Source organism: Trifolium pratense, linkage group LG3, assembly GCF_020283565.1.
Source record: "Trifolium pratense cultivar HEN17-A07 linkage group LG3, ARS_RC_1.1, whole genome shotgun sequence".
Taxonomy (NCBI): domain Eukaryota; kingdom Viridiplantae; phylum Streptophyta; class Magnoliopsida; order Fabales; family Fabaceae; genus Trifolium; species Trifolium pratense.
In genome coordinates this window covers 30,024,290-30,085,237 of record NC_060061.1, presented here as the reverse complement: position 1 = coordinate 30,085,237, position 60,948 = coordinate 30,024,290, and the positions used below count along the sequence as shown (strand labels likewise).

Sequence of the window (60,948 nt, the reverse complement as noted above, 5' to 3'; positions counted from 1 at the left end):
CAGTGGACAAAATTGATTTTGATAAAATTGAGTTTGACATAATTGATTTTGATAGAATTGAGTTTGATAGAATTGATTTATGTTTGACTATATTTATGCAAAAGTGAACTGAACAAAGAATTTGAGTGTAAAAATCAATTCTAGAATCAGAAGCTATAATTTCTAGCTTCAAGTAGAATCAATTCTAGAAACAGAATCAATTCTACTTTAGAGAAACCAAACAAACTAGAATCAATTCTACATGTCTAGAATCAATTCTAACTGATTCAGAATTGAAACCAGAGTTACACATGGAAACTCAAGCAAAATTGAAAACAATTAATTAAATTAAAACAATCAAGCATTTCATATATATAGCAATTAATTATTGATATATCAAGGCAAATTACAAGAAGTACAATGGACTCAGGGTTACAAACATACAACATCCGCAAATGTAGGGGAGGAACTGAAGAAGTACAAACCAAACCAAACCACAAGCAAGCAAAAACAACAAACAAAAGGAACACTTGAGACTCTCAAATCAAACAAAGTCATAGGATTTCATATAGCCACACTATGCAGGACAATTGTTTCAATTGTAAGTCCTGGTCCAAAGCTTAGCAACACACCCCATTCAAACCCTTCGTCGGTGGTGTTTTGGCCATCTTGAGCAGATTTCTTTCTCATCTCATCTAAGATGAATATATAATACACATGCACTTGACATATTACCATATACTCACTAAGCATTTCAGGTTTTAATGCTAACTTTTGCTCAATTTTGTCTAGAATTGCAGGTCCACCTGAATGAGCAATCCAAAATATCGAGTTATAATCATAAATGTCTAATGGTTTGAATGCTTCATCGAGTGCTTTATCAATATTCTTTGACACAATATCAGGAACATCCTTACGAAGATGAAATGATGGCCCAACTTCACGAAGGTGGCCACAAATTGCTCCTTCACTATCTGGAGCGATTGTTTGTGCAGTCTAAATTAGTTGAAACAAAGGCTTCTCAATTTCTGGTATTGAGTGTCGGAGCCAACAATGACTGCAATAGCTCCATCTCCAAATAGTGCTTGTCCAACAAGATTGTCCTAGTGAGTGAGTATCACTAGGGCCACAAAATGTGATTGCAGTAACTTCAGAACAAGTCCTTTGTTGTTCCAAACGAAGTATTGTGCCACCTGCAAAACACCCTTGTTGATACATCATATACCTTTTTACATTTGGACGAAGACCTAAGAGTTTTGTGAGTTGGTAATCGGCACCAGACATGTCTACAACACCACTTATGGTGCAAAATATTAAGTGTGTAATATTCTTTGACTTTGGTTGACCCCATTCTCTTATAGCCTTCATTGCAGCCTCCTTCCCTAGTCTAGGTGCCTCTACCACAGCCATGTCTTGCCTAGTATCCAAAGAAGGTGCCATATAAGTGCACAAATTAGTATTCTCTTTTCAAATCTCTTCTGTTAGGTACATGTATCTCTTCTTGATCATAGATTTATCACCTAAAGTAGTTACAAAGAAATGCTGTAAGTACAAATTAATATTGTAGCGATTATATCAAAACCAATTACACATAACACACATAACAATAATCTTGTAATGCAATGTTATTAATTAATTGACATGATAGTCAAATATAATATATAATATCATTTGTTTACCGGATTTGATAGCATAATCTAATGAAATTTGTTTCAGAAAAAATGAAATTTATTAGATAACATAATCTAATGATTACTTTTAACTTACAGATTTTTATTTAACGTAGATCATATAATAATAAAATTACTTTTTTTAAAAAATTAACAAATTTATTCAAATAAATAATAAATAACAAATAGACTCATATATTAAGAATAATATATCATCCTGAATTTCTTATTTTATTTGAATATTGATTATTATTTTTTTGGGTAAGTTCTTCTAGTTATTATAATCGTATTCGAGATCTATCGACAGAGGCATGTAAATAGAGTAAAATTGGGGTAGTTGACCTCACATGTGTTTATTTTCTTTTCTTTTTTGACAGTAACATGTGTTTATTTTCTTTTTACCACAAATCAAGCATTTTGAATATCTTATGACCCCATTTGAAATATAATGATGTCCCCACATTACATAGTTTCACTGCACCAGCGGAAAATGATTCGAGCCAATTCGTGAATAGGTCGAAGCTTGATTTGATAATTGACTCGTGAATTTGGTTCATGAACCAAATGAGCTGAATTTGAGTTAAAAATTAAGTTCATTAAATAAATGAGCTGAACTATAAACAGTTCGACTTGTTTAACTCATGAACTAGCTCGATAATATATATAACTTTCCAAATCTTTTTAATCGATCGTTCCCTATATACGACTATTACTCATTCTCCCTTTGCCAAAAAACAATTTTACTCATTTAAAGTGTCTCTTTCTCAAAAGGTTTTTCATTATATACTTTTATTTTAATTTAATATTTTCTTTTTCTTTTTAAAAAATAGTTTAAAAAGTTAAAGATCAAATTTTGACAAAAAAAAATTGACTTTAAATCATGTGATTTGACTTAACAAGTTGAAGATCAAATTTTGATTCTGTCATTGTAGTCAATCCAATTTTTGTTTTTATTTAAAAAATTTGGTATCCGGCCCAAGTTGTGAATAATTTGATGGGACCAATCCAACTGCCTACTTGTGATGGTTTATTTAAAGCCAAAGTTTCTTTTTTACTCTATGTAAACTAGCTCATCAAAATTTGAAGCCAGAGTTTTTTGTTGCTCTATGTGAACCTGAGACCTTGAAGGAGCACAATCCGAGGTCCCAAGCCAACACCACTAAACCAACACAAGTGAGTTATGTCTCTCAGTGCCTAATTGTGAACATCACTCCTAGTTAGAAATCGAACTTTGATTCATTTTATTGTGATACCCATACCCCGTTCTGTTAAATCAAACCTGTTTGATTAGAATATAGATTTTAGAGGTTAGAGTATCAATTTTATAACTCAAAAAATATTAACTAGTTCAAAAGAAACAGACTACTAGCTAAATAAATATATTTTTTTTTTGAGTAAGCTAAATAAATAAATAAAAATGGAAAAAGTACCTAGAAAAATAAAAAGGTAAAAATAATACTTTACACATGCGCTGAAATTTTTCCTTGAGTTCGGTCTTGTGCTCACTGTTAGTGATTCTAAAATAGAAATCAGGATATGTGCTTTGTTCAAAGCAGTTTGGAGGATTTGCGGTGGCTATGGCTATGTTTGGTAACACAAATAAGCTAGTTTATAGCTTATTATATGAGCTTATAAGCTTGTTTCAAAAAATTAGAGGTGTTTGGTAACAAGCTTTTTGTACTAGCTTATAGCTTTTTTTCAGATGCTATTTCAAGTAGCATTTGAGCTTATAACTTATAGCTTTTTACACTTTATTCCATTTTTACCCTTTAATTTAATAACTACCCACTCTAAAAAATAAACTACCCACTATCAATTTTGTAATTTTATATTTAATAACCACTTTAAAAGCTAATTTTACCAAACACTTTAATTTCAATAAGCTAGCTTTTCAGCTATCAGCTAGCTTATAGCTTATTTTTACCAAACAGACCTGTAGCTAAGATGGTTGCAGGACCTTCTGCCTTTTGAGCCTTGCGAATTTCAAACATATTCATCATCTTGATGTATGTTTCTAATTTATAGCAACAATGTAATATATTGGAAACAGATTAATTAAAGTAATGTAATTTGAACTGAATTGGTTTACAGTGCTTGTATAAAAAGAAAAAGGGCTGAAGAGTGTTGTGCTGCAAACATGTTTGCGGTGAGATGGTCTTATAGTCTCAAGTCTGAACATCTCCTTGCCTTGTAACTTGTAAGTTTATTATTCAAAACGCATCCCTATGTCGTTTAAATTTTAAGTTAATAATAATTTGTCTATTATTTATAATAATTTGTAATACTGTAGATAAGTCTTTTAAGTTAATAATAATCTGTAATATATAGGTCTATTATTTAAGTAACAGAAACAATTGGGTCATTGCTCTAAGATCACAAGTGAGGGAGACGCCACATCTTCACCCAAAATCTTAAGACATTAGGTTAATGGATCACATCTCTTATAAATCCAACATTTTTCTCGTACATATTCGATGTGAAACTTAACCACTCACACTTAAAACCCAACATATTTATTACTTAAAAAATTTAAAGATCTACTATACAAACGTAAAAACTTAAGAAATCTTGGAAGCACCAATGATGCACAAACACTGTTTCGAAGATGTTGATTGAACTTTAAAAGATATTCTCAAGTCTGTTGATGAAAAAAATAAACACATTCCCTTCGGTGGAAAAGTTGTTGTTTTTGGCCGAGATTTTAGACAAATTCTACCAGTAATACCCAAAGGTACAAAACCAAAAGTTGTTCATGCTACTATTAATTCTTCGGTTCTTTGGAATTTTTGTGAAATTTTAACAATGAGTAAAAACATGAGGCTTCTCGGTGGTGCTTCGAGTGCAGACGTTGAACAAAGAAGATTGTTTTCTGAATGTATTTTGGGTGTTGGCGATGGAGAAATTAGAGATGACAACGACAATGATTTAGAACTTAAATAGATCTCTTCACAAGAGATGAAATCACCTGTAATGATAATGAATTGTCTAATTATAATTATTGGAGCTCCACTATTAAAGAGAAAAGAAAGACATTCCATCAGATTTATTGATATCAAATTCAGGTGATCCTCTTGCTTCTATCGTTGAAAGTACTTATCCCCAACTTTTACAAAACATGAATGATATAACGTATTTCCAAAATAGAGCTATACTAGCTCCTAAAAATTCAATAGTCAACATAATAAATGATTATATGTTGGATTTAATTCCTGGCGAAGAAAAAACATATTTGAGTTATGATACTCCACTCACACAAAATGTAGACAGTCAAACAGTGGATGATGTTCATACTCCCGAATTTTTGAACACGATTTCTATGTCGGGACTTCCAAATCACAAGCTGAGACTTAAAGTTGGAGTTCCAGTTATGCTATTAAGGAATTTGAATAACAAATTAGGATTATGCAATGGAACAAGACTTATTATTACGAGATTGGGAAAACGTGCTCTTGAAGGAAAAATTATTTCAAGAAGTAATATTCGTGATCAGGTTTTCATACCTAGATTTTCTCTGACACCATCTGACGTGAGAATTCCTTTTAAATTTCAACGGAGACAATTTCCTATAATGATTTATTTTGCGATGACTATTAATAAGAGTCGAGGACAATCTTTAAAGCATGTTGGGATATATCTTCCGTCGCCGGTGTTTTCACATGGTCAGTTGTATGTTGCAATTTCAAGAGTTACTTCTAGAAAAGGATTAAAAATATTGATCATCGATGACGACGGTGAAGATACGATTAAGACTTCGAATGTGGTCTATAAGGAAGTCTTCCATAATATAACATAATTTTCTTTGTATGAATATTTATCCAAAATTATTGTTGAACTATCGTTTAATGTTACTCAACTTTTTTCATATATCTTACAGCTAATCAGACCCGTGCACCGCACGGGTCGATGTTCTAGTATATAATGGTTATAATATGCTACTAGGGTTTGCATTGCAGTTTTGGAGGGAATTTTTTCACTATATTTTTTATTAAAAAAATAATAGAAATGTGTCTACCATGAGAATCAAACTCAGGACACTTGCTGTGAATAAAGTCTTTCAACCACTATGCCATGTAAACCAATTGTGATTGAAATTACCTCCAAAAGGTGTTAACCATATCGAAACTTTACAATTACGAATAAATCTTGCGGAATTAATTTGTTGATACCCAAATAGGAAATATTTAATATCTCAATTAAGCATCATGAAATGAATTTTAATTAAAGAATCAAAGAATATCATCACAGTTATATATATTATCAAAGAATCAAAGAATATCACTTATACTAACACCTTCCGCAATATTGACATTAAAAAAAAATATTTTCACATTTCAATGGCTCATGTTAACAGCTTGCACTTAATTTACTCAGATATGTGTATCAATTTTCATTCTGTTTCATGATTTATCATCTTTATTCTTGAAATCGATATTGTTTTAAAATTTTATGCTAACTTTATTTTTTAATATGTATATTTCAACAGGTCCTTTGAATCTCAATCCTTTATCTGATCGGGAGAAGTTGGTTAATGAATTACAAGTTAGATATCGGACCTACTGCGTTGAGTTTCGCATAACCGAAGTTAGTACAATTCTAAATGTTTTATTAGATTTTTTTTTTACTATAATTCTCAATGTTGTGAGATTCTAATTTCTATTGTATGTTATTTTTATAGGGTGCATGCATGCTAACAAAACATTTTACATGTTTTTTTCTTTTGATACGATTCGTATAAAAATATGATACTGGATATTTCAAATAATTTCACACATGACACAATTCATGATTTTGCATTTAGTGAGTGATTAGCCCTTTGTATTTCATTTGATATGACTTTGAATTTAATTTTTTTTTGTTGAAATGGCTAATATTATATACACCGAAAAGTGTTGTAGCACACTATCTTTCTTATTTCTAATGGTTGTAATATGCAACTAGGTTAACCTTAAATTACTTTGCAGTTTAGGCGGGAACTTTTTCACGTAGCTTTATTAAAAAAAAAAAAATAGAAATCTGTCAACCTTGGGAGTTGAACCTGGATCACTTGCTTAGAATAAAACATTTCAACCACTAAAGCATATCAGTTGTGATATAGATCATGGCCTCAAAGTGTTAAGCATGTAGCAATATTACAATTTGGTACAAATTTTTGACTCGCATTAATGGTTATAATGTGAATCTATACCGATCTTTGAAGATTTTAGTCGTTGATGATGACGACAACCTTACAAATACCACTTCAAATGTAGTTTATAAAGGAAAATTTTCGTAATTTGTAGGATTGTTTGTACTTTCATGTTTATGAAAGTTGGTGAAAATATATTAAACAACAAATATTTTTAGTTTCTACGCATATTTTGTTTATTAGCCCAAAGATATATAATATAATTGATCTACAATTTTTTACCTGTGCGAACGTTCGGGCATGGTAACTAGTTTCCAAGTAAAAAATGGGAGTACTAGTACTTTTCACATCAACCAATTTTCTACACCTTCTCGTCCAGATCACCTCCAGTCCTCTTATATATCCTCCAGTTTACCAGTTTCCTTCACAAATGCGTGACAGGTGGCAAACAAATAATTCAACGGTTAAGATTTAAAAGCAAAATCAACATTTTACTGTTCCTCTTATTCTCAGCCACGCCTCCTTCCATTTTATTTTTTTTTTTGAATAAGCTAAATTAGCTAATCCAAATTGACACAAGAGAGAATCAAACCTCTCAAGAGAAGCACACTTCCAGGTCCAAGTCAATACCAATGCACCAATCCAAGTGAGTTACCTTCCATCTTTATTATCCCTTTCACTTTTCATCTTCTCCGTCAACACCCAATACGTTACCTCCGTGAAGCCCATCTCCGCCCTCCAATCTCTGCCACTGTGTTTTTATTCATGAATTGATTACGTTGGATAAAAAAACTCATTAGTTTTGCATAAAATCTGCAACATTAACCAGCAATCTCGCATAAAAAATTCTGCATTATTTCTTGAATTGAAGATGTATTCATATCCACAATATCCCATTGATCTTGAAGGGATCACAACCACTATACTTTGGTTTTTAAATAACAATAACAACCGAGCCCTAAATTGAAAAAAGGGGAAGATGCACAGAGACAAGAGAAGCCAAATCCACAAAGGAATTCAAATAGTGATGTAGTGGCAGTCTTAACAAGCAATGGAATTTGTTTCTCGTTGAGACGGTAACGCAGCAGAAATAAAAAATCATGGCGGCGGTTACGAGCCTTGTTGAGACATCGTGTGGAGGTAACATATGCAGTGGTGATACGGCGGAGAGACAACGGCGGGACGACAGCGAGATGACACGATAGTGGAGGAGACGACAAGAGATGGTGAAAGATTACGTTTTTTATCAAACAAAAAAATAGTGATTTTTCAGATTTATTAAATTCCAGCCGTTGATCTTTTATTTGCCACATGTCACGTGTGGAGGTAACATATGCAGTGGTGATACGACTGAGAGACGGCGGCGGGACGACAGCGAGATGACACGATAGTGGAGGAGACGACAAGAGATGGTGAAGGATTACATTTTTTATCAAACAAAAAAATAGTGATTTTTCAGATTTATTAAATTCCAGCCGTTGATATTTTATTTGCCAGATGTCATACATCCAAACTGAGAATTGGTAAACTGGAGGATAAGAGGACTGTACATAATTTGATTTTTTTTTCGGTTGCCCCAAAAAAATATTTTTTTACAACAATACCCCGGTTAAAAAAAAATGCCGTAATACTTATTTTTGAGACAAAAACTGACGCATTGTAGTCTCCACTAATGGCGGAACCGACAATGTCGCTATGTAAGGGTGATGGCGGAAGTTAAGATTTCGCCATGTGTAGGTAATGTGTAACGACCCAAATTTCATTTTATTTAGTTTTTGTGTGTTTAAAATATTTTTATTAACGTGGCATTTTAATTAAGTTAATAACTTTAGTTATTTATCGAATACTTTAGTTATTAAGCGAGTAGTGAGAGTTATCGCGTGTTGGATTAAGTTATTGGGTTTGAGGCCCAATGGGCCTTGCTTCATAGTGGGGGCGCCATATGGCCAAGGATAGAGAGAGGAATATCATTATTTCTCTTTTGTTCTTGAAGTGTAGAGAGAAGGGGGAGCTCAAGAGCTAGGGCATAGAGAAAGTGAAGGGATTCAAGAGCAATCTTCGAGTTTTTCTTCGAATCCAGGTATGAGAGTAGATTTCATAGTCGTGGGTGACACGAGGAAGGGGAGAATGTCGATTTCTCCTTACCCGAACTTTCTCTACCCCATTTTCGTTTTAGTTGAGATGACTTTTCCTTGATGGAAATCGAATCTAAGGTTCATAACATGTTTAACATGCTCTTATCATGATGTATGAACGAATTTAATGGATAAAAACGGAATTTATAGATGATTAAACTCGAGAACTTTGTGTTTTTGTGAGTTTTGAGTAAAAATATTAAATCTTTACTTTTTCGATGTTTATGAGGTAGATCTATGAAACAAACCATCCTTTTGTGTTTACACATGTTTGTTACACTTGAATACAAACTTATTTGGGATTTATAACATGAAAAATGAGATTTTTTGGTGATTTAGAGTGGAAATCGCAGGTTTTGAGCTTTCCTGACAAGAAGCCTTCGCTAGGCTTCGTTCAGCGAATTGGTGGCGGATAGCTCGCCATAGCTCGCTACAGCTCGCCACGAGCAGGTGTTCCACTGGTGTGGTTCGCCAGAGCTCGCCAACCTTCGCTCAGCGAACTAGTTCGCTATGGTTCGCTACTGTTCGCTCAGCGAACAGTACTGGAACTGCAACTTTTGTGAATGTTGTAAGTGCGATTAGGCACTTGTAACATGGTTTAATGATATTCTTACATGATTGTTGATGCTTATTGAAATTCCTGGCACACAGTGGACAGGTGTTGCTCAAGGTGTAGCAACACTTGTCTGTTGTAGACAGATGTTGTTACTGGTGCGCCAACACTTGTCTATAAACAGAGCAAATAACATAAAACAATACAAACAGTAAAGTAAATAACACACGAGAGTTGTTAACCTAGTTCAGCCTAAAGCCTACTCTGGGGGATACCAATCCAGGAATGAAGTCCACTATCAGCAGTATTACTTCGAAGCTAAACTCACCCGTTTACAACTTCTCACTTAATCACTACCCAATGACCCTTCTACCTAGGAACTCCTAGATATGAGACCCCGTCCCAATTCCCACCTAAGCAACACAGACAGCGCTGCTATTCAATTCCACAATCACAATAGGTGGAGACACACTCCTAAGAAACTAGGATTCACTCTTGCTTAAAAGCTTGCGAGTAAACCACACAACACAATAGAACAATCTCCGTACTTCAAAGCTTAGGAGAAGTTCACACTTACAACTCAATAACACTCAGGTCCTAAGCTTGCATCAATGAGATACAAGAAAGGCTCACAATTAACACTCTAAAATCCCTAAAACACACGCTTTGTAAGAACACGATTTTAGATGCTTGAAACCATATGCTTGCCTTCGTATTTATAGTAGTAGAATAACTTGGGCTTCAAGACAAAATTAGGGCTTTTGCACTTGTGTGTCTATGTGGTAAAAGACCAAGTTAAAGAACCCTATAGTCCAGGGGATAAAGTGCGAATAAAATATGTATATCTAATAGAGGAAATGTTATCACAAATTAAGAAGCTCCTGTATATTGTTACAGCATACTCATTTACATATTGGTATACTCTTAAATTGATCCCACCAGTTTAGGCTATTTTGCACAATTGCGTTTTTGACTATGTACCTTTGAATTCTTCAGTTCATTCTTTCTATGTACCACTTCAAATACTGGAGATCAATATTCACATGTTATTCATGATTTTGCAACTTGATAGACTGTTATTATGGTTGGATAAATGAAAAATAATAATCATAATTTTAGTGTTATAGTTAAGGTTTAATTTGATTTCCCTGACATTGGAAGTTTATGCAATGCATTCTTAGGCAAGTTATAAACGTTGGCACTATAATACAAGAAAGTAATTGATAACTATTCATGCATATATGGAATAAGATGATTAGGAAACTGTTAATCATTGTTTTATTCCATATAGGAAATTTACAAACATTCTGCTAATCATCTTTAAGCTATTCCAAACACCTCCTAAATCTATTTAACATCTTAAAAGATTTAATACAGCAATTGATAAAAGAAAACATCAAGGAATAAGAATAAGGTGTCTCAGAAGTCAGGGTAAGTGACAGAACTACTTAAGAACAACTGCTGCATTCCTCAGAGATAGGTATCTTTGCACATTATCATTAGGAAGTGCTCTGATCGTCTTGAAAACGTCAGTATTCGCGTACCGGAGATTAGTCTTAGGATCATAGTAAGGTGCCTGCACGGTAAATGATTAGTTAATTCTCTAGTACAAATGCTTATTATCCCATGGTATAATTATATCACCCTTACCATTTTCTTAGTTAGTTAAATAATTAATTAAGCCAATATGGTTCACACCAAGCAATATAATATCCATAAACATGTTTTAGTCGTTGGTTGATTTAGCATGAAGCCAATTTAATTGAAACGGTAAACTTAAGTCAAGCCTGCATAACAACATCCTTAAAAGGACAGCATCACACACACATCTAAAAAACCAGTGTGAAGTTCAACAATTACAAAGAAATCAAGTTCAACCAGTGTAACTAAATAAGATATCATTCAAGTTGTTCGCATAATCCTAAATCAATCTAGTATTTGTTGTACAATTCATCCGCAGCACTCTTTGGAGTAAGGAAAACAAGAATTATAAAGAGAAGATAAACAATGCAGAATACAAATACTTGACAACGGTTCTTAATTTCAGACATTCATCAACTAAGATAATAGACCCAAATTCCTACCAAACTTATACTTTTAAATTAGGAAAAGTTGAAAGCATTTCAGTTCCAATTATCGACAGGATATATACAATGTATCATGTCTTAAATTACCCTACACTTTCACAATTCTAAGAATACCCAAATCAAGCAGTGCAAGAAAGATAAACATCAGATTATAGTAAAACAAACATAACAAACTACCACCTACTCAAACAATTTAACAATGTCAGTAGTAATATGTCAGTGGAAAAAAGTCAGTAACAGATAGTAATCTTCACCCGACTAAAGGAAAACCCTGCTCAGCAGTGAATTAATTATATATCTTCATCCGACTAAAGGAAAACCCTGGTCAGCAGTGATTTAATTATATAATGGCTACTATAGTGAGATGCAACTGCAGAAGATAAAAGTGCCTGGAACATTTAAGTAAATGTCATGGACATTTAAGCACATTATCTGTTGATTATGCTGGTAAAAAGCAATTACTGTTGAACACTGAAGGAATGTAAAATTGAGTACTCTACTGGGCCTTCTAAGATGAAAATCAATAGTTCTTTGTTATGAAGCACGGATACTCCTTGTATTAGGCGTGTCCCGGTATCGGACACGACAATGACACTTATAATTACATAGAATTATGACATTTATTCAAATAATTATTGATGTCAACGTGTCAGTCTCTGTGCCGTGTTTGTGTCCGTGCTTCATAGGTTCTTTGAGAAGACATAGCAACAAGCAAAATCACACAGTCGAATATTTCTTTTATCATCACAAGTAATTAGAAGATATCTTTTATCATCACAAGTAATTAGAATATATCTTTTATCATCACAAGTAATTATTAGAAGATAAAATCAAACAAAAATTTGAATGTTAGCACAAAAGCAATATGTATGTGATTCTTTAAGTTTCAATTTCAAATGCTATCAACAGATTCAATAAGATGTTAAAGTATTACTAGTGACAAGAAAAAGATAGAGATTTTTGAAAACTTCATCAACAAATGAAAAAACTTCCTCTTGAAGGGAAGTAGTACTAAACAAGAGAAATAAAGATCACTAAATACCTCGTAGCCTGTAATATCGCAAATTCTCTTGCAGGGATGCATAGAAGGAGGTGACTCAATATTCACATCTACAACACAATCCAACAAAAAAGAAAAAACAATTAAAATTCTTTTACATGGAAGGCACACATAACAACAAAAATTGGCATATATAAGTCTCCTACATTGATGTTAAACAATTAAAATTCTTTCAATTGACACATTGTTGAGAAGCACCATAGAACCCAACATATAGAAAAATAAACAAACTTTACTTTTAATGAGAAAAAGTTGATTACAATTGGTGTAAGATGCACTTTATATAGTGATTCTAACTAAACTAATGTTCTATTTGGCAATGCCAAATTTTGATCATATAGCTTATGACTTATAACTTATAAGCTCATAAGACAAAAGAGACTCGTTTGATAACTTCTTTTTTTCACGAGCTTATAGCTTATTTTGATAAGCTAACTCAATTAGCTTATAGCTTATCATTTTTCTCTCAATTTTACCCCTATCATCTTACATAAAAAAACTTAAATATTAATTAAACATATATTTCTTTTATCTCATTTCATATCTATATAAGCTAGCTCAACCGCTAATTTTGCCAAACACTACAAATTCAATCAACTAGTTTATTCGTCATAAGCTAGCTTATAATTTATTCACTATAAGTTCATCTTATAAGCTAGCTATCTGCTATTTTTTGCCAAACAGATCCTAACAAACTTTAACTGATTTGTAACTGATAATAACCAACTTGTAACAACATATAACAAACTCCAATAATATCTAACAAATCTCAAATCATATCCAAAAATTATTATAACATAAATTATTTTACTCACAATTGGGTTCATCAGGAGGGTAATTCTGGTAATTCTCAGCTTGAATAATCTGCTTAAGATGTTTCCAGTGTCTACCACGTGATTGACCTTTAGGGTATTTATCATACATTTGAATTCTCTTAAAACTAAGATAGTTAGGTAACACTAACTCTGCTTCAATTACCTCTGTCTCCATTTTCTTATACCTTCACCAAAAACCAATTAATAATAACAACAACAATAAAACCGTACCATTGATTGAAACCAAAAACAGCGTTTGTGCAATGTTACCTTTTCTGATCGGCGTTCGCAGGTTCTGAGGCTTCTCGCTTCAAAGTTCCGTCGAAAATTTTACATTTCGCTAGTTTTCTAAATTTAACTGTTAATTCGGGCTTTCTATTCGGGTTGGGTTTTATGACCCGTATTATTTTATTTATTATATGTTGCTTTACTACCTACACCTTCCAGATTTTCTACCCACACTTTCCCTTGGTTTATTTTAAAACAAGTTCCTGAAAAATTTAAAAAGAAAAAGTAACTACATCTCTGAATTTGTTAGTAATTTTTCATTATATTTTTAGACTAAAAGTTTCACAAATAAAGGTTTGTTTTCCGAAGGCGTTTTGGAAAAAAAAAATAAGAGCCCGTTTGGAATAGCTTATTTTTTGAGTTTATGCAAAACAACTTATGCAAATAAATAAGTTTTTTATGTATTATTATAAATTGTGTAAAAAAAAATATATTATTATAAATTTGTCAAGGTAGTTTATGAAAAAATAACTTATAAAAATACAATTTTCGTTAGTTGGAACTTATAAATTAACATAAAAACTTATCTTTTTAGATAACCTGTTTTGTATAAGCTGATTATTCCAAACAGGCCCTAGGTAGAAGGAATAGAGATTTTTGAGTATTCATTTTTCTTCACAATTCATTTTATAGGATTTTGGAGGATATATTATATGAATTCTTCAAATTCTATCTATTGTTATAACATTCTAAAAATTAAAAATAATCATAAGTACTTATTTATCATTTTCTATAAAACACTCTAAAAAAATGTGAAAAATTTCTGTATTTTTCTCTCTACTTTCTCTCATCCAAACTCACAAACAAAGACTTTAATCAGAGTGGCAAAAAAGTTATTCATAGAAAACCAATTATGATAACATTATTTAATTGTTATTTTTTTTCTTCTCTTACACAATCATTGTAAGAGAAAATTCCCATACACGAAAATTTAATCAGTGGCTATATGATACAATTTGGAATAATAAGCCACAAATCAATTATAAATTTAAATTAGCTACTAAATCACTTCAATTTCTAGCTAAACTAGATAGCTTTCACAACTATTGGACTCTTAACATAATGTTTCCCATCAGACCAAACTAACTTTCCAAACACATAACTCTTTGTTGCTTTTCCTTTCTTCACCTTCAATTTTACCTCAAATCTCTTCTCTTCACCAACATGTTTGAACTCCAATACATTTGGCTTCACAGAAACAGTTATTCCATTTGGATTCTGAACATGAACAATGTATGTCGCTGGAGCACCAACGTTTTTTAATGTCCTTGTAACCGTCACCGACCGATTGAGATTTGGAACAGTAATTGAAGGATAGTTTAGGTTGATGATATTAAATTTTTTATGACATTGGTGAGGGGCTTTTAAAAACACTGACATTTGTGTTTCATTATAGCCTAAAGCACATAAGAAGTTGACGTAATCGTTCGTTGGTGTGTCGTAAACAAGACCAGGATCCATTGCTTTGTTTGGTTGAACATGTCCGGATCCGTAGCTAAATGGTGTTGTATGGATGAAAGTAGCATTCAGAATTGTCTCCGCTTCGTTGTCTAATGTTGTAGCTGAAAGTAATAGAGAACAATTATGACCATGTTGAGATGAATAATATATGGTCGCGAGACAAGAACTTTTATAGCGTTGAATCGTACGAAATTTTGTAACTTTGATATGCTTAATAAAATTTTAATTTGACAATTACATTGGTTAAATTCGCAATATACGGAAAGTTCATGGTTGTAAGTATGCAAAGTTGATATTGTTACTTACATCTGCATATAAATTCATGAGATTTAGATCTTACATGCTAAAGTTGACATTTCTTGGGATGCAAGAAAGGATTTGAAGTATTAGAAACATGAAGAATTTCTTACCGGTGGTCATGATAGCTGATTTAATAGCAGCAGGACTCCAAGAAGGATACAAGGCTTTCAAAAGGCCTACAATGCCCGAAATGTGAGGGCATGACATCGATGTGCCGGATATTGAGTTATACTGAATCCGGCGTTTGTCGAACTCTTGGTCAGTTGGCCCTTCAGCTTCAGTGTAGGCTGCTATAATTGACACTCCTGGTGCAGTAATATCAGGCTGAAAATTAAAACAAAATTTGTTACTTGTTAAATGTCTAAAACATAACAATAGATTACAAGAACAAAGCATTGCTTTTGTGAGTAATGATTAACACCTTTAGAATCTCAGGTACAATAGTGTTTGGTCCTTTGGATGAAAATGCTGCCATGAAAGGTGCTGGTTTAGTATGCAATTTTGTTGTTGGATATGTAATATAAGCCACTGGAGACCTAAAAATTAAGTCCAAACAATCAAGTTTAAGTTCAAGAAGTGCTATGCTGCTTTTGCCTTAATTAAAGACTAAACCAAATTTCGATTGGAAGGGGGCTGGAACTACTTGATGCCAAAACTGACCCCCAAACCAGATTAGGCGGTCCAATGGACCGGATACTGGTGGTAAAAACCAGACTAAACCAAATTAGAAAGCTAGATATCTTACTTGGTTGAGTTGACGTATTTGAAGACATCTACACCATCAGAGAAATTGATGTGAGAAGCAGGAAGAACATGAGGATCAGCTAAAATTTCATTTCCAGTAGTGATATCATTGGCAAGAACCATTCCTACAGCACCAGCTAGAAGAGCTTGTTCTCCTTTGTCTACTCTAGCATTTATTCCTCTCAGGCATAATACTATTTTACCCTTCACCTTGTTAGGGTCTAGTGTTCCATTCTGGCAAAGCACACTGCATTCATTTTTGAATTAGATCATATTACATTGCCTTCATATAAATTATATTCACTACTATTATAGTACTATGTTTATGTCAATTGATTCATCAATGATATTCAGTTGCTTGATACTTACGCGTCTTGAATTGTTGCACTTGCCAATTTAGCATCTGTTGCTTTAATAATTGGGTAGGATTTGTGTTTTAATCTTGTAGCTGATAAGCTTTCTCCCTTCAATTGAAGCAAACAACATTATTGTTAGTCAGTATATTCTTGTAATTGCAATAAACAAAAATTCAGAAAATTTTAATTTCATCTTACTGCTAGAAAATTGCATTAACTTGTGTATTGTTTAATTTCATGATAAGGCACTATTATGTAATCAAAGGGATTCAACCTAGCCTTATATTTTTTTTTATCTTGTGTTGTATGTGGTAAAAAACCTTGTATTGCAAGTAAGATGAATTTACATTATTGTTGTTGTAACACCCCGAACTAACTACCCTTAAAAACGTGATCTTAAAAACTTTTTAAAGATAAGTAGCCGGAGCGCTACGGAAAACATTTTCAAAAACGATCGTGCACATGACACGAAACGTCGCAGCGGAAAACATAACATAAAGGATTTTCAAGGCAATGAACAAAATAGTTCAAAAGATAATTCATTTACATAAAACATAAGTTAAGCTGTTCGCATCGATATACGACGGAATACAAACGATCCCCGACTCGATGTTACAAACTACCAGAGCACTAATATACATCTCAACCAATACTAAACTTAACAAAACTATACAAAGGTAGCCTACACTAGCTCCTCACCAAAAGTGCTCCACACCAAAACGATCTGCAGCTAAAGCTCGATCGAAACCACGACCTGAATACCTGAACCCCCAAAGGTCCAGCACATAACAATTAGGTAGAGAGTTAGTAAACATAATCACATACATACGAATATAGAAACGCACCTATATTCAACCTATCACGTATTACTAACTCACACACATGCCTCAATAGGTAATACACCAGATAACACATACTCACAAATACACAACCAGATAGTTTCACGTTGTTTCGGACAACACAAAGAACTCACATAACACATAACACATAATTGCACATTTACTCAAATGCGACTAATGCCAAACATTCAATGTCATGCCAACCTAGACACGACTAATGCATGTGGTACCATCTTCTTTATCAAGGAACTTACCATTGATATTCTTCTTTATTGGACAAGTCCAATATCCTTCTTTATCAGACAAGTCTGATATCCCTAAATAATGCATGAATTTATGAATGCCATGCATTTACCAAACATATGATAATCACTTAGCACGAAGCTACTGCTCACTACATGGATAACATAATCCATTAAACTTCTTTATCAGACAAACTGATATTCTTCTTTATCGGACAACCCGATATACAAAATACATATACTTCTTTGACATTTTATATAAATGCCATCACACAACACAATTATTAAACATATAATAATTCAAAACCAAAACAGAACCATGTTACAAGTGCCTAGATACACTTATAAACATCAACAACAAATGCTGTCGCAGAGGCCTTCGCTAAGCGAGGGCTTAGCGAGACATGGCGAACCTTACCAGGAAGTCACCTGCTCATGGCGAGCATTGGCGAGCTTCAGCGAACATGTTCGCTACAGCGAACTCCTGGTCGCTTAGCGAACTACACCAGAAAAATATTTGTTCTTGAGTTTCAATAAGGCGGTTTAACCTTGAATCCACTCAAAAATACATTCAAACATGTTATAAATTCTTATAAACAGCTAATTCAAGCATATATGGTATCAAGGAACATTAATCATCCCTTCCAAACATCCAAATACATCAAACAATCAAAATCATGTCAATTACTTGCAAAATAAGCAAAGTTGCATAAACATGCAAAACCATCATCAAACATATACATATTCCCTCCTAGATGTTCATTAAGCATACTAAGATGAAAAGACATGTTTATGATAAAGAAACTTCACCCAAACCCCAAAGAAATTGGATGAGAGAGTTCAGGAATGGAGGCTAGACACCTCCCCTCTCTTGGATCACCCAAGCTTATGCTTAACCACTCTCACCTTGGATTGAACGATGATTCTTGGCCTCTAAATCTCTTCTCCTTGCTCGTGTTCTTCTAGCCAAAACCCTAGCTTAGCTTGTTCTTGCTCCTAAGCTTACAACTTCTAAATTCTCATGAAAAATGAATTGTGAGACTATTCATGGTTTTGACTTGCTACTTATACTACTCTCCAATGGTCATGAACCAAGCCCAATGGCTTAGGCCCATTAAGCCCTATCACACGCCCCAAGCCCACTAACACGGCAAAGGTTTCGCTCACAAACTTATGTTCGCGATAAATAATTATACGTCGCGTAAATAAATATTTAACACTAACCCAAAATATATGCAAATATATAAAATATCGATTTACTAAAAATCGGGTCGTTACAACTCTACCCCCCTTAAAAGAATTTCGCCCTCGAAATTACCTAAGAGATAAAGCGGAGAACGAACCCTCAACGCGGCATCTTCGGTTTCTTGCATACCGGACTCTTGTGACCTTCCTCGCCACAATTGAAACAAAACACTTTCACCCGACAAGCATCGGCCTTGTGCCCAAACTGTCCACAACTGAAACACTTGTCGCTTTTCCTCGGGCAATCATATGACATATGACCCCGCTCTCCACATTTGTAACAACTTCCACTTCCTTGCTTCTTCTTTCCACTTCCATTGCCCTTGTTCTCATACGGCTTACCACGATCCAAACCTTTTCCTTTCCTATCATTCAGAGCCTTATAGTAGTTGGTCTTGGCTTTGCTATCTTCATCACAAATCCTTGCCTTAGTCATAAGGGTCGGAAAATCCCTGATTTCAGAAAATCCAATCAAAAGCTTGATATCCGGACGAAGTCCATTCTCAAACTTGACACACTTATCCTCTTCGGCTTCCACCGTGTTGTAGTGTGGACTAAACACACACAAAGCTTCAAACTTAGCCGAATACTCGGCGACCGATAAATTTCCTTGCTTGAGCTCCATGAACTCGATCACTTTCTTATTCTTCACATCAGCCGGAAAGTACTTCCTTAAAAATTCCCTTTTGAAAGTTTCCCAAACGATAGCAACACCGTCCACTCCTATCCTGAGTCTCACATTCCTCCACCAAACGATTGCCTCCTCTCTAAGGGCATAAGTTCCCAAAGTAGTCTTGTTCTCCTCAGAACAACCCATTGCTTCAAAGATGATCTCAACCTCATCTAACCACCTGATAGCTCCCTCCGGGTTATAGCCCCCGGTAAACAGAGTTGGTTTATGCGACATAAACCTTTCCAATCTTTTCTCACTATCCCTTCCCGGGTCATTATCCCTTACCACCAATGTAGTCAAAGCAGTCAAAGCTTGTGCAATCTGAGCGTTGGTCCTAGCAGCAGCCATGATTCCTGAACGAATCACAACTCGACGTTAGAATGTATTAACAGTGTACCCAACACATGCTTCATACAAGAGAAAGAAAATCCTAATGGCTCACATGAACCGACCTGCTCTGATACCAACTATTGTAACACCCCGAACTAACTACCCTTAAAAACGTGATCTTAAAAACTTTTTAAAGATAAGTAGCCGGAGCGCTACGGAAAACATTTTCAAAAACGATCGTGCACATGACACGAAACGTCGCAGCGGAAAACATAACATAAAGGATTTTCAAGGCAATGAACAAAATAGTTCAAAAGATAATTCATTTACATAAAACATAAGTTAAGCTGTTCGCATCGATATACGACGGAATACAAACGATCCCCGACTCGATGTTACAAACTACCAGAGCACTAATATACATCTCAACCAATACTAAACTTAACAAAACTATACAAAGGTAGCCTACACTAGCTCCTCACCAAAAGTGCTCCACACCAAAACGATCTGCAGCTAAAGCTCGATCGAAACCACGACCTGAATACCTGAACCCCCAAAGGTCCAGCACATAACAATTAGGTAGAGAGTTAGTAAACATAATCACATACATACGAATATAGAAACGCACCTATATTCAACCTATCACGTATTACTAACTCACACACATGCCTCAATAGGTAATACACCAGATAACACATACTCACAAATACACAACCAGATAGTTTCACGTCGTTTCGGACAACACAAAGAACTCACATAACACATAACACATAATTGCACATTTACTCAAATGCGACTAATGCCAAACATTCAATGTCATGCCAACCTAGACACGACTAATGCATGTGGTACCATCTTCTTTATCAAGGAACTTACCATTGATATTCTTCTTTATTGGACAAGTCCAATATCCTTCTTTATCAGACAAGTCTGATATCCCTAAATAATGCATGAATTTATGAATGCCATGCATTTACCAAACATATGATAATCACTTAGCACGAAGCTACTGCTCACTACATGGATAACATAATCCATTAAACTTCTTTATCAGACAAACTGATATTCTTCTTTATCGGACAACCCGATATACAAAATACATATACTTCTTTGACATTTTATATAAATGCCATCACACAACACAATTATTAAACATATAATAATTCAAAACCAAAACAGAACCATGTTACAAGTGCCTAGATACACTTATAAACATCAACAACAAATGCTGTCGCAGAGGCTTTCGCTAAGCGAGGGCTTAGCGAGACATGGCGAACCGTACCAGGAAGTCACCTGCTCATGGCGAGCATTGGCGAGCTTCAGCGAACATGTTCGCTACAGCGAACTCCTGGTCGCTTAGCGAACTACACCAGAAAAATATCTGTTCTTGAGTTTCAATAAGGCGGTTTAACCTTGAATCCACTCAAAAATACATTCAAACATGTTATAAATTCTTATAAACAGCTAATTCAAGCATATATGGTATCAAGGAACATTAATCATCCCTTCCAAACATCCAAATACATCAAACAATCAAAATCATGTCAATTACTTGCAAAATAAGCAAAGTTGCATAAACATGCAAAACCATCATCAAACATATACATATTCCCTCCTAGATGTTCATTAAGCATACTAAGATGAAAAGACATGTTTATGATAAAGAAACTTCACCCAAACCCCAAAGAAATTGGATGAGAGAGTTCAGGAATGGAGGCTAGACACCTCCCCTCTCTTGGATCACCCAAGCTTATGCTTAACCACTCTCACCTTGGATTGAACGATGATTCTTGGCCTCTAAATCTCTTCTCCTTGCTCGTGTTCTTCTAGCCAAAACCCTAGCTTAGCTTGTTCTTGCTCCTAAGCTTACAACTTCTAAATTCTCATGAAAAATGAATTGTGAGACTATTCATGGTTTTGACTTGCTACTTATACTACTCTCCAATGGTCATGAACCAAGCCCAATGGCTTAAGCCCATTAAGCCCTATCACACGCCCCAAGCCCACTAACACGGCAAAGGTTTCGCTCACAAACTTATGTTCGCGATAAATAATTATACGTCGCGTAAATAAATATTTAACACTAACCCAAAATATATGCAAATATATAAAATATCGATTTACTAAAAATCGGGTCGTTACAGTTGTCACAAGTTATTGGCTAAAAGGGTAGATCACTGTTCCTTTCACTTTCAATTTTAGTGCTTATAATGGTAATTTAATGTATAAACAATGAAAAACAAAGGGTGCTCATTATTCCCTCTATCCTTAATTATAAGCAAAAGTCAATTTTTCAGATTCATCGAATAACTAATGTATCTGGTCTATTGTAGACCACATACATCAGTTATTGAATGAATTTGAAAAGTAGACTTTTGCTTATAGTTAAGGATAGATGGAGTATGTAATGTGACTCCCTAAGTCATGCACAAAGAATCTTACGCATTTATGCAGTCAACTCATCATAGGTCAGTTGTAGGGTCAAAATCGGATGATCCAGATTTTAATGTAGGTTTTAACTTTTTTTAAAATATCTAAAATACCGAGTTTTTTCAAATCCAACAACTATGGATGTGATGACTGCTTGAATGTGTGGAATTGCTAACCGCACGCAATCCACATCCAAGATTATTGTCAAATAGGAAAATTGTCACCAAAATTGGACATAATAGTATTACATTGTCTAGAAGAGAGACAAACCTTGAACCTTAAATTGTTACCAAGAACAACATAACTAGGAAACTCTCTATCCATTGTGCTAGCACCAACTGTAATATACCAAGGAGCTAGATTTTCTGCAGTAGCTTCATTTGGTCCACTATTTCCAGCAGAACAAACAACAACAATACCTTTCTTAGCAGCATGAAAAGATCCAATAGCAACACTATCATTGAAAAGGTTAGAAGCAGAACCACCAAGTGACAAAGACAAGACATCAACACCATCATGGATAGCCATATCAAAAGCTGCAAGTATGTCTGCATCAAAACACTCGTCGCCATTAACGGGAGGCCAACAAACTTTGTATGATGCAACTCTTGCTCTTGGTGAACCACCCTTTGCTGTTCCATTTCCTTGACCAAAGACATTTACACCTTGTACCATGTTTCCACCTGCTGTTGAAAGAGTGTGTGATCCATGGCCTTCATTGTCGCGAGGTGTCTCAAAGGTTGAGTTTAGTGGGGTGGTTACTCTTGATGCATAGCCTTTGTTAAAATATCTTGCTCCAATTAGTTTCCTGTTTTGTCCATACACATAGTAGAGATACGAGTTTAGATGAATTAGATTTCAGAAGTTCGTTAAGACAAGAAAAACTTCTAAGACTTACAAATCTCCTACGAAGATAATTTAACGAATTTCTTATATTAGTAGGTAGGATTTGAATTTATGTATCTATTAAGTAAATGTTAAATTCTTAGCATCTGTTTTGTTTGGCGTTTGGAGGCTCAAACGCACGTCCAACTTTAGTTTTGTTGTGAATTCTTAGAACATTTAAAACGGAGCTTCTGCGCAGACGCGAAAAACTGCTATGATTTTGGGTGGATGCAAGTCTAATTGATGCAAAACCAAACATGTACTTGCGAATAGACCATTTTTCATTGACAATATTTTTTTTATTTTATAATTAATATTTTTTGGAACACTTTTACCTTTAGCATTTGTGTTTCTATCATGGCAATATAATTGACAAGGATTTGGATCTTTCTTTGGTTACAACAAGGATTTGGATCTTTCTTTAAGGCATGATTATGTCATAAAAAGAAAAACATGGACTTTATCACACATAAAGTAATATGAAAGGAATATAAAGGTTAAAAACATCCTTTTCGTAATAAGAAAACGTATTGTAATTATTAGTCAACTATATATGTTAAAAGCATTTTTTATTTATTTATTTTCTTATGGAAAAAATACCGTTTTGCAATATGAAAATGCATATTATTTATTTGTATTGGTCCCAAAAAAGCAATATGAACTAAATATAGAGAGGTGAAATAAAATGTGCCAATATAGGCTAGGTCGGCTAAGGATGTGGATCCTCTATTCTAAAGGTAGGGCAATTTTAGGTAAAATTTGAATAAAAATATGAGAGACGATGATATTTAAAATGGGAAAAAAAAAGTGAAAGACGAGAGATATCGAGAAAGATAGACAAATAAAAGTTAAAGGATCTTTATATATCATCTAATTAGAATTAGTTTAGCCTACATTTATTAGATTACATATTTTTTAAAATAGATAATTTTATCACTTTTTAAATCATCTAAAACACATTTTAAGCCTAATAGATGGACTCATTTGACCAAAAAGTGGTATATTTGTAAAAATTAAAAGCAAAAATACTTTTTTTACAGGGATCAAAAATAAAAATGTGGAATATTTAACATGGATTACGCCATATATATTCAAACCTTTTTAGAATAGTTGAGAAAGGAAAAAGAATAAATAAAGGAGTTATTAGAAGATGCATGTTACCTATTGCAATGAAAACCATGATCACTCCCTTTACCACATATTCCTCTCCACTTTGATGGAATTGGTCCAAACCCTTCATCACTAAAGCTCTTAGATTCAGGCCAAACACCTAGAAGGATCAAAAGTAAATAGTGTGGATAAATTAAAGTAAGATAAACCACTAAGAAGAAGCATATGATGTTTTCTCTCCCCACTTCCAGTGAATCTTTTATACCCCCAATATTCTAATTTTGCCCTTGCAGAAAAATTCGGTTCGCAGAAACCGAATTTTTACTAGTGCAAATTCAGAGTAAATTTCGGTTTTTAGAAACCGAAATTTGTTTTCAAGACAAAAAAAAAAAACTTCGGTTTCTACGAACCGAAGTTTTTTCAAGGGCAAAATTGGAAATTCAGAGGGATAAAAGATTCACGGGGTGGGGAGAGAAAACATGGAAGCATATAGTAGTAAATTGGAAAATTCTACTCTTTGTCCCATTCTCATATTGGCCTATCTAGATGGTCCTATATTAGCCCTCATTGGCCACTTACTTTATTTTGAGGATGGCTACAGTTTAGGAGAATTTTGAATCGCAATTAAGCTGATGTATGAACAATAATTTTCTTATTGGTGAGCGTATCTTGTCTTCATTGGATTGGAATTTTGACAAACCCCACCTTGGCATATTCACAACCCCACCTCTCACTTGATAAACACCCCATTTTTGGTTTTATTCATATTATAATAATAATGAACTGCAAGTCACAATATAATTATATATTACTTCGGTTCCAATCAAGAATGAATGATTAATTTGGATCTTATATAATATCTTGCGTCACGGGGACAGTAACTTATTCACATTGAACTTAAAAACAACTCTTTTACAAATGAATTTGACGCTGTACTTTAATCCAACACCTTAAGATATTAGATTTATGAGTTCTCTCACTTATAAAGTGATAAACCTAAACCTCCATTTTTTTAAACAATGTAAGAGTTAACTCACCTCACACTTACAGCAACAATATCTACTTCAAGTATAAGTCATTCGATTCTTTATGCTCCCCTCAAGCGAAAATTTTCTTCATTCTACTTTTTTAAGTAATGTACGACTTAAGTCACATTACACTTATCACAACACAAAATTATATTATGTTTTAATAGGCTAAGTTTTACATTATGTTGTATTTTTTTTTATTGTGACTAAATTCATACACATTAAAGTTATGTTAAGTGTGGAAAATTTGAACTTATGATTTTAATATGTCTCACTCTAGTAACTACCAACTAAGCTATATTACAAGACATCATGTACTTTTTCTTTTTAGGATAGAACAAATAACAAACCATGCATATGCACAGACGCGCGTTTCGTCGTGTTAGTTTGTATATTATTATGCATTTTTGAGGGCTAAGTTTTAAATTAGTCCTTGAAAATATGTATAATTGGTCATTATAGACTTTTTTTTTTGGTAGAATGTCATTATAGACTTTTCAATGGTGATTAAATGGAGTGAAGGTTGGCTACACGATTCCAAGCACAAAAAGTATTGCTACTAGCTACTACGATTTTTCTAAAGATGAGATTCAGACGTTAACGCTGACTAAAACAAAAGACATTACCGTAATACAAAAGCATTGTACTTGACACTCTATTATCCAATGACGGCCAGATTCAAACAAATAATATATACTACTAATCTAATCTTATGAAATCAACCTTTTCAGCTAAAAAAATAATATCAAACTCTGATTAGTCGTTATTTCTGTGGGGGACAAAGATATATACAATCATAATTTTGTTCATCCTCTCCATGTCACATGTGTGTATCAGGGACGGATCTAGACCTAATATATTGGTGTGGCTAAAAAAATTATGTTCACAAACTTTATAGTTAAAAAAAAAATCACGCTTGCAGATTAGTTGAAGAAATAGTTTTATCTCTATAAAACACATTAAAAAAATAACCAAATAACAAACAAAAAAAAATCATATTTGTAGTTGTAGAGTTGAGAGGAAAGTAAAAGAATAAAATTTAATATGTTATTGAGATCAATTAAAATTAACAGTCTTATCAATAAAAGTGTATAAACCTTTAATGATAAATTTTAAATTATCCGATAAATTTAAAATCAAAACTTTAATGTTGGTGAGTTTCAATAACATATCAAATTATTTTAAATTTTTGTAAAATTTTACATGAATTATCTAGATGATATAAATTTTAAATTTAACGATAAATTTTGTAAATTTTATACTCGTTAAAATGTTACCGGTATAATTTAATTTCTCTAATATATATATTGATCACTTCTTTATAAAAAAGAATTACCACAACTATTATTCTTGATTCTTTGTAGTTAACTAGCAACAAGGCAGCAATTTCTTTGTAAGAAAAAGAAATTAAAAGCCAAAAAACAACCTATATAGGACTTGAACTCAAGACCCTTGAGTAAATGGGGGGATACATAACCAATAAGCCAAAAGAACAATTGTGTTAACATTAGTAGTTATACATATATATACAATAATTCTGGTGTGGCTATAGCCACACTCAATCCCTACATGCATCCGTCCCTGGTGTGTATGAGTCAACGATCTAGAATCAATAATAATAATAATAATAATAATATTATGTTTGGTCGCCGTGAATATAACTCAATAAAGACATTATATATTTTTGTAAAGGAGAGACATTACATATTATGTGCAGGGACTAGAGTTTGAATCCCGATACTTCAATTATTCACCTTAAAGGGTAAAATTACAGTCACTAGACTACTTGACAAAAAATAATAATATGTTTGTATGAAGTGTGAGTTAGACATATGAACAAAAAATGAATATTAAAGAACATATAAATGTATATTTTATATTTTATATTTTATATTTTAGATAAAGATCCGGTGTTTAAGTGACTTATTATAATTTGAAGAAAATTATAATTTGAAGAAATACTTAAGCCCAAATTATTATTTTTTAACCACACTCACAAGATGTAGTGTTTTAAATTTATTTTTCTTTTAATTTTTTGATCGGTGTATATACCTAAATTTTATGTGTTTTAAATTTATTTTTCTTTTAATTTTTTGATCAGTGTGTAGTATATACCTAAATTTTATGTTTAAATGCTTGTGTTCATGTAAGACTTTCCTTAATTTGTTCATTGTGAAATGTGACCATTGCTTTAGACCATCATTGTGTGATCCAAAATAATAATAATATTATTATTACATTGCCAACTTGTTTTTCTTTTTTCTTTTTTGTTTTGGTACAAACATTGCAACTTGTTATTGGTGGTATCTTTGAAAATAAAAATTATAAAATTTTATAAAGAAAAAAAAAGAAAAAAAAAACAAATAAGAATGTGACCTGTATCAAGGTTTGCTATAATGACACCATCACCAAATCTGGCTTTGTTCCATATTGAGTTAGATGAAATCACCCCATAATTATCTTCTAACCCCATGAATCCCCATGAACGAGTTGTATGCAATTTCCTTCCATTGTTTTCAAACACTGACAACACTTTTGGATGTTCTACAACAAACAAGTTTACACAAAAAGGTATCAGAATAAAACAACCACAGAACATAGAAAAAAACAGAGTACAATGTTCTGTTCTTAGCACTAACTTGCTATCTCAGCTGCTATTTCTTCTTTCAAATTTGCAGCAAAACCATTTATATGTCTTGTGTAAGAGTAAAAAATTGAATCTTTTGCTGTATCAGAACTACAAATAAATAAAACTCAACCATTTCAATTATCAAAAAATAAATAATTGAGGATTTTTTATTATATAATATATAGTTTTTTGAATTTGAATACCTTCCTAAGAAAGATCCTAGAAACTCATAGTGAGAATTTGTTACACTGTTAAAGTCAACTGAAGACATTTCCGAAGAATCATGTGAATGGCTTCCTAAGTATACCACATATGACTACAACAAAAATGGAAGAATTATTAGTAGAGATTTTAAAGATTAATAATGCAAATAGAAAATTGAAGTTATGTTTCACCTTTTTTTTGTCTGCAAAAGATGGTGTGTGATGCAGAGAGACAAGAAGAATTAGGAGGAGAAAGTAAAGGATAGGAGTTGGTGACCCCATTGGTTTGAGAAATTCAGCTCCTTTGTTTTTGGTTTGTTTTTCAATGCAACAGAAGTACAACCTTTTGTTTTATAAAGGGAACAGTGTGAAGATTACCCTGCTTCTCAAAAGAGCAATGTCTTTTATCGGAAAAATGCTAAACAGTGATCTGAAGTACGACACTTTTTAAGAAATTAAATATAATAATATTGATTTGGTACTTGTGGAATCAACTTCTTAAAAATTTAAAAAGTATTATTTTCAATTTGAAACTTTTTTTTTTTTTAGTTTCCTTAACCAGTGTCCGGGGGTACCGATTAACATGACCATTTTTATTTTATAAAAGATATAGTGTATGTATATTGGATATAATCAGTTAAATTTATTTTATTTGTGATAATTTTTAGGTGAAATGACCCCTGCAATTTGGAGTACAAACGGAATATCGGAGGGAGGACCACGGTTCGAACACTCGCAACTACGATTGGGAGGGGTTGCTGGAACTACTTGATGCCAGAACTGAACCCAACTAGATTAGGCGGTCTAGTAGACCGGATATTGGTGGTGAAAAAAATTTATTTCACTTAAGAATTAAATTTGAGATCTTCTAAACGATTCGTTAATCGGTTAAACTTGTTAAAATCATTTAAAAACATTATTATCTCTTTTTTCAATTCTTTATTATCTTTCTCGTACCATCAATAAAAAATAATTTTGTAAAATAATCCGTAATTCCTTTTTCTATACAAAATTAATTATATTTTTTTATAGTGTGTGAATTTTTTTATAGTGGTGACCCCATCCTATTTCAAACTTTCATATAGTAAAGTAGCATGGCCGTAGATTAAATGAATTTGGATTCTCTCAATTTTTTTTATTTTTTATTTTTTTTATGTTTTCTTTTATTTTCTTAATCTAATGGTTGATAAATGATAAATAACAAAAAATGAATTAAGAAGAAAGACAAGAAAAGTGAATTAATGATTAATATTACTACCACATGACCAACATAAAAGAAAAATTGAAGAGAATTCAACATAAAAGTGGTTCTTGTCGTTGTTGCATTGTCTTGATATCTGATTCTGTTGAGATCTGCAGTGTCCTTGTCTTTGTTGTCGCTTCAAGGTCATGTCGCAACTGTTTGTTCCGTTATGTTTTTGTGTGGACCCGACAGTTTGCAATGGTTTGGGTTTATTGGCTTGAATGGTTCGCTTATGACTGTTGTGATTTGTCATATGGGGTTGTGGTACGTGAATTTGTCCTTGTTGACGGTCGATTCATTCGTCGTTTCATACTTCAACAAATGCCCATACATCACTTTTTTTGCTATTTGGTTTTGTGCCCGTACGCAGGTTCGCTGGATAATGTTTTATGTGTTTGTGTTTGCTTTGGTTTTATTACCTCAAAAGGGTTGGTTCTAAATCCACTTGTAGTTGGATTTTATTGTATTATGTTTAATCTATTTGGGATAGGGTAGAGGGTTTTCTCTACTCTCCTTTTGCTTTTTTTTAAAAAAAAAAAAAAAACTCTAGGTCGAACGGATTAGAAATTTAAGAAATTCACCAACAATGAATTGGTCCATGTGGTAAGAGTCTTGGTCCCCTTAAACATGTGGTCATGAGTCTGATTCCTGACTCATGCTACAGAGAAAATCCGGTTGGGAAGGAAGAACCTACCTTATGTGCCCCACATGTTCCCCGACAGAGATTAATCACCGCTAATGACAGTGGAAACTTCGTACAATATCATGTTAACCTAAAATAAAAAATAAAAGGAAATTCCACTTTTGGACTATATTTACATCCTCATGAAAGATACAAAGTGCGTGATTGTTTGAATTTGGAGTGTTAAACAATAGGTATTTTAGCCTTAATCAACTTAGATGTCTAGTTAACATCAATTATAATTGTCATGATTTTGTTTGAACATCAATTCTAACTAACCAACAAAAATGACAGCATATTGCTTAGGATGCTTATACAATACAATAATACAATGATATATGTGTTGCAAATAATATAAAATTGCATAGTCTATTCTTGGCTGGTCTAATCGACATTAAATTTAAAAGAGGTGGCAAAGGATACTGCTGACTAAATTTTTGAGTACAAGTCATATTTTTCTTTAATGGTTAGAATTTCATTGTTTAAGGTAAATGAGTATATTATATGCAATACCAACTGCTGAGATAAGGGGATCCGTTATCTCCCTTTCTTTTCTTGATAGTTGCAGAAGGTCTCACTCGCTTAATGCAGAAGGCTGTTGACAATGGCAATTATCATGGTTTTAAAGTTCATGATGACTTACAATTTCACACTCTTCAATTTGCAGATGACACCATTCTAGTAGGTGAAGGGAAGTGAGAGAATTTGTGGTCGCTTAAAACTGTGTTGAGAAGTTTCGAATTAGTATCGGGACTGAAGGTTAATTTTTACAAAAGTAAACTCTATGGCATTAATCTTGATGATAATTTTTTGTCCGCAGCGTCCTCCTTTTTACACTGTGAAGTAGAATCGATCCCTTTTCATTTTCTAGGAATTCCAGTTGGAGCTAACCCAAGGAGAAAGGTCACTTGGAATCCTATAGTGGAAGCTATGAAGAAAAGACTTAATACTTGGAGTGGTCGAAATTTATCATTTGGCGGAAGAGTTACACTCATTAATTCGGTACTCTCTAGTCTCCCATTATATTTTTTCTCTTTTTTCAAGGTACTGGTGTGTGTGTTACAAGAATTGATTACTATCCAAAGGAGATTTCTTTGGGGAGGATGTTCTGATATTAAGAAGATTTGTTGGGTTAGTTGGGACACAATTTGCCTTCCAAAAGATAAAGGTGGTTTGGGTATAAAGAATCTAAATTATTTCAACCAAGCTTTACTTTGTAAATGGAAGTGGAGAGGTTTGTGTGATCATAATACCTTATGGACCAAACTATTAGAGCATAGATATGGGAGCTTGGCTGATAATTTTTTGCACTCTAATCTTAGCAATGTCAAAGGTCAATCTTTGTGGTGGCGTGATATTATGAAGATTGGGGGTATTTAGAATGATGCGTGGTTCAGGACTAATGTGAGCAATGACGCAGATAACAGACGATGGGGGCTTACTCAATCAGGTCTTTTTTTCGGTGAATTCGACTTATGAGTTCCTTCACTCTCGCGAAGTTGTTGTGGCTATTGATGAAAATGTAGTGAAAGCTTTACAACAATTATGGTTAAATGATGTTCCATCCAAAGTAAGCATTTTTGGATGGAGGTTATTATTATCAAGACTTCCAACTCGAATGGCCTTGGCAAGAAAATCTATCCTTGTTAATCCGCATGAGCTATGTTGCATTTTTTGTTTTGAAGAACAAGAGGAATTATCTCATGTGCTCTTTAATTGCTCTTTTTCTCAAAAGTTGTGGAAGCGGATTTTTAAATGGATGAATGTGGATTTCATCTCTTTTGATGACGGGTGGAAACATTTTTCCTCTTTTGGAGCTTTATTGAAAAATAAGAAATATGAAAAAGCTTGTCACGTTATTTGGTTGGCCACCACTTGGTGTATATGGCGTGCGCGTAACAATGTCGTTTTTAGAGGAGAAGCTATTAATTGGAAAGCCTTAGAAGACAAGATTATTTATATTTCATGGTTTTGGTTTATAGGTAAAATAGCTAGTAAGTCTTCTTGTGTTTTTTCAGATTGGTGTAAGGATCCTTTAAATTGCATTATTAGCATGTAATGGTTGCTATAAGAATTGTAAGGGTTGGGTACCCCTTGTACTCCTTATAATTCAATTTTTGCTTATAAAAAAAAAAACTGCTGATAGGGCAAGTCAAATTATTTGTTTACAGTGTTTTTTTTTTATAAGCAAAAATTTGTATTAATAAGAAGTACAAGGGGTACTCAAACCCTTATAAAATCAAATATAAATAACTTCTCATATACTATGAAGATAGTAGAAAGGATTAATACACCAGTTATAGTACAAATAATCTGTGTTGCAACCTACTCTACCACTAAACCAAAGCCACGAAATGAATTTAATATAATCTACCAAAGTTGAGTAGTCCGCCTTCTCTCCTCTAAACAAGATATTATTCCGCATGCACCAAATGCACCAAGATGTGGTCAACCAAATCAAATGCCGAACTTTCATTCCCTTCTTCGTTTTCACTAATGATCCAAACCTCAAGAAATGTTTCCATCCGCCCTCTTGTTGGATGTAATCAAAACCCAACCACAAAAAGACTTGCTTCCAGACTTCAAAGATTTTAGAGCAACTAAAGAAAACATGGTTGCAATCTTCCACTTCTTGAAAACAGAAAACGCAAGGTAAATCATGAGGATTGGATAAAATACCTTTAGATGCTAAAGCGGCGCGAGTCGGAAGCTTCTCAAGAAGCAAGCGCCAGCCAAATACTCCCACTTTTGACTGAACATCATTCTTCCACAGTTTGTGCAAAGCATAAACTAAATCAGAATCTAAATAACTCGAATCCAACCGGGACTGCAAAAAAAATATAGGTAGATTTGACACTGAAAAGGCCTGAAGCATTTGGCACCCATCTCCATCTATCTTCCCTGTCAACACGCAATACCAGACCAATCAATAACTGCTCTAAAGCAGACTTCTCAGCAACCTCCACCTGGGACAAAGTTTCCAACTATTCCGAATTCCATTGCATCACAAAACTGGCGGCCTGCAAAACATATGAAACCACACAATCTTTGTGTAGTTCCTTGTCAAATAAAAGAGGGAACAAGTCCCTTAACGGAACAACGCCAAACCATTTCTCTTTCCAAAAACAAATAGGGTCTGTTTGGTAAAAATAAGCTATAAGCTAGCTGATAGCTGAAAAGCTAGCTGATAGCTGATAGCTGAAAAACTAGGTTATTGAAATTAGAGTGTTTGGTAAAGTTAGCTTTTAAAGTGATTATTAAATATAAAATTACATAATTGATAGTGGGTAGGTTTTTCTTTAGAGTGGGTAGTTATTAAATTAAAGGGTAAAAATGGAATAAAGTGTAAAAAGTTATAAGCTATAAGCTCAAATGCTACTTGAAATAGCATCTGAAAAAAAGCTATAAGCTAGTACAAAAAGCTTGTTACCAAACACCTCTAATTTTTTGAAACAAGCTTATAAGCTCATATAATAAGCTATAAGCTAGCTTATTTGTGTTACCAAACACACCCATTGAGTTACCATTACCCAAAATGCTGCTGACATTTAAAGGGAATCAAGAGTCACCATCCTTCCCACCCACTCCCAACACTTCTCTCCACCAAAGCGAATCCTGAGTACTTGTTACTACAGCTTCCCAACTTAGAATTTTAGATGACATCAGGCCATATCTATAACAAAGCAAATCAAACCAGAAAGCATCTTTCTCATTTAAACATCGTCATTTCCATTTACTCAACAAAGCCGTATTAAACAATTCTAAATCTTTAATACCTAAACCACCCTTATCCTTTGGTAAACATACCTGTTCCCACTTAATCCAACAAAGTTTTACAGTGTTAATAATTTATATTTCCAAAATTATATAGTAATGGAGAAAATGGAAAGAATCGGAAATGGAGAGGATCATAACTCCTAGTATGTGAGTTCACTACTTTTTTTTATAATGTATGTGTGGTCACTACTTTGATATTATCATTCAAAACAATGTCACATTAACTGTTTTTTAATAACTCGATAATATCTATACTTTATCAATCTTCTTAAATCTTAATACTTATGTCAATAAAGAAATAGGGTAACTATTTAAATTGGATTCTCTCAATCTCTTTTCTCTACATCTCTCTCTTAATTTCACTCTCTCTCTTACTCATGTTTAGTACATATTATATCAATCTTTCTTACAGAAGTTATTATTATTTTTTAAAAAAAGAGATGAATTAAATATGAATTTTTTAGTTTGTTGCACATAAAAATTCATAAATAATTCATCTTATGTTAAAAAATTCTAAATTTTTATTAGAGATGTTCTTATAATATTATAAACATGAATACAAAAATTCATTCAAAAATGTGAAAGTATACAAGAGTTTAATTAAAAGTAGGGACTAAAAACATTGATGGAAAAAACTTCATCAGGGACTAAAAAATGCGAATTTTTTTTCAAGGACTAAAAATAAAATTCTGGAAAACTATAGGGACCAAAAACATATTTAACCCTAAGATCAATTATATGGAATTTTTTTATAATTTATTGAAAAATGCATCATATTCTTTTTTTTTTTTTTGACTTAGCATCATATTCTTATTTTATAAAAAATGTATTTTTTTTCTCTAAATTAATGTTGATGCATCAAGTTAGAAATATGAAAAATAAGAAAAAAAAATGCATCATATTCTCAATTTAAGTGAAAAATAAGCAAAAAATATAATTAAATACAAATTATAGGTTAAATACATCATGGATCCATTAAACTTTAGGTTTATTTTGTATCAAGTTAGTCATAGCCTCTAAATGTTTATATAGATAGCCATATTTTTTTTGACAAAATATAGTTAACCTTTTAAACAGAGTCGTTATGAAAAATAATTTGTTCGTTATGTGGCATGAATTGTGTCTTGTCTACATATTTTAAAATTGTATTGTATCTACGATCAACAAATTAAACACATAAGTTCTTTGAAAATGTGGTAAAAAATTAAGGCTTCAACACATATTTTTTCTTCATATGGATCATATATAGGATTTGATAATTTTCATTTAAGACGACTTAAACACACATTCTCAGTCACGCAATTATGACAGAAAATCCATTTCCTTTATAAACCATTCGGAGTATTTGTAAATGAATTTAATTTATAGGTGAATTCTTCGGTACACATATTATGTGGATGTGTACCGGTACATCGCTGAGGTGGTTAACAAGTGGCAAATATTTAATGCAGATTTTGTTTCTTTATTAAGCTTTCTATATTAAATCCTATTTTTTAATATTTGCAAATGCATCCTTCACATAAATGTAATCACTAATTATGTCTCACAATAAATCAAAGCATGCATCAAATCTTTCGATCTAGATTTTCACTTTTTTTAACAAGATTCAAATATTTTAATATTATTTAATTTCCATTTAAAAAAATATTATTTAATATCCTATAAAATAATATGATTTTAGTATTTTTAACAACATTTTGATATTTTTTCTTTAAAAAACACGTATGATTTTAATAACTTTTTATTATTATTATTTCCTTTCAATTTTTTTAATATTAGTAGTGTATAAAGTTTAATATTTATTTACCGTTTAACAATTAATACATATAATTATTAAATACAATTATTTTCTTGTAAAACAAACTTATAATTTTTAATATGTTTAAATATTTTATTGTAAGTCTGTTAATTTTTAGTGATTGGTAATATTTGATAGGGTTAAATAAGTTTTTTGCCTCTGCAAAATTACTAAATTTAATTTTTCGCATGCAATTTTAGTTATGTTGTTAAGTTGATGTGTATTTATGATTATTTTGCAAATATGTATAGAGCGTTATAAAATTTGGCCCATGATGGATTAAAATTAGAACTCAGACTATACTTTAACAACACATACAACTTACCAACAAGACAAATAATCATCTTGTTAATTGAACCTATTTGTTATTATGGGCCCGATTGAATTTAGCTTATTTTTTAGTTTATGAAAATAACTTATTCAAATAAATAAAATTTATGTTATTTTGATAAGTTTTCACCAACAAGAATTGTATCTTTATAAGCTGATTTCTCATAAACTACCTTGAAAAACTTATATAATATTGCATAAAACCTTATTTGTTTGTATTGTTAGATTGATTAGGGTTGTTCTACCTTGTTTGTTTGATCACGTTGTATTCCCGTTTAGGTTTTAGCCAGGCTAGGTTTAATGTCCTCCGGTCTCTGTATTTTTTATTTTTACTTAATATATTTTTCCTTTTATCTAAAAAATCATTTGACCTAAAAATCAAATATCGTGCTCTTTATTTTCGGACAAACTTTTTATAATGCTTTATACATATTTGCAAAATTATCATAAAATACACGTCAACTTAACACCATGACTCTATCTGCATGCATAAACAGTTTGAAGAGATGAAAACACAAATTTTTTTTATGTATACAAAAAATTTAATTTAGTTGTATTTAACCCACTTTAATAACTCGATATCGTCATTATATTTCTTCAATCCAACCGTTGAATTCAAAGATCTTATTGAGTAGATCAACTCCACAAATTTTTATAAAAATTCAAAATATGTAGTTATGTACTCAGACCATTGAAATTCAACGGTTTTTTTTTAAAAGTTTATCGTACGTTCAATTGAAGTTGTCAAAAAAAGTATCAAACGATTTTGAATTTTAAAATTTTTTTGTGGAGTTGATCTACTCAATGAGATATTTGAATTCAACTGTTGGATTGAAGAAATATAATGTCGATATCGAGTTATTAAGTAAATCAATGAAGACTTACTCCTGGAGTCAATATATACACACACACTAAGAATTATAAGTTTTTTTTTACATAAAATAATATATAATTATATCTATCAATGGTTCAAAGGTAAATAAATATTAAACATTACAAACTAATGATATTAAAAAAATGGAAATATAAATAATATTGAAATATTAAACGCAAAAATAATATAAATTTATCCGTTGTTTTTTTTAAAGAAAATACTAGATGTTGTTAAATAATAAAAAATCATATATTTTACAGGATATATAATAATATTATAATATTTGAATCTTGTAAAAAGAAAATATTTGCTTAAAAAAAAATTGAAAATTTAAGTTGAAAGATTTGATGCATACTTTGATTTATTGTGGGACATGATTAGTGATTACATTTATGTAAAGGATACATTTGCAAATATTAAAAAGTAGGATTTAATATAAAAAACTTAATAAAGAAACAAAATCTGCATTAAATATTTGCCACTTGTTAACGGGATTGGTTATTATACATAAGCTATCTTTATGCACCATGCATAAGTTACTTAGTGCACCCCCAAATTACTTGTGCACTCCCCAAATTACTAGCACACCCCCAAATTTTTCATGCACCCCCCAAATTACTTGTGCACCCCCAAATTTCTCATGCACCCCCAAAATTTCTCGCACACCCCCAATATGACTTTTGTCCCCCAATTTTATTTTTTTGTCCCCTCCACATTTCTAGCCTAAACCATTTTGTTGTGGGAATGGTTTCAGAGATATGCACTCCAAAACCATTAAGTGTATAAGATGGTTTTAGAGTACAACCCTATAATTAGAATACAAACAATAATTGTGATTTGAAACCATTTAACCAACATAATGGTTTCCAGAATTTTTAAAACCAAATAAACACACATAAAACCATTTTACAATACAAATGGTTTCAGTGTATAACTATCTGAAACCATTTAACCAACATAATGGTTTCCAGAATTTTTAAAACCATAAAAACACACATAAAACCATTTTACAACACAAATGGTTTCAGTGTATAACTATCTGAAACCATTTAACCAGCATAATGGTTTCCAGAATTTTTGAAACCATAAAAACACACATAAAACCATTTTACAATACAAATGGTTTTAGTGTATAACTATCTGAAACCATTTAACTGGTTTTAAATAATGATTATAATTGTACCAAAAAAAAACAATTATGATTCTAATTATAGGTTGTACTTCAAAACCATCTTATGTACTTAATGGTTTTGGAGTGTATATTTTTGAAACCATTCCCACAGCAAAATTGTTTAGGCTTGAAATATGGGGGGTTAAAAAAAAATTGGGCGCACAAGTCATCTGGGGGTGCGTGAAAAATTTTGGGGGGTGCGCTAGAAATTTGGGGGTGCGCGAGAAATTGGGGGGTGCATGAGAAATTTGGGGGGGTGCACGAGAAATTTGGGGGTGCGCGAGTAATTTGGGCGGTACGTGAGAAATTTGGGGGGTGTGAGATTAGGTGTGAGTGTGTGAGTTGAGATTGGCTAGGATTATTACATGTGGATGCTCAATCTAATGAATGTTATTGACTTATGTACCATGCATAAGGATTACACTTATGTATAATAACTTCTCCCCTTGTTAACCACCTCAGCCGTGTACCGATACACATCCACATAATATGTGTACCGAAGTGTTCACCTAATTTATATGCATAAGTGTAAAGTTATTTTACACATGCATCCAATAATATACTGACACATCATGTATGATATTTAAAAACACACGATATGTCACATTCATTAAATGATGTGGCAACAAATCATTAGATATATGTGTAAAGAATCTTCACATCGACGATACACAACAATTTTATAAATATACCTCACTCTTCTAAATACAACAATTAATGGACATGATTCTTCCGACTTACTATTTTAATAGGATATTCTTTATCTTCACCTTTGTTGGAAAATCAGTGTAAGCCATACATAATCAGAACCAATAGAAGTATGGAATAATTTTTTGGTCAGAAAGTGTGGTAGACAATCGAAAAAAAAGTTGCAAAACTGCCTACTCCCTCCGTCCCAAAAAGAATGACCCAGTTGACCGAAACACGCATGCCAATTCATAACTTTGGCGACTAATATCTTTAATTGTATAATAGTAAAAATTATAAAAAATTGATATTTTGAAAATACTCATCGAGACGAATCTAACAACATCTTATATGTTAATATTTATTTTTATTTATTAGTAGAAAAATATGGTCAAAACAATATATATGAATAGTACATATATTCAAAATGGGTCATTCTTTTTGGGACGGAGGGAGTATTTAATATCTTCTAAATCCAACAACACTGAAACAGAAGAAGAAACCAATGGGCAATATCTTTTCCTCTTTGTTATCAAAAAAAAAAAAAAAAATAGCACCACCAATGGAACCTTCTAAATCCAACAACACTGAAACAGAAGAAGAAACCATATCCTTCAACAGAAAAAGAGCACGCCGCGTTAGCTTCGCCGACAATGAAATCACCTCCGTCCACATCTTCCGCCGCCGTAACTCTACTGACGGTGAGGGTGAAGCGGTTGATCATAGAAACTCCTTTCTGCAACCAATTGGTTCTCCTTCTCCTGGTGGAAGCAGTATCAACGCTGATGACGACACTGATGGTGAGTTATTATAACCCTAATGACCTAATTTCATGTAGTAGCTAATTGTTCGAATTTCAATTGCTATTGTTTTTTTTTTTTTTTTTTTTTTTTTTTTTTTATTTTAAATTTTTTACAAATTTGATTTTCAGATGACGAATTTGGTGGTCCTGTGTCGATGGATTTCATCAAACCGGGACGGTTATCGGATTCTGGTGTCTCCGACGACATCACGATGGACTCAACTCCTTTTTCGATGCATTACCGGAGTCTAGCACGTTCAGATTCAGGGGATCTGAAGACGCCGACTAGGTTTGAAGCGACGGTGAGCACACCTGGTCTAAGCAGTGCTACTCCGGGGAGTTTCATGGAACTCACTGATCGTGAAAAGAGAGTGCCTCAGTCACCGGTGGTGGTGAGTGCCAGCGGGGACTCAGATGCCATGAGCATTGAAGGGGAACAGCCAAAAACCTATGATTATGGAAGACTCTCTCCTGGGTTGGTTGCAATTTTGGCACAGGGAAGCAAGGATTTGGATGGTGTTTCCCCAATAGGTTCAAAAGCTACGCATTCACCAATTGCAGTTGCTTTTGGGTCTTCGACCAAGGTTGAAAATCTTTCTAGGCTATTTGTTTACAGCAGTTTTCTCAGTTGACTTGTTTTTTGTATGCTTCAAAGTTCATTTTCTTTTATTTCAGATGTTAGGGTCCCTTTTAGTTAGTTGCGTATAGTTATTGTAATGTATGGAATTGTAGCCGTGTATCGTTTATGATGATATTGTTGTGGTTGTGGCTATCTTTGTAGAGTTATATATGCAATTACATATGGTGGCTTGTGTAAATGCATGGTATTAGTAATTGACAAGTGATATTTGTTATTTTTCATTTTCAGAATACTAAGGAGTTTGTTAATGACGAAACTCTGTTAGCTTGTAAACAATTGAACTCTGCTAAGGCTAATAGAGCAACCCCACCAAATATGGATGAAGGCGATAAGTTAGCCACACATTCACCAATTGCAAATCATATGGAAGTTTTACCCAACACGGAATCCTTAGTTAACTCTCCTGTTCATCAAATCACCCATGATACTACAGTTGCTTCTGCTTTGGAGTCTTCAACCAAGGTTATTAAATGATTTGTTTATATGTTTTCGCTCAACATTCTTTTTTCATGGTATCCTAAAGTTGTTACATTTTTTCAATGACCGTTGTCTAAGTGCAAGGAGCCTTTTTCTACTTAACCTTTGTCTCATGTTCAAGTCTTTCTGAGTGGAAAAATGTAGGCATTGAGACAGCTTTGCATTCTTATGTGTCCATTTATATGACTTGGAAATTGGAATAGTTGGGGAATAATGAAGGTTTAGGATAATATATTTCAGTAAGTATAATATATTTCAGTACAGTCAAGTTTTTTAAGTATAATATATTTCAACAACACTGAAAGTATAATATATTTCAGTACAGTCAAGTTTTTTTTTTTTTTTTTTTTTTGGTTACAATACAGTCAAGTTTTTCTAATCATTAAAATTTGCAAATCCTATTTCAGTTTTCTTCCCTATTTTGTCTAGACAAGTAAAAAATGTCATGGTTATGATTCTTTACGAAATTAAAATTTCGACTCTTGCTAAAATGTATGGGTAAAGGTGTCTCCACAGAGATCAAAACATTGGCTCCAGTGGAAGACTAATTTTTCTTTCTTTTATGACGCCGAACATGTCAGTTCTATGCATCTGATTTGTTATTCTGTTTGATGCTCGGATGATTTAGAGTGCATTGAAGGGAAAACCGGCTAGGAGTCCTCCTAATAGATTTCTAGATCTTAGCAGTCCTATCCAAGAAGCAACAACTGCGTTACCCTCCCTGCAAGAGCCTCCTAGTGACATCCAAGACTTGTCTCCCTGGATTAATTCTGATGGGCATGGTGTTGATCTTGATAACAACCACCATTTGACATTCCAAGTAGCTCAGAGCCCTCTCAAAACTGGTATTGAGGTTTCTTCCGGGGAGAAAAGGAATGATGTTGATCTTGATAACAACTGCCATCCGGCACTCCAAGTATCTCACAGCCCTTTTACCAAAACCGGTATCGAGGTTTCTTCTGGGAAGAAAAGGAAAGGTGTCGAATTATTAAGTGATATTCGAGCCTTGTGTCACAGGATTAATTCTGATGGCCATGGGGTTGATCTTGATAACAACTGCCACCCGACACTCCAAGTAGCTCAGAGCCCTCTTACCAAAACTGGTATCGAGGTTTCTTCTGGGAAGAAAAGGAAAGGTGTCCAGTTATTAAGTAATGGAGATGATATAGAGAAGACAGGGAGGATTGACAGAAATCAAGAGGTTCATAAAAGTGGGGATGGAGATCTACAGTTTGTTTTGGAGCAAACAAGTATGAGAAGTGAAAGAGAAAAGTTTGGCGATCAGAAGTGGAATGATTTCGATCATGTATGGTTCCTGCTTTATATTAATAGTTAGTTAGAACTTTGTTTTTTTGGGTCTCTTAAGTCTTTACTTTTTCAATTATCTTGCAGGTTCTAGAAAGATTCTCAACCAGCACAAAACAATTGCTTTCTCCGTCATTTGACAAGCTAAATTTCAGATTGGTATGTTCTAATATATGGTTGTAGAATTAGAAAATAGTAGCATGCGAATACAATTGTGGATATTTTTGCTTACTTTTTAATCATTCAAAAATATTTTATCATTAGTCAAAAAAAATAATTTATCATAGCTATTTATACTATTTTGGCTCTCAATATTTAGATCGGCACACTGGAAGATATTTTGGTTCGTCTGCAGAAAGTTAAGAAATGGGATATTCTTTCTTCTGAAATTCATTCTCAGGTTTGGATTAGATATTTGAATTTAGTGCACTTTGCTAGTTATATTATAGCATAGCATGAACAAGCTGCTTATATTTGTAATGATTAGTACATATTACTTCCTCTAAAGACAATATCTAAGGGCATGTTTCCTTTGAGACAACATTGTCTGTTTTGACTTTTAAATACAAAAAATATAATCTTGTTTTCACTTTGTTGATTTCAAAGATGTGTATAGGAGGATACCCTGAAAATAATATATAATTATTTGTCGACTATTTCCTATACAGACATTTGAAAATAAAAAACATGCGACAATTTTGTAAATAAAAGTGAAAACAGGAAATGAAAATAAATGCTTTCTCAAATCAAACTTGCTCTCTGTTCGGAATTTCCTGTTTCTTATTGACATGGTTGTTTTTCTTTCAGAAGAAATTAACGGATCCTCTAGATATTCCTAGACACAAAAGGTTTGTATAAGCTGTTTGACTCATTCACTATTTGGGTTGCGTTGTTTCTTACACAAGTTTATGGAATTGCTTTCTAATTAATGGTTGATAATGTTAAGTATTTCTTTTGCAGAGTTGTGGAAATGAAATTGTTGCTTTTTAATATAGCATATGAGAAGGCTAAGCTACAATTAATGAATGTTAAGCGTGAGAGATTACTGGTATTCTCTCTTACACATAAATCTTAGTATTTAGCAATACATACTATTGGTGATACAAACATTCATTATTCACAGGAAAAAGTACAACAGCTGAGTTCTGGGCTTCAAGAGACTCAGATGATGAAAAATTCCATGCCATGTTCTGCTAAGACTAGACTGGTTGACATTCAAGCTGATGATAGTCATATCAATACAAAAAAATTTAATTCACAAGGAAAATGTCAGGTACAATTCATTGTATGCGATTTAGTTTAAATGACCCAGTGATAATAGCTTTAAATTATCATGATGCACTTTCATGTTATATCCAATCTTCAAAACCTTTTATTGGTATTGGAAATACACTGATGAGAGAATTACACTGAGTTAAGGTCGCTACTTGACATTATATTTAAAGCAACTTTAATTTAAGGATCTTTGAAAGAATAAAAATCTAAATTCTCTGTCCTCGCACTTCGATTCCCTTGCTACACAACATGTCAATCTTTGAGGGAGCATTCTTATACAGAGAGCTCTCCTAACAAAATGTCTGTATTTTTTTGTTGTCAATAGAATCTTGGAGCTCAGAGAGATCTCCTTGCAAAATTTTTACAATCTCTAACTCACACTAATTCAATATTTATAAGTTGTTAGATGAATTGGTGACCCGTTGTCGTATAGCGATGCAATAGCTCTATTACGTAGCGGATTTTGATGAATCTGCCAGGAAAAACCACGGTTTATGCATATTCTGCTATAAGGGCTGTAGCAGCTGCTATAACATCATTTGCGGCCACAATTGAAAAAAGTTAAAACAAAGGGTGCTGGTTCGGTTAGTTTTTTGGCTTAAATGCAACAATCACCTGACTAGCTCGCTTAAAGTTAAAACAAATTTGTACTTAACATTCATGAAAGTTATGTTCGTCTGATGAATGAATTTCCTTTTGTTTGCATGATATATTTTCCCTTGCATGTCCCTAGTTTCTGTTTGTAGTTCATTGATGCAACATGATCATAAAAGGTTTAATATGTTGTCCCATTGTATTTCAATTGGCAATGTTTTATTGGTCAATCTTAGGTTTCTTGCAAAAATGTGATGGAAACGAGGCAAGAGCTTGAAAATTTGGATCAGAAAGCAAAATCTTTAAGTGAATTCTTTTATAGTTACTGCAAGATGAAAGGGGATCAAAGCTATACCAACGTCGTAAGATCTGTTCGTGATTATTTGGAAAAGAGAATATCTTACAAGTTGGTATTCCAGAATTTGAAGGTTGTTTGACTTTAAATATGGTTCTTATCTATGTACAATCTAAGATTTCATTTTCTGACCAACAATTTTTTTTCTACTATTTGTCAGTTGTGGGATGTTGAAGATTTTGAGCGTAAGGATGATTATCACATGATTATTCTCAACTATCGCGGATATATCATCCAAAGGTTAACTTTGATTTGTTTCTTTTTTTTAAGGATTGGAGCTCAAGTGTATCTTTTGTGACATTACTGAATATGCAAGTGCCTATTTACTTTGATGGAATGTAGGTTCACAGTAAATGCTGGTCTATCAAGCATTATAGTATCAAATAGCTTGAATGATGTGAATATTGGAAAGGTAATTTGGTTGACAATTTATCCGTTTTTATTATTATATTATATATTCAACATTCATACCTTGCAGTTTTCTAATATGATACATTTAGTTTTTCAGACCTATCCAAATGTGGAGGCTTTCTCTGCATTTGTGTTTGCCTTAAATCCACATACCACCAGCAAGTGCACGGGTCGAATCAGTATGGCACAAGAAACACAGGTAACTGTTTCTTGTGCTGATTTTCTTCTAGCAAGTTTGTTTCATTTTTTATTTCATATTTCCTATATTTTTAGAGGGGATTACCATATTCATTAAATTATTAGTTACAGCAGGGGTGGTCCTCACTCATTTTCAAAATCTACTTGATACGTACTAGAAAAGTAAACTAATGGTATGAATGGTGTGGTTTATGAGAGTTAAGAAAATTTAGTTTCAAAGAAGCCTTTAAGTAGTCTTTTCTGTTATCCCTTTGCTTTCTATTTCTTGGGCTCAAAGTTTTCTTTTGCAACCTCATAGTGTGTTGTAGCTAACCAGCTATTTTATGCAGATAACAGGTTCACTTCTAAGTAATTTGCTAGATGTGGTTGAGGAGGTTCAGTTAGCTAGGGTAGAAATTAGAAATTTGGTCCAGGCTAAGTTCAATTCTCATTCAGGTATGCAAATTTCCTCTGTACTCTATATATTATACCATGTGCCAATGTTTTAAAAATTAAGGTGGGGGCAGTCATTGAATCAGTGAAAGAATGTTATTTACTACTTCAACTCCAAGTTGAACTGCTGATAATTAAATATATATTATTAATATTATATTATTATATATATATAACATATCAAATAAGAAGCTATAAGGAATAAAGCTTCATATAAATCTAAATTAACTTAAAACCATATTATATGTCTTGCTAGACAAAAATTAATCAATAATAAGAGACTAAATGATATATTTGAACCATATACAAATGCGAACCTCATACACGAGTCTTTGTAACTTAGCATTAGGCCTTTATTCTGAAAAATAATTATAGTCTTTTTGAAATCACGACTTTTCAAATTTAGTCCCTAAATAAATTTTATTCGCCTTCAGTTCCTATTTGAAAAGGGCGCTTTAGTCCCTCAAAATAATCCCTATAAAAAAATTGGAACTAAAAGTGATTTAAATTTATTTAGATACTGAACTTGAAAGGCCGTGATTTATAAGGACTATATACATATTAAACTTATAAATATGCATCTGGTTGGATTAAAAAAACAGGTTCAAGCAGCTTATAATGGAGAAACCTCCTTTATTGAATTTCTGCTTTATTTTTTACTAGTTTGACCTGCGTCCACTGGTTTTATGAACAGTTTTTTGGGATTGAAATTGAACAGAACTACTGAACAAGTACTTAATCAGTTTATCAGTCAGTTACCCTATCAAACTGGCCGGTCCGGACCGATTTAATTTTCAAAACCATAATATGAACCTTTTATCAACAGAATATTCCTTCCTTAATTAATTGGAATTGGTACTACCTTCCATTTTCTGACATTAGATCTAACAGGTATTTCACATTGTCTATTTCATACCGTTTTTGCAGTTAATCAACTTGATTTGCAGCTATCTTTCATCGACTTCTGTGGTGGGAAGAAGGTGCAAGTGATTCTCGATATGACATGCTTAAAATGGTAATCCTGCAATTATTTTAACATTCACCTTTAAACTACTTGTATGTTTGATTTGAAAATGGTCATGGAAGACAATACATAAGATGAAGCAGAAGACAAGTCTTGAATTCTGTTACCAAGTGAAATAGGATACAACTTTTTTGTGTAATGCACATTATACAAAACCAAAAGTTAAAATTACTATTCAACTTTTTCTACAAAACAAAAAGTTGTGCTATGACTCAATTATTTGTACTGTACTATTCTGCTTTTGTTATACTAGAACATCTATCAAACGTACCCTAGCTGTTGTTTGTTTCTTGCTTGAGTGTTCCGATCATATAAGCACTGTACACAAGTCACTTATAATTGAGTCTGCCAAGTGTTTAAATATGTTGATATCCCGGCATGAGATAAGCTTTATGGTTACATTTTTTTTTGGCATTTGTAACTTTGTAATGAAACGAACTGATTTAACAATTGGTTTGAGCAGTGGGGCATATCCTGCCGAGGTTCTTCCGTCTCAAATATATGGTCTTGCTGCTAATGGGGAACAAAAGGCTCTTCCTTCATCGCTTGTAGATGAAATAAGAAGTGCAGCAGAGAGTGTGAGTGTGGGGTATTCAAGAATTGTTAGGCTTTGTAGGTGCATTTCCCAGGCAGTTCAGGGTTGCACTCAAGGAAGGTGATCTTGTCTAATTGCCTTCATTCACTGTCAATTTTGGGTTGATTGTTCATTAGAGCTTTCTCTTGTATATTTTCACATCCCGCCGTTGCTATAAATGGACGAGTAATTCTCATGAAGCACGAAATCATTCACTAATTAGTGTTGTCATAAAGGAAATCAGTTTTTCAAGATCTGAAGTTCTTTGTGATTTTTTGCATGCTTTTCAATCTATAAGTTTCTTGTTCAAGTATAATATTTGGTTATCAGAATGTTCGAAGATGAAAATTTGTGTATATTTCTTGTGAATATATTTGAGTTTAGAAGGTTGGTTTTATAACATTGGTATGATATTTAAAAGATGTAAACATGAACATTTAACCTTCTGAAATCAATAGATGTTAAGATCAAAATGTTGACCAAATTAGTGCTCAAAATTATTTGACATTGACGTTTCTTGAAGACCCGGTTTATTTCGAATTTGTCCAGGCATTAGATAAAATTAAAAAGAAATAGTTCATGTGAGCATAATTTAGTTGACATAGTGATGTTATTATAGGGAATGAGGTTCAATAGTTTAGTATCCAATAAAACTTAGCCCTTGGATCCATCATTTTGACTGTCAAAAAAAAATCTATGTTATCTTGATTGTCTTTCAATTAGATATTCGTGCATTTAATATCCTAATCAAGTTCCTTATTTAAAAATCACATGAAAGAAAGGATCTTTACATTATGGAAATGGATTCCCTACTAACAATGCTAAGGATCTATATTCAAGAGAGACTTTGTTGCTGTTAGCGATCACGGCAATCAATGACTTTGGCGGTTGATTAAGATCAGACAAGTACGATTTTGAGTTCTCAATATTTTATAGTCAAGATGTGAAGCGTCTAATCTCTATCCATCAACTTAGATGAATTGACTCCAATAACAATAGGAAATTCCAACCGTAGAGAATCTGAGTTCCTATACCAGTTTACTCAAAATAGGGTTTTGAAATCCACAATTCAAAAATAGTACAATAAATTTTAAATAATATATAAGAGTGTATAACTAGCTAAATCATTTATAAATAAATGAATATACATGCATAAGTTGAAAATTGGAGAAGTATTGTCCAAAACACAAGGACTAGGATAAAATCAATGAATGAAATAGTATATGATATCATGGTTTCCAAGGTGGTGGTGGAGGTGGATTTTGTGGCCCAAATTGTGGAATAGCTTCAAAAATTGTATTAATATCAACACCACTAGTACCTTCAATACTTGTTAAGGAAATTAAAGCAGCTACTAATCCCGCATTACCAGCTAAAGTTGGTTCAGTATAGTTGTAATTAGTCCTTGAATCATGGAATTGGTCAAAATTATTTGGTCCTCCAACCATTGCTCCTGTAATGTTGTGAGGATTTCTGTTATCTGTGTCGCGCCACTTCCAACCACCAGTGCATGAGTAATGCTTGTGATCATTTGGAGTTGATGCACCTCTATGATGAACATGTCTTGGAAATTTATTGTCATATCCTACTATGTAGCTCATATTCATTGGATTTTTACCCATTATGTATTCAATCTGTTTCATGATGGAAATATAGAAAAGGACATTATTTTCGTTAAGAGAACGAATGATTTTTGTACAAGACAAATTTTTCGACAACTTTATAGGTGGTTAATGAATATATCAGATGCCGAAACTCATTAATCATCAATATTACTTCATAACCAAAAATTTGGACATGAATTTCTCCAAGTACTTTTAGATTTGAACAACTAAAATTATGGTTAATCACTCCAAAATTGTGGTTAGTGAAGTTACGATCACAGTTAATGAGTTTAACGACCTAATATATTTTTTAACCATCTACTCAATGTAATTAATCGCTTATTTGAACTACATTAACCACTTAAAAAAGTTCTCGCAAAAGTTTTAGCAAAAGTTGTCTAAATTTAGTTGTTCAAACAGTACCTGAGAGGTTGCAAATGCCTTCAGAACAGATCTTGAAAAGTAATTAGGACCACAATTCCATCCAGGAACACCTTTGGCTTCCATATAATCAGCAAAAAGAGATGCCAAAAATGCAGCATTGACAGCATATTGAAGAGATTGTGGTCTTCCATGGTTCAATTGTATCAATCCTCCTGCAAATTTTCATGTCAACATGCATCTTATGATCCTGTTGAAACTTCACGATCATAACTTTTTGAATGAAAAAACAACTCAAAAATATAACATGTTAACTAATACTCCATCTGATCCTTTTTATAAGAGACACTTCACTTTTCTAGATTCATTGAATAATTAATGTATCTGGTCTATAGATCATGTATATTAATTATTTAATAAATCTAGAAAAGTGAAGTGTCTCTTGTAAAAAGGACCGGGAGGAGTAATTATTTTGAATTACCTCTAGTCCAGTTAAAGACCTTGAATTGTTGAAGATAAGAGCACATGGTAAGACTAGTAACATTATGGTACATACTAAGCATTTCCTCATAAGGGTAACCAGGACTAAGAAACATCCTAAACCTTGTCAACAACAACATAGCAACAGGTAACTTATTATCCCAGCTCAGAACACTCAAATCAGGAATCATATAAAATGCATTGGAATGCTTAGGCACATTAGGATCAGTTGCCAATGAAATGTAGGTACTATTTCCAGTTGCATAAAACAACCAAGCACCACCCCACATGTACTCATCAAAGTAACCAGATGAGTTATAAAAAGGTTCGATGTTAGGCTTTCCGCGACTATATGTCGATCTTTTACCAAAGTCTCGTGCAAATGCAAAGACCGTTTCAGCTCCCTTGAGTAGTTTTTTGGAATATGTGGTGTCGTCTTGGAATACTATGGATGCTGCTGCTAATGCTGCTGCCATTTCTCCCGCAAGATCAGGTCCTTCGAATATAGTCGTCGTTGGGCGTGGATAGTCCATGTCTTCTGGTTTTTGCCAACAGTAATGATCATCTGGTGTTTTAGAACCATTTAGAGATCCACCAACCTAAACATAAAATGAAAATGCATTGCACTTAGCATTCAAATTTATAGAATGTGCTATATAATGTTTCTATCAGAGTTTGTTTTAGGCCTCACTCACTCTTAGACCGACCAGAAGGTGGCACGAATTCAGAAATACTACATAAGATTTGTTGAATTATACCACAAGAAAGATATATAGAACATAAAAAAGTTATGCACGCATGATTTAGGCCTGGTTGAATTGACTTGTTTGAATTTATCTACTGATTTAAACACTTGTGAGATTGTTTGTGAAAGTTTATGAAAACAGCTTACGAATTATTTTATGCTTATTTTCGTAAGCTTTCGAAGATAGTTTATGAAAACTGCTAATATGAAATCAGCCTAACATTATTTTATATTTTGTTATATAAATAGCTTATAGTTAAGCACTTAGTAGTATATCATCAACACTAATGCTAATTATGTTTTTATCAAAATATAATCTTCTATGTAACACATCATTGAACATTCATCACTAAATGTTTCACCTCTTTTTTAAGGGTAGAATAAAATGTATAGAAACAAAAATTAACTTACCTGAGCATAAATTTTGTTGATTTTGGAAGTAGAACTATTGAAGGTTAAAAGCAAGTAATCAGTACCCCACCTAATGAGTTCTCTAGCATGATCATACTCATTAATTGCCATGTATTTTTGCTTATATTCAAGCACACTCCAACTTAGCATTGTCATAGCAAAAGACATTGGAAAATGGAACTTTATATTGTCTCCTGCATCATAATAACCACCAACAAGTCCTTTTTTATCATCAGTAGTGTCTTTCCCATCTTGTAATCCTGAGTTTCCTCTCCATGGAATGCCATTGCTCTTTGGTAATTCCCCGGCTTCACAAATCAAAGGTAAATATTACAGGTATCATAACAAAAACATTTGTCCTTATTAAAAGCTAGTTATTACTATGCATATACTTAATAGTTAATTGTATAATTGAGTTGAGACAAAAAATTATTATTGTCTATAAGACCTAACTCAATTGCCAAATGTCGATGTTGCTAGATTGGACACCATCACTCAGAAACATATAGAACACCAAGATTTAGTATGCTAGCTGGCCCAATTATTGGCCCACTTTACATGACCACTCTTTCTAGAAGTAATTAGAATGGGGGAGAAGAAGAGTTAGTGGGCATTTTAGGGGAGTTAGTGGCATTTTATGAGAATAAATATGTTATAAAAGGGAGAGAAGGGTAGTGAGTAAGTTATTCAGAAAGTTGATAAGAGTTTGTTTAGAAGATATATTTCTCAAGTCTAAGAAGTACGGATGTTAATTGTTATGTTAGTTTTTTAACGATTTGTCAGAACTTGAATCATGCACCTTCAATTTCTTTTAACCCTTAGTTCAATCTCACCCCTCTTGCAACTCTGATTTAGTCTTTATACTTTTCTTTTCTATCTTTCATCATTATAGAGCTTGACTCATCAAATTTCCATAAATGATAAACAATTTCCTTTATTAAAATTCCGGAGTGCTATGAAACTCACAGTTATGTGTGTGAATTTCTAGTACTATCCTTCTAAAAATTATATATACTATGTAAAAATGTACTTCTAGAGATAAAATATGAAACATTATGTGTAGTATTAAAAATAGAGATAAAATATGGATGTTTGCAAAAAACAATAACTAAAAAATTATAATCTAAAATAAGAATGGAATGAAAAATGGGTTGCAGCATGTAGTTAATTTAGGTGTCATTTGGCAAGTTCAAATTCACAAATGAACAAACACAAATTCAAATGAACAAACAGAACCATTCAAATTCAAATACTAGCAACACAAATGCCGTCTGGTTGATATCATTTTTTTTTTTTTTGAAAAAGTCAAGAACTATGTGTGGAATGAAACTTTTTTTATTTTTTGAATGAAGAATGAAACTTAATTAGAACAAGTTCAAAGCAACTTGTTGGAATGAAATGACGTTAAATATCATTTGACAATAATAAAAATGTAAAAATTATTAGTGTCTTGATCGTTCAAAAATATAAAGAAAAATTATGAAAAGGATTGTCAACTATATTTAATTTATTAATCATATATTTTAATTTATTAATCAACGCTCTAAATTATTACTACTTAGAAAGAGTCTAATAGTGTCATGTAAATTCAGCTCAGTCCGCAGGAATATTACATTATACATGCAGAGTTGGAGTTCGAATCTCGAACACCTACTTATTTACCTTAAGGGTAGACTTTCTAGCCACTAGACCGCTTCATAAAAAAATATAATAATACTAATAATAAGACACATAATAAGTGTTACATAGCACAATTTTAGAGGTTCGAATTCGAACCTCAGATTTTTGCCTTTAGGACACATGTTAGTATCAAGAACTTTATATAAATATATGTGTTATGTTTGACAGAGCTTAAGTAATTTATTTTTTGGTGTCAAAAACAAAAAGTAATTTATAATAAGTGCTTAATTAAATAAGTGTTCCAAACACACAACCAAATAGGTTTATCTCACGTCAAACAGCCTTTGGAAGAAGTTGACGGACAAAAGGGGATAACAAATGCTTCTGTCCATTAGAAAAAAATGTCTTTTGTAAGAAAACAAATTTGAATCTATCAAGAGAGCAATTACAGGATATCATATTTATATATTTTTTATTGGGTTATATATTTTAAATTATTAGTAACATCTATTAACTAAAAACTCACATTTCATAAGTCATAACTAGCAAAAAACATGCCTATTCAAATGCATATGCTATGAAATATGAAAGCAATATTTTAAGGATCTTATATCATCATATATTTAGTCTACAATCATCTAATAAATCAAATAATAAAATCGTTAGAGAAAAGGTAAAATAAGACCAATAAATTAGAACAAAAATAATGCATATACTATGTTAATTTGCATAATGATAATGAGATGGTAGAAGAAAATACATACATTTCTGAGCATTGAAGAAGAGTAACGCTTTATGGAGGGCAAGAGTGTAATTATCAGGTGTTATAGGTCGAGAATGATGTTTGGGCAAATTCTTTGCAACTATGATGGGAAGCCCAATTACACAAAATACCACAAAGATTATACCAAAAATCCATTTCAATGCCTTGCAACTCAACTTCATGCATCCAATATCCACATACTTAGTTTTCTTCTTAGTAATTGGCCTTTCAAGAATCCAACTTTGTACCGTCGAATCCATTGTGTCGCTTGCCGGACTGAGCAACGCCGCCCTGTCCCATTGATCTCCTATGCGGCTCGTCTCATAGTCAGACGCCACTTCATTACAATTTGTCAACTCAAATGATCCTCCCCATTGATTCCTTGAATGCATAATGAGTAATTAACTCAAAGATATTATCTTTGATGATATGACGCGAGTATTCTTTGCGTCAATTTTGATAATTCCCCTTTCCTAGTGATAATTTTTCGATATACTTTTATTACCTCTTCCGACCGAACTTCAGATTAATTGAGATTCATTTCTCCAAGCGCAAATTAAATCTCACTCGAATTGAAGATGGCTACTAAATATTATGTGTGAGGGTATGTAATGGGGATTGAGGTTTTAGAAGAGATGAGAGAAATTGGTGCAAATTTGATGTTGGAATTTTTGAGAGGTTCTTTGTGTCTACATGTATATATATACAAAGAACCAATTAATTAATTAATTAATTAATTAATTGATTATGACACTATTATAAAGTTTGTGTTGCGACTTTTGAAAAGTGTGATACTTGGCATTGTAGTATTTTTTGAGTCACATATAGATCCAATGTACCCGTTCAGCAACACACATCATCGCCGACCATTACAAAAAACTCAATTTAATTTGCGCATAATAACAGTCAAACTCATTTTAATTTGATCCGGATAAAACTTAATTTGCCACTGCATATACATTGTGGTTAATGACGAATTGTTAACGACAATTCGACTTGTTAAACTTTTTTTTATTCATTCTGCTCTTTAACCCTTAGCTCAACCAGTTGAGTTACTCATTCCGTCCCTTTTATTCATTGGTTGAATTTTGAATTTTGAATTTTCATATTCTTTTTATTGAAATAGGAGATCTAGAGGAAACAAAAAAATTGAAATAATTATACGTTGATATAATTGTTACCATAATTAGTATTAAGTAATTATTAATGCACCCAAATGGTAGAAAGTAACTACTATGATAAAAATCCAATTATGTATTAAGTTACTATACTATATATGATAAAAATCCAAGAAACAATAGCTTGATAAGAAAAAAGCTTAGGATAGAAATCTCTATGTCAATGGAAACTAATAAAAAAAAAGAAATTTGGTTTGGAAAAAAAAAAGGGAATTCTATGCCAAAATACATGGTAAGCATATGTAATTTTTATTTTCCTTTAGTAAAAATATTGTCAAGGTGTATATTTTTCCTTGAATTCGAACTCACAATTGTGTCGTTGTTGTGTGCAGCTAGAAATTCAAATGATGTTTGTTAGTGTTTTAACAATATTCATGCACTTTACTTGCGTTGAACGGGCAGAACGGAACAGTTCATTTGGCAAGGCTAAGGTGTTGTTTGTGGTGGTTGAGAGCTTCAGGCGTGGAGTGGAAAAGTACCTGCAAAAATGTTAGCATTTCGATGTGTGTACATTGGGAGCTTGAGATATGAGCGTATTTATAGATCAAGTCTTGCATATGCCTGGGGACCGGCTTCACTACGTTAGTGGAATTGAGAATTGTATTTGTTCTGGACTAGACTATAACTAATCCAGCATTACACCCTCTAAGTCCACAATGGCTTGTCCAACCACATCTGTGTCAGCACAGCAGAACATGGTAGAACCTCTCCACCAAGATAGGAGCAGATCATTGCTTCACCCACTATTTAAGGGTAATATCTTGGCAGTCCATCTTATTGGGCCTAACCTGATCCAACCCAATAAGAGGACCTTTGGCCCAGAGCTAGGGGCTATATAAGCTCTCCTATATAGGAGAGCTATGTAACACTATTCATTCACTCAATTACTTTCCCTCTCTTGTATCTCTCTTGCTCTCATTCCCTCTCTAACTTTGGCATCGGAGCACCTGCAGGTACAACCCCCCCCTCCGAGGATCAGCTGCTCGACCCGCCGTCAACCACCTGCTCAACGGACTGCTAGGTGGCCATCCATTTGTTCTGATCAACAGTTAAGATCAGTATTGTCAAATGACTATTCTTGTACTATGTTGGATTGCTATCCGTTGAAGTCATGTGCCCTCCAAAGACATGTATGTCTTGTACTAAAGAGTATTATCTTGGACCTAAAATATAATGGGCATTTGGTATAGTGAGCTTTAGTCTAGTTCGGAACACCCCCCAAGTTCTTGCTATGAAGATAGTAAAGATTTGAATCTCTCGGACTTAGGTTGAAGGAGTTGACAGACATTTTTCTTGGATTAACTTGGGAAAAATAAATCTCTTAGACTATGTTTGGATTGGTGGAATATAATGGAGCGAAACAGAATGGAATATGATAGAATCGAATGGAACGAAACAGATTGGAGCATTAATTTCATTCCATTGTTTGAATATTTTATAATGCGATGGAATATTGTTTCACTCTATTGTTTAGAAAATAGACGGAATGCAATAAATTATAAATATTTTATTCCAATTCTACCCTATTTAAAATCAAGATTACATAAAAATAAAAGTAAAAAATTTTACAATAAAAACATATAATCTTCTATTCTCATATTTAAATAATACTAGTATATAACGTCAGACCAAATAATGTATATTTAATTTTCATTTTATTTTTATGTTTGAAGCAATTTTGATTTTTGTTTACTTTATAATAATAAAATAGTAGTATCGCATTATTTCTTTGTCACGACGACTCACGAGCATAAATCATCACCGAAGAAGGTTTTGGCAACAAATATAATAATAAGAAGGTCGATGAAGAGTTGTAGAATATACCGGCTGAAGAAAAAACAAACGATAGAAGAAGAGGGAAGAAATAAAGCTTTATGAAATAGAAAAATAAGGACAAAATTGTATTTGTATTACTAATTTGTTTCATTCCATTGCATACACTACAAATTGGGTGGAATGAAAAAATGGTTGAATGGGTGGTATTGGATGGAATGGATTCCATCAGACACCATTCCATTCATATTTTACAAACTCAAACAATGGAATCTAACACTATTTCGCTCCATTCTATTCCACAATTTTCCATCAATCCAAACATAGTCTTAAGGACGAAATGTCATTTATTCTGAATATATATCTTAAATAAAATATAAAATGAATAAGTAAAGTGATGAGAATATGGGTTATAAGGACAAAATGTCCCTTGACATGTTCCATTGTGGGATGTTTTCATCCTCACAACTATCTGTTATGTTCAGGAACTATTGGCTTTCCCCTTTTCATCATCATAACATATGTCATGTGAAGTGAGATCCTCGTTATTCGAGAAAAGTTAAGCCATCAGGGGACTCTTATTGATGATTGGGATTTGTTTTCAAGGAGGTTATCCTTTACACTAGACTGAGGAAACGTGAGGAAATTTTCCATCGTTGTTTGTTGGAGAAAGAAGTCAATGTTGATTGTCTAGGCTCGAAGAGAACGTCAAACTCCGATAGTTCCACAAACCATTTTCTCATGCGTCTAGTGAGATCCGATCTAAACAAAACTAGCTTGAGAGGTTGGTCCGTTCTAATCACTATGGCGTGGGCTAGAAAATACCTCAGAAGTTTTCTACTGGTCATCGTTAGTGTTAGGGCAATTTTTTCAATCTTCTAGTATCTTTTGTGCTTAAATGGTAGTTGAGAAGGTTTGTAGTTTTGATATTGTAAAAAATTGCAATTGTGTGAGGGCTTGAAAGTTGTAATCACGCCTTGTAAAGATTAGAGATGTAGTAATAAATTATTATTGAGTTGATTTTGCTTTGTTTTATTATTTTGTGAAAATTCTATTTACTTTTACTTGTTGCGTGGAAATTTTTCCGGTTACTTTCCTAACAAAAAATAACACAATTTTCTAGTGGTGAAGAATTTGGATAGTATGATAGATGTCGTATATTCGATCGATCATCAGCTCTATTGTAAACAAAAAACAAATAACACAATTTTTTTACTACAACTATTTTGGTTAATATTCGTAAACTTTGTTAGAAGATTCTATAATAAGAGAGGAAGAAAATAGTTAGAATGTCAATAGATTGAATTAATTAATGACATTCAACTTCTTTCTTTTTTTTTTTTTTTGTTTTTTTTTTTGTAAAAAAACAACACAATTATACTTATTAATTATTTTAAAAACATAATTTTTCATTAATTTTATGATTGAATTAGTTTATAATCAACCCACAAAATATTTTTTTTAAACCCAAATTATTTTTTACTTAGCCAAAAACTTATTTTTTATATTGTTTTAAAAATATTTTTTATTATTTAAAAAAAGAGTAATTTTTAAAATTAAAAAATCTGATTTTTAAATACAAAAAAAACTAATAAATAGGAAAAAAATTAAAATACTAAATTTTTGAAAAACTAAAAACATTAAAAACTGATTTTTAATTATTTTAAAAAAAACTGAATTTTTTAATTATTTATAAAAATTAAAAACATTAAAAACTGATTTTTTTAATTATTTTTAAAATAATTATTAAAAATCTGATTTTTAAAATAAAATAATATTAAAATAGTATGGGTGGTTGGTGGTGGCCGGCCGCCGGAGCACCACCGCCGGCCGCCGGAGCACCACCGCCGACCACCGGAGCACCACCACCAGCCGCCGTGAAAGTTGCCGGAGGCCCACCGGAAACCGCCGTCCGCCGCCGGAGCGCCGCGGCACCGGCCGCCGGTGGTCCGGCGTTGACCACCGGTTGACCACCGGTCCTCCACCACTCTTTTAATTAATTATTTTATTATATAATAAAGAATTTTAAAAAATTGAAGATTGGGCTTGAATTAGCTATTGGGCCTAAATTTTCAAACCAATTTCAAACCAAATTACAAAATGTGGTTATGGTTTATAATTGGTGTTTTTTTATTGGAGTGGTGTGGTTTTTTTTTTAAATGGATTTTGCAAACTAAAATTGGATATGAATTGGTTAGTAATTTGGTTAAGGATAACCAAATTTTATGATACACAACCATCTCCTTTTTCATTTTTATTTTTTTTCTCTCACATTTTTTATTCGGTTGTTTACTGTGTTTCTATTGTTTTTTTTAAGTAGTTTAGTAGCTAGAAAATTCATCTTAAAGGTGAATAAGTGAAGTGTATCGAATTCGAACCCGGACTCTTGCACATATAGTGCGATGTCCCTACCAACTGAGTTAAGCTCACGGAAACTGTTGTGTTTCTATTTGTATTTTTATTTCTTTAAAAAGTCGGACCGGTCCAAAGATAAGACAAATAAAACAGGAATTTTACGGTAGAAAAATATCTCGGAGAAAAACATAAAGACATTAAAAAAAACAAATTATAAAAATAAAACAAAAAATTTGCAATTCTACAAAAAAAAAATCCAAACAATTTTTTTTATTCACTTTAAAATCCACTTTATGCGTCCTGTGAGCTTAGCTTGGTTGACATGGACATTGTGTTATACATAAAGCGAGTCGGAGTTCGAACCCCCGTCATCTCACTTATCTACCATAAGCGTGAAATTTCTAGCCACTAAACTATTTGGCAAAAAAAAACCGCTTTTAAGCCACATTTAATGTTAGGTCAGCTACAAAGAAAGTAAAAAAAATCAACTAATTTGAGAACCACACCATGATATTGTTTGTTCTTTGATTTTATTTTATTTTTCCATTTAAACCGAATAACATTAATGATAATACTAGTAATGGATAACAATAATTGATTTTATTTTTTTTTAGTTTGAGTGGAAGTAGGGTTGTCAATTTGCATCCGGTGAAGCGGATCCCCGCGGGAATTGCCCCGTTCGGAGCTTCGAAAACAAAAATTTTATCCCCCATGGGCATGGAGATGGAGGCACAAATTCCTCCGCAGGCACTTCGGGGCGGGGACGAAGCATTCGTCCCCGCGGATTCCCCGAATCTGTGTCCATATATACGCTATATTATTATTATTAATATATATTAAATATTGATTTTTTTTAAATAAAAAAAAAAGTAACTTGAGAAGTCATCCATTATTTTCTCCACTGATTGTTCGCTAATTTCAATCGTTATTTGGTTTTCCAAGTTCCAACTCCCAACCCTAGAAAAGTGGCTACTTTCTCCTAGACCCTAGAAGTAATTTTATTTATCTAATTTGGTTGGATAATTACCAATTATCATCAGTTTTGAGATATTTTGCTTATGAATTTTTCTATGATTATGCATACTTTGTTATAGAATATTTTGGCTATTATGTTTTATATGATTATTAGTAGTCAAAAGTTTTTGCAATGTTTTTTGGTTATAAATGCATTATGTGTTGCTTTTATTTTTTTTAAAAAAAAAATATGCAAAATATTTGTTTTTATTAGTAGTCATAATTTGACCGAAAAATATAAAATTTTGTTAATATTTGATATTCATGGATCTCCACGAGAACCGGGGATGGGGATGAAGATAAATATTTTTCCGTGAGGACGGGAAAGAAGGCAAAATCTCCCCCGCATGCACTTTGGGGCGGGGAACGGGGAAGCTTCCACCGGACACTCTCTGCCCCGTTCACATCCCTAAGTAGAAGCATATGTTGGTTCATATTGCAGAGAGAACTGGAGAAGGAATTGAAACAAATAAGATGAAACACGAGAAAAGGTCTAAACAAAAACTTCAATATGAAAAATTGTAATGAATTTTTATTTTCATCATTTAAATCTGAATCTATGTCATGCCCACTGTGTGATGAGGTAGTTGTCTAGTTGTCACCAATAATCCTATTCAAAGAGAGGCCTCATGGGAGGAAATAATAATTTTTTTTTGGTACAGGAAATAATAAAATTAATTCAATTGAATTTCTATGTTAGTAAAATTAAACCTTTAATTGAATACCAAAAAAATAATAAAAATTAAACATTTAATTTCTACCAATGTCAAAGATCGAACTTCTATGTTGCTCTCCTATTCATTGTTTAAACGTTTTTAGTGGGCTTATTAGTAGGAGATGATGTTCTTGACCTTTTGAATGTAACATGATATATCTTGTTGAAAATATTTTAAAGATCTGATAATTATGTTATTGTTGCTGTCAATTTGGTTTCTAAATAGTGTTTCCGGTGGTTCAGACAATGGCGGCAGCCAGCTGCAGTAGCGGTGAAGGCTGCGACTGGAAGTTTCAAAAAGAAAATACTGTAAAAAGACAAATAATATAATGCAGGCAGTCTAGGATAATATCATATAGTCCTTTTCATCCAACCGTACAAAACACTAGCGCACAGGTAAGAGATATGAGACACTCTCTCACCGTAGACTGGGCCATAAGCCTTGGCCATTCAGCATATTTCTTTTGGACCAAAGTTAATAGTGTTCCCTCTAGCTTATAAAAAAAAATAAAAATAGTGTTTCCTCTAGTTTAGTTGGGAATGACTTCTCTCCATTAATATTAATATTATGGTCATTTGAATAAATATCTAAATATAGTTTTTAGCTTATAAAATTTTTATTATAAGATATGTAAACTAGAGAAGTGTACAAATATGAAAGCATAGTTCATTTGATTAGAAGACATGTCAAACTATAACTAATGAACTAAACAAGGTTAATTAACTTGATGATAATAAATGTCTAATATATTATTTTTTATCCTATTACAAGAAATGTCAAAAATTTGTTGACGGATGGATTACCTAATCATAATTAACAGGATCATTAAGAAAAATCTTACTATAGTTCAATATAAATCAACCCAAATTAACCTTGATAACTAAATTAGAGCTTTTTAAACACTTGAGTTCAATATAAATTGAACAAAGAGTTTACAATATTAATAAAAAGGAATTTATAATGATTGAATGATAGAGATTATTGGTACAATAGAAAAATATTAGAGAAACTCAACATAGAGAATTCATCAACAGTGAGTGTTCCTTAATTACTTTTTTTACAAGATGCTATG

At 32.7% G+C, this 60,948-nt stretch overlaps 5 protein-coding genes and 1 pseudogene across 10 annotated transcripts; 2 read left to right on the top strand and 4 right to left on the bottom strand.

Moving 5' to 3' along the window:
- Positions 1-543: 543 nt before the first annotated feature.
- On the bottom strand, positions 544-3,649 carry LOC123913758 (annotated as a pseudogene).
- A 787-nt stretch (positions 3,650-4,436) lies between these two features.
- LOC123913759 (ATP-dependent DNA helicase PIF1-like) lies at positions 4,437-5,430 on the top strand (the record flags this gene model as incomplete). The annotated part of the gene is made up of 2 exons (XM_045964604.1): positions 4,437-4,586; positions 4,681-5,430. Coding segments are annotated over 2 exons (900 nt in total), but the record flags the coding sequence as incomplete, so codon positions are not given.
- A 5,239-nt stretch (positions 5,431-10,669) lies between these two features.
- Positions 10,670-13,817, bottom strand: LOC123913757 (chromatin-remodeling complex subunit ies6-like). The gene is made up of 4 exons (XM_045964603.1): positions 13,695-13,817; positions 13,425-13,609; positions 12,592-12,659; positions 10,670-11,038 (listed from the first exon to the last, which is right to left on the bottom strand). The coding sequence occupies exons 2-4, from the start codon at positions 13,597-13,599 to the stop codon at positions 10,907-10,909; spliced, it is 375 nt and encodes a 124-aa protein (XP_045820559.1). The 5' UTR covers positions 13,600-13,609; positions 13,695-13,817; the 3' UTR covers positions 10,670-10,906.
- A 746-nt stretch (positions 13,818-14,563) lies between these two features.
- LOC123913756 (subtilisin-like protease SBT5.3) lies at positions 14,564-28,624 on the bottom strand. Its single transcript, XM_045964601.1, has 11 exons — positions 28,380-28,624; positions 28,188-28,300; positions 27,995-28,092; positions 27,732-27,899; positions 24,379-24,487; positions 22,603-23,140; positions 16,587-16,681; positions 16,219-16,464; positions 15,895-16,009; positions 15,584-15,797; positions 14,564-15,274 (listed from the first exon to the last, which is right to left on the bottom strand). Exons 1-11 carry the CDS (start codon positions 28,467-28,469, stop codon positions 14,739-14,741), a joined length of 2,322 nt encoding a protein of 773 aa, XP_045820557.1. The 5' UTR covers positions 28,470-28,624; the 3' UTR covers positions 14,564-14,738.
- Positions 28,625-39,178: 10,554 nt separating this feature from the next.
- On the top strand, positions 39,179-47,320 carry LOC123915754. 6 transcript variants are annotated; one of them, XM_045966979.1, is made up of 16 exons: positions 39,179-39,549; positions 39,681-40,135; positions 40,420-40,653; positions 41,297-41,974; positions 42,061-42,132; positions 42,293-42,373; positions 42,781-42,821; positions 42,934-43,021; positions 43,097-43,246; positions 44,079-44,270; positions 44,358-44,437; positions 44,540-44,609; positions 44,706-44,807; positions 45,136-45,241; positions 46,166-46,253; positions 46,726-47,320. In XM_045966979.1, the coding sequence occupies exons 1-16, from the start codon at positions 39,255-39,257 to the stop codon at positions 46,919-46,921; spliced, it is 2,928 nt and encodes a 975-aa protein (XP_045822935.1). In that variant the 5' UTR covers positions 39,179-39,254; the 3' UTR covers positions 46,922-47,320. The 6 variants fall into 6 exon arrangements, 3 of the variants coding, with proteins under 3 accessions (XP_045822935.1, XP_045822934.1, XP_045822933.1); XM_045966978.1 differs by having other exon boundaries at positions 39,212-39,549; positions 42,784-42,821; XR_006811967.1 differs by lacking the exon at positions 46,726-47,320 and having other exon boundaries at positions 39,212-39,549; positions 45,143-45,241.
- A 745-nt stretch (positions 47,321-48,065) lies between these two features.
- On the bottom strand, positions 48,066-53,232 carry LOC123915753 (endoglucanase 12-like). The gene is made up of 5 exons (XM_045966976.1): positions 52,842-53,232; positions 50,458-50,765; positions 49,303-49,900; positions 48,864-49,036; positions 48,066-48,470 (listed from the first exon to the last, which is right to left on the bottom strand). The coding sequence occupies exons 1-5, from the start codon at positions 53,230-53,232 to the stop codon at positions 48,066-48,068; spliced, it is 1,875 nt and encodes a 624-aa protein (XP_045822932.1).
- Between the last annotated feature and the right edge of the window lie 7,716 nt (positions 53,233-60,948).

Bases quoted from the DNA above. Each gene is read 5' to 3' on its own strand.
- LOC123913757 (XM_045964603.1), bottom strand. From the start codon at position 13,599: ATGGAGACAGAGGTAATTGAAGCAGAGTTAGTGTTACCTAACTATCTT. The intron at 12,660-13,424 runs GTGAGTAAAATA...ATTGTGTTGTAG, and splicing joins CCCTCCTGATGAACCCAATT to ATGTGAATATTGAGTCACCT. The intron at 11,039-12,591 runs GTATTTAGTGAT...TTTACCGTGCAG, and splicing joins GCGATATTACAGGCTACGAG to GCACCTTACTATGATCCTAA.
- LOC123913756 (XM_045964601.1), bottom strand. From the start codon at position 28,469: ATGGGGTCACCAACTCCTATCCTTTACTTTCTCCTCCTAATTCTTCTT. The intron at 24,488-27,731 runs GTCACATTCTTA...TGATCCTTCTAG, and splicing joins TATAGCAAACCTTGATACAG to GTGTTTGGCCTGAATCTAAG. The intron at 15,798-15,894 runs GTGTTAATCATT...TTTAATTTTCAG, and splicing joins TTGTACCTGAGATTCTAAAG to CCTGATATTACTGCACCAGG.
- LOC123915754 (XM_045966977.1), top strand. From the start codon at position 39,255: ATGGGCAATATCTTTTCCTCTTTGTTATCAAAAAAAAAAAAAAAAATA. The intron at 42,374-42,780 runs GTTTGGATTAGA...TTTTTCTTTCAG, and splicing joins CTTCTGAAATTCATTCTCAG to AAGAAATTAACGGATCCTCT. The intron at 43,022-43,096 runs GTATTCTCTCTT...CATTATTCACAG, and splicing joins TTAAGCGTGAGAGATTACTG to GAAAAAGTACAACAGCTGAG.
- LOC123915753 (XM_045966976.1), bottom strand. From the start codon at position 53,232: ATGCATTCAAGGAATCAATGGGGAGGATCATTTGAGTTGACAAATTGT. The intron at 50,766-52,841 runs GTATGTATTTTC...TGATTTGTGAAG, and splicing joins CTTCTTCAATGCTCAGAAAT to CCGGGGAATTACCAAAGAGC. The intron at 49,901-50,457 runs GTAAGTTAATTT...TTTTATGTTTAG, and splicing joins TCAACAAAATTTATGCTCAG to GTTGGTGGATCTCTAAATGG.